This window comes from Dendrobates tinctorius, unplaced genomic scaffold (assembly GCF_039654945.1).
Source record: "Dendrobates tinctorius isolate UK_male_01 unplaced genomic scaffold, ASM3965494v1 ptg000215l, whole genome shotgun sequence".
Lineage (NCBI taxonomy): Eukaryota > Metazoa > Chordata > Amphibia > Anura > Dendrobatidae > Dendrobates > Dendrobates tinctorius.
The window spans coordinates 4015858-4087946 of record NW_027361882.1 but is presented as its reverse complement, the minus strand read 5'-3'; the positions used below and the strand labels follow the sequence as shown (position 1 = coordinate 4087946).

The following is a 72089-nucleotide window of genomic DNA, read 5'->3' as shown; positions in this document are numbered from 1 at the left end:
TCACAGGGGTGGTGTGGCTGAACATAGAAGTCTGTGGAAAAGATGTGGGGAGAAAAGGAGTAGTATTGGTAGATGGAGAAACCGCTCAGGATCATACTGTAACCCTGGGCATGAACGTGCTTAAAGACCTCGGAAGCCTACTGCTCAACGAGACCCCAGATCAATTCTTGCGACAGTGGAGTGACCAGACTCCACAGAAAGTCTTTCAATAACTGATTCGGGCAGCACGGGTCCGGGAAATATGCAGCAGCGGAAAAGAACTAGGCAAAGTCATCGTCCCTGCTCCCTTGAACCGAGTGTTACCCCCTAGACAGACCGTGCTTCCCCTGCCGCTGCGAGCAGGAGTCCCACCAGAAGGAGCAGAGGTACAGGTGGAGCCTAGCCCGGCTGATCAATTGCCGTCAAGGATACTAGTCACACGGACCCTGGCCACTGTGCGAAACGGCACCGTCCTCGTGCGCTGTGTGAATTTGGGAGAGACTGACGTGAAACTGGCTCCCAGAGCAGAATTGGCCCACATTCTAGGTGTACCGGACGAGCTGGTGCCCTCCGAAACAGTACAGCTGACTGCCAAAGCAGAAGACCCATGGTTGGTGACTGTAAAAGTGGAGGTTGCCCTGGATCCCAGGGTGTTACAAGAAAGCCGACGGATACTTGAGCACATGCGGGCAAGAACTCTTAGAAATTACCTCTCACCACGTTCCCCAGGTGAAGGTCTTGCTGGGGAAGTACCAGGAGGTGTTCGCAAAGGATGAAGTTGATTTTGGCCGCATGACGGCCATCACCCATGAGAGACCCACTGGGGACGCGGCACCGATATCGCCAGAAACCCCCACAAACGTAACAGGATGTTAAGGGGATGCTGTCACAGATGCTGAAGGGAGTGATCCATGAGAGCCAGAGTCCGTGGGCTGCCCCTATTGTCTTGGTGCGAAAAAAAGATGGAACTCTACGTTTCTGTGTGGACTACCGCCGGCTAAACGCTTGCACAGTGCGAGATTCGAGTCCCTGTCAGCACTGGGAAATGCCCGATATTAGAGTTGAGCGAAACGGGTCGAACAATTGCAAAAGTCGCCGACTTTTGGCAAAGTCGGGTTTCATGAAACGAAACCCGACCCTAGGATGAGGTTGGCCACGAGGTCGGCAACTTACGCGCCAAAGTCGCGTTTCAAAAGTTTGTTTAGCGCTCGTTTTCAGCCAATCAGGATCCACGGACACTGTGGGCAACGTGATGATATAGGCAGGGGTCGCCACCATCTTTCAGAAGGGCATGCAAGTGATTGGCTTGCTTTGGTGGGCGTCACAGGGGTTATAAAAGGGCGTGCACGCCGACCGCCATCTTACTTCTGCCGATCTTAGCATAGGGAGAGGTTGCTGATTCTGTAGGGAGAGCGTTAGGCAGGGAAGACAAAAAAACTGCTTCTGCTGCTAGCGATTTTGCCTATGCAACACACCAGTCACTGTGTGTGCAGTGCAAGGGGAGGCTATATTGTGGTGGATCAGCGGTGTTGGTTGTTAGGCTGCCTTCTAAGGCTTCCTGACAGCTGCATTGCTGTTTCCCCACTGCTCTGCAAACTGCTTTTTTAAAAGCAATCCCAATTTTTTTTTGTCCTGCTAAGGTACTGAGCGTGCATTTATTCACACCATACAGCGGTGTACGCTCCTCACACAGTACCGTGTAACGGCTGTTATCACAGCCACAGTGAAGCTATCTGTGTGTCACTGTGGAAGGATAAGTGGAGGACTTGTTCCGTTCTTACAGACCTACACTCTAGGGAGATTCCTATTCTGAGAACAGCAATAGAACAACAAGGTTTACCCGTACAGGCCTCCAAACAAATGCACTATCAGGGTGCAGTGGACCCATATAAAGATGGCAACACAGGTGCAAAAATACCAATCAAGCAACTGCTCCAGCCTACCAATACATGGAGGGGGCGATTGCCTGGTATGTTGATGCACAAAAACAACTTGTATGCGGCGCTATTCACACTAAGGCCATGCACAGCGTCCAGGCCAGCCTAGTACCAACACCCTTCTATTAGTTCAGGCGGGCTGCCCAGCGCTAACAAATGCATGCCGTGTGGAAAACAAACACCACAGTTTACAAGACCAAATGAGCCCAACTGCACCCTGAATAAAAAGTGCAAAAAACACATTTTAAAAAAATATATATAAATATATCTTTCATAAAAAATGTGGAGTATTGGTTAATATTTTGGCCAAAATACGTGAGCCCTTAACCTACGTCAAAGATCTCCACGCTTACGGGTACCTAACACTAAATAATAATTAATAAGATTCCTATTCTGCCCAATTCTACAATCACTTTTTTCACACCTGTGCCATCGAGCCTGTGACATAGCACTGTGATATTCAGTGGGCCTCACACAATCCAAGTGTCCAGTGTCCACAAGTGTCGGCAGAAATTCAAAATCTCCCTTATCCTGTAGTCACTTTTTTCACACCTGCTGCATCGAGCCTGTGACATAGCGCTCTGATATTCATTGGGCCTCACACAATCCAAGTGTCCAGTGTCCACAAGTGTCTGCAGAAATTCAAAATCTCCCTTATCCTGTAGTCACTTTTTTCACACCTGTGCCATCGAGCCTGTGACATAGCACTCTGATATTCAGTGGGCCTCACACAATCCAAGTGTCCAGTGTCCACAAGTGTCTGCAGAAATTCAAAATCTCCCTTATCCTGTAGTCACTTTTTTCACACCTGTGCCATCGAGCCTGTGACATAGCGCTGTGATATTCAGTGGGCCTCACACAATCCAAGTGTCCAGTGTCCACAAGTGTCTGCAGAAATTCAAAATCTCCCAGAAATTCAAAATCTCCCTTATCCTGTAGTCACTTTTTTCACACCTGTGCCATCGAGCCTGTGACATAGCGCTCTGATATTCAGTGGGCCTCACACAATCCAAGTGTCCAGTGTCCACAAGTGTCTGCAGAAATTCAAAAGCTCCCTTATCCTCTAGTCACTTTTTTCACACCTGTGCCATCGTGCCTGTGACATAGCGCTGTGATATTCAGTGGGCCTCACACAATCCAAGTGTCCAGTGTCCACAAGTGTCTGCAGAAATTCAAAATCTCCCTTATCCTGTAGTCACTTTTTTCACACCTGTGCCATCGAGCCTGTGACATAGCACTGTGATATTCAGTGGGCCTCAACCAATCCAAGTGTCCACTGTGATATTCAGTGGGCCTCACACAATCCAAGTGTAGAGTGTCCACAAGTGTCTGCAGAAATTCAAAATCTCCCTTATGCAGTAGTCACTTTTTCACACCTGTGCCATCGAGCCTGTGACATAGCGCTGTGATATTCAGTGGGCCTCACACAATCCAAGTGTCAGGCATCCACAAGTGTCTGCAGAAATTCAAAATCTCCCTTATCCTGTAGTCACTTTTTTCACACCTGTGCCATCGAGCCTGTGACATAGCGCTGTGATATTCAGTGGGCCTCACACAATCCAAGTGTCCAGTGTCCACAAGTGTCTGCAGAAATTCAAAATCTCCCTTATCCTGTAGTCACTTTTTTCACACCTATGCCATCGAGCCTGTGACATAGCACTGTGATATTCAGTGGGCCTCACACAATCCAAGTGTCCAGTGTCCACAAGTGTCTGCAGAAATTCAAAATCTCCCTTATCCTGTAGTCACTTTTTTCACACCTGTGCCATCGAGCCTGTGACATAGCGCTGTGATATTCAGTGGGCCTCACACAATCCAAGTGTCCAGTGTCCACAAGTGTCTGCAGAAATTCAAAATCTCCCTTATCCTGTAGTCACTTTTTTCACACCTGTGCTATCGAGCCTGTGACATAGCGCTGTGATATTCAGTGGGCCTCACACAATCCAAGTGTCCAGTGTCCACAAGTGTCTGCAGAAATTCAAAATCTCCCTTATCCTGTAGTCACTTTTTTCACACCTGTGCCATCGAGCCTGTGACATAGCGCTGTGATATTCTGTGGGCCTCACACAATCCAAGTGTCCAGTGTCCACAAGTGTCTGCAGAAATTCAAAATCTCCCAGAAATTCAAAATCTCCCTTATCCTGTAGTCACTTTTTTCACACCTGTGCCATCGAGCCTGTGACATAGCACTCTGATATTCAGTGGGCCTCACACAATCCAAGTGTCCAGTGTCCACAAGTGTCTGCAGAAATTCAAAAGCTCCCTTATCCTCTAGTCACTTTTTTCACACCTGTGCCATCGAGAAAGTGACATAGCGCTGTGATATTCAGTGGGCCTCACACAATCCAAGTGTCCAGTGTCCACAAGTGTCTGCAGAAATTCAAAATCTCCCTTATCCTGTAGTCACTTTTTTCACACCTGTGCCATCGAGCCTGTGACATAGCACTGTGATATTCAGTGGGCCTCACACAATCCAAGTGTCCAGTGTCCACTGTGATATTCAGTGGGCCTCACACAATCCAAGTGTAGAGTGTCCACAAGTGTCTGCAGAAATTCAAAATCTCCCTTATCCTGTAGTCACTTTTTTCACACCTGTGCCATCGAGCCTGTGACATAGCGCTGTGATATTCAGTGGGCCTCACACAATCCAAGTGTCCAGTGTCCACAAGTGTCTGCAGAAATTCAAAATCTCCCTTATCCTGTAGTCACTTTTTTCACACCTGCTGCATCGAGCCTGTGACATAGCGCTGTGATATTCAGTGGGCCTCACACAATCCAAGTGTCCAGTGTCCACAAGTGTCTGCAGAAAATCTAAATCTCCCTTATCCTGTAGTCACTTTTTTCACACCTGTGCCATCGAGCCTGTGACATAGCGCTGTGATATTCAGTGGGCCTCACACAATCCAAGTGTCCAGTGTCCACAAGTGTCTGCAGAAATTCAAAATCTCCCAGAAATTCAAAATCTCCCTTATGCAGTAGTCACTTTTTTCACACCTGTGCCATCGAGCCTGTGACATAGCACTGTGATATTCAGTGGGCCTCACACAATCCAAGTGTCCAGTGTCCACAAGTGTCTGCAGAAATTCAAAATCTCCCAGAAATTCAAAATCTCCCTTATCCTGTAGTCACTTTTTTCACACCTGTGCCATCGAGCCTGTGACATAGCGCTGTGATATTCAGTGGGCCTCACACAATCCAAGTGTCCAGTGTCCACAAGTGTCTGCAGAAATTCAAAATGTCCCAGAAATTCAAAATCTCCCTTATCCTGTAGTCACTTTTTTCACACCTGTGCCATCAAGCCTGTGACATAGCGCTGTGATATTCAGTGGGCCTCACACAATCCAAGTGTCCAGTGTCCACAAGTGTCTGCAGAAAATCTAAATCTCCCCTGTCCTATAGACACCTTGTACCTTGTTTTACATTACTATATAGTTTGTAGGATTTTGTCTACATTTCTACCAAAAACGAGGAAGGCTGGTGGAAGAGGCGGTGGAATTGGGCGGGGGTTGGCAGCTGCTAATGATGCTGGATCTGATGGTAGTGGCAAAAGCAAAATAGGACCGAATGCAGGTGTTGAGCCTGCGTCATTGTCTGGCTCCATAAGGCTTCGAAGGCTTAGTTTTCTAGGAGTTGGCAAACCGCTTTTAACGCCGGAGCATCAGGAAAAACTTTTGTCTTACATTGCTGACTCAGCCTCCAGCTCTATCGCCTCCTCTTCTGAAGTTGTAAAAAGTAAAAGCACTGAGTCGTCATTGGAGGCTCATGTTCATGAACCACACCTTTCCTTGTGTCCTTCACCACAACCAAGATTGAAGGATGACGCAGGCCATACTACTGATTACTCCATGGAGCTGTTTTCACATACCATGCCTGGATTAGCAAGTGAAATGGTGAATTACCCAGGCCAAGATGAATCTGACATGGAGTGCACTGATGCACAGCCGCTGATAGATGATTCTGCTGGTACATTCACTCAAAGCACTACATTGTCCTCGCAGTGTACAGAGCCAGATTCTGACCCTGATGAGACTCAGGTGCCCCTTCCCGCACACTATACCACCATGTGACACAGAGGAAGGTGCACATGACATTGAAGAGGAGGTGATGGATGACCCAGTTGTTGACCCAGATTGGCATCCATTGGGGGGAAGAGGGTGCTGCTTCCAATTGCTCAGATGAGGAGCATCCACAGCAGACATCAACATCGCAACAGCTGTTATCTGGCAAGCCCGGAGCACTCCAAAGACAGGTTCCAAAAATCAAAAGAGTTGCTGGACAGCTTGTCCAGAGGGTCAAAAGATCACAGCGTGCTAGGCCGCAAAATGTCTGCCAAAGTAGGAAGAGTGCAGTGTGGCACTTTTTTGAACAAAATCCTCATGATCAGGCCAAGGTTATCTGTAAGAAGTGCGCAAAGACCTTTAGCCGAGGGAAAAATCTGAAAAATTTGAATACCAGTTGCATGCTTAGACATTTAACCAGCATGCACTTGCAAGCGTGGACACAACACCAAACCTCAAGTGCCACATGTGCAACTGATCACAACGAAGGTAGTCAGCAACGCTACATTGTTTCCCCCACTGTAAGCCCACCGGTTAGCACAGCAGCAAATGTTGAGGTGTCGTTGCAAGGCCACAGCAGTCAGGGAATCCCACTGTTATATCAACGAAACACTGAATCTAGGCCATCAGAAAGAACACCAACTCCATCACCATCATCAACCCTCTCTCAGTCCGCCCTGTCCACCGCTACTTCCACCATATGCAACTCTCAAGTCCAGCTCACCCTCCCAGACACTATGAGTAGGTCAAGAAAGTACTCAGTCTCTCATCCGCGTACACTGGGTTTGAACGCCCACATTGCCAAACTAATCTCGTTTGAGATGATGCCCTATCGGTTGGTGGAAAGCGCAGCTTTCCGCAAACTCATGGCCTATGCAGTACCACGCTATGACCTACCCAGTCGCCACTTCTTCTCTCGCAAAGCCATCCCAGCCCTCCACCATCATGTGAAAGACCGCATTGTCCATGCACTCAAGCAGTCAGTGAGTGGAAAGGTGCACCTCACAACTGATGCATGGTCCAGTCGGCATGGCCAGGGCCGTTACGTGTCCATCACTGCTCACTGGGTTAATGTGGTGGATGCAGGGTCCAAAGGGGACAGCGGTGGTGGGACAGTGCTGCCTAGCCCACGGTATAGGAAACAGTTGGCTCGTCCACAGAGCGCAGTCGTACGAGCACTCCATCTGCAGCTGCCACTGTTGCACACGAGGTGTCCCCCTATCGAGCAGCTAGTGGAAAGCGTCAGCAGGCTGTGTTGCAGATGATGTGTTTGGGCGACAGACACACCGCCGAGGTGCTGGCCGAGTACTTGAAGCGAGAAACTGAGTCATGGCTGGGCAGTGTACATCTTGAGGCAGGCAAGGTAGTTAGTGATAACGGCCGTAATTTTGTGGCAGCCATAGCCCTTTCAAAACTCAGCCACATACCTTGCTTGGCTCACACCTTGAACCTGGTGGTGCAGTGCTTCCTCAAAAATTATCCGGAGTTAACAGCCCTGCTCCAGAAGGTGCGAAGACTGTGCGCGCACATCCGCCGGTTGCCTGTACACTCCGTTCATATGCAGAAGCTGCAGCGATTGCTCCACCTTCCCAACCACCGCCTCATTATCGACATTGCAACAAGGTGGAACTCCACCCTGCACATGGTGGAGCGGCTGTGCGAGCAGAGGCAGGCCATAATGCATTTGTGGGAGGATAAACGGCCAGGCACTTTGAGAGCAGACATGGTGTTGACAGGTGTGCAGTGGTCGAAGCTGAAAGACCTCTGTAAAGTCCTTCAGTGTTTTGAGGAATGCACACGGCTGGTAAGCGCAGACGACGCCATCCTAAGCATGAGCATCCCACTTATGCGTCTGCTCATGCAAACTTTGAAGCACCTTAAGGAGCAGGCGTCTGCAGCCAATGTTGACGAGGAGGAAGAGGTGGAGGGAATCCTTGATGACATTCAGCCATTGTCTGCTCAGGGACCTCTCCTGGACGAGTTGGAGGAAGAAGAGGAGGAGGATGATGATGGGGATGATTACTTAGGGGAGGAGGATGCATCTCGTGGGGCAAGTGAAAATGTTGGCGTGGCAAGGTCTGGTACAGGGTTTGTGCGTGACTGGAGGGATGTGGATTTGCTAGAAAGTGCTCCTCCAACCAGCACTCGCAGTGCATCATTGACACCGGGAACATTGGCCCACATGTCAGATTATGCCTTGCGGATCCTAAAAAGGGACCCCCGCATTGCCAAAATGATGAACGATGACGACTACTAGTTGGCCAGCATCCTGGATCTACGCTATAAAGGCAAATTACAAAACATCATGCCACAGGAGAACCTTGACCTAATATTGGCTAATAAACAAGCAACTCTGGTAAATCGGTTGCTTGAGGCATTCCCAGCACACAGCAGCGGTGATGGTTCTCACACGAGCCGTACGGGCCGGGGGCAGCTTGGCAGAGGTGTTCATGGTGCACACAGCAGAAGTGGCGTTGGAGGCAGGGGTTTCATGACAATGTTGTGGACTGATTTTTCAAGTACCGCTCACACAACTGGTAATACAGCATCGATGGAAAGTGACAGGAGACAGCAGTTGTCAACTATGGTTACAACTACTTTTCCTCCCATATCGATGTTCTCCCACACAGGTCATTCCCCTTTGACTATTGGGCTGCTAAACTGGACACCTGGCCTGAATTGGCACAATATGCCTTACAGGAGCTCGCTTGCCCAGCTGCAAGCGTGCTATCGGAATGAGTCTTCAGTGCAGCTGGATCAATCCTGACAGAAAAAGGACCCGTCTGTCAACCCAAAACTGTGCCAGTACCGCCGTACTATGAGGGGCCCAGTGCCAGTACCGCCGTACTATGAGGGGCCCAGTGCCAGTACCGCCGTACTATGAGGGGCCCAGTGCCAGTACCGCCGTACTATGAGGGGCCCAGTGCCAGTACCGCCGTACTATGAGGGGCCCAGTGCCAGTACCGCCGTACTATGAGGGGCCCAGTGCCAGTACCGCCGTACTATGAGGGGCCCAGTGCCAGTACCGCCGTACTATGAGGGGCCCAGTGCCAGTACCGCCGTACTATGAGGGGCCCAGTGCCAGTACCGCCGTACTATGAGGGGCCCAGTGCCAGTACCGCCGTACTATGAGGGGCCCAGTGCCAGTACCGCCGTACTATGAGGGGCCCAGTGCCAGTACCGCCGTACTATGAGGGGCCCAGTGCCAGTACCGCCGTACTATGAGGGGCCCAGTGCCAGTACCGCCGTACTATGAGGGGCCCAGTGCCAGTACCGCCGTACTATGAGGGGCCCAGTGCCAGTACCGCCGTACTATGAGGGGCCCAGTGCCAGTACCGCCGTACTATGAGGGGCCCAGTGCCAGTACCGCCGTACTATGAGGGGCCCAGTGCCAGTACCGCCGTACTATGAGGGGCCCAGTGCCAGTACCGCCGTACTATGAGGGGCCCAGTGCCAGTACCGCCGTACTATGAGGGGCCCAGTGCCAGTACCGCCGTACTATGAGGGGCCCAGTGCCAGTACCGCCGCCTACGAGTGGGCCCCCCTTGCTTGGGCAGGGCCCCAGCATTTGCAATCTTTACCTCTCCCTGCTCCTCCGCTGTGTAGTCTGGGCCATCAAATCCATACTGTGCCTGACACCGTCTGAGCCTGCCTCCTGATGTATAGACATATCTTTTGAATGTGTACGCTATCCATACATGTTATCCGGGGATACGGTACCCTTTCTCACCTTTGTGCAATCACTTGCAAGCCATACTGGGCCTAACACCGTCTGAGACTGCCTCCTGATGTATAGACATATCTTTTGAATGTGTACGCTATCCATACATGTTATTCGGGGATACGGTACCCTTTCTCACCTTTGTGCAATCACTTGCAAGCCATACTGGGTCTTACACCGTCTGAGCCTGCCTCCTGATGTATAGACATATCTTTTGAATGTGTACGCTATCCATACATGTTATCCGGGCATGTGCAATCACTTGCAAGCCATACTGGGCCTTACACCGTCTGAGCCTGCCTCCTGATGTATAGACATATCTTTTGAATGTGTACGCTATCCATACATGTTATCCGGGGATACGGTACCCTTTCTCACCTTTGTGCAATCACTTGTAAGCCATACTGGGCCTTACACCGTCTGAGCCTGCCTCCTGATGTACAGACATATCTTTTGAATGTGTACGCTATCCATACATGTTATCCGGGGATACGGTACCCTTTCTCACCTTTGTGCAATCACTTGCAAGCCATACTGGGCCTTACACCGTCTGAGCCTGCCTCCTGATGTATAGACATATCTTTTGAATGTGTACGCTATCCATACATGTTATCCGGGGATACGGTACCCTTTCTCACCTTTGTGCAATCACTTGCAAGCCATACTGGGCCTTACACCGTCTGAGCCTGCCTCCTGATGTATAGACATATCTTTTGAATGTGTACGCTATCCATACATGTTATCCGGGGATACGGTACCCTTTCTCACCTTTGTGCAATCACTTGCAAAAGCCATACTGGGCCTTACATTGCCTGAGCCTGCCTCCTGATGTATAGACATATCTTTTGAATGTGTACGCTATCCATACATGTTATCCGGGGATACGGTACCCTTTCTCACCTTTGTGCAATCACGTGCAAGCCATACTGGGCCTAACACCGTCTGAGCCTGCCTCCTGATGTATAGACATATCTTTTGAATGTGTACGCTATCCGTACATGTTATCCGGGGATACGGTACCCTTTCTCACCTTTGTGCAATGACGTGCAAGCCATACTGGGCCTAACACCGTCTGAGCCTGCCTCCTGATGTATAGACATATCTTTTGAATGTGTACGCTATCCATACATGTTATCCGGGGATACGGTACCCTTTCTCACCTTTGTGCAATCACGTGTAACCCATACTGGGCGTGAGAACGGCTGGCGAGCTGTTAAGCAAGCTACAGCACCTGTGGTTTGCACACGTAAGTTTTTCATTTTTTTCAGGAATGACTGTTAGGCCTAATTCCGGAACTGCGGTTGACCTGCACTTACTGGGAAATCATTGTTCGAGGGTAATAATTGTAATCACAGATCCCCATCACTAACGTTGTTCAGCGGGTTATCTGCACCTGTAAGCGACAAACGCTGGCCTTTTCAGTGTAGCGCACATGCAGCCACGGACATGTAAGGGCATGACACACCAGTTATTGGCCAATCTCATGTGCCAGAGCCTCACGTGTCCCTCTAGTAAGCCGGACTCGGACCGCGGGGCATGACGGAGTCTCGTTCGTTAACGGAATTAAGCTTGCAATGTGTGCATCTGTTCTGTAGCTGGCATGGTTGAGGTTGCCCGTGTTGAGTCAAATTACGCCGTAGGCTCCACTCCTGGTGGTGCCCTTCTGGACATTCCTTTAAGGTTCAGCTTTGCAACCATACTGCCCACGTAAAACAAACACTTTGCCTTCATGAACGCTGTTTGGAGGGTCATGACTCGTGGGAATAACGCCGCCCAATCAGTTAACCTGCTAGAGAGATCCTTCGTTGCTCCCAAGCATGACATCACACTCCCTAGGAGGAAGGTAATGCCACTGTGGCGACCGTAATCCTGGGGGCGACACAAGTGCACTGATGCCCAGCCACTGCTCGATGAATCTGCTGGTACATTGACCCAGACCACTACATTCCCCTCGCACGCTACCCGGCCTGAATACTCAGGTTACCCTTCCCATATACAGTTCCATCTTACACGGTGACAAAGAGGAAGCTGCAGATGAAAGTGCAGGTTCGGCCCACCCGCCATCAGACACACCACCGTACTATCAGGGGCCCTGTGCCAGGGCTGTCGCCAACGAGCCGGCCCCCCCTGCTTGCTCAGGATCACAGCACTTGCAAGGTTGAAATACTGTGCAGTGAGATGGAAGATGGGGACGACGAGGAGTCCAGACTAGTACAGGGATTCCCTAGCGAGGAGACTTATTTCATTGTTTTCAATGTTGAGACAGCAATTTTTGGGGAGCACTATACTCTGGAGAATGATAGATGGGGACCACCATACACTGGAACATTCCAAAGGTGGACATCAGACACTGGAGCAGCATTTACAGGGCCCATTATACACTAGAGCATTAGAAATGGGGCCCATTATGTTTGGAGCATTATTTGGGCCCATAAGACAGTGGAGCTTCATCCATGGGGACCAACATGTACTGTAGCATTATGTGGAGCTCATCATATACTGTTTCAAACATTATATGGGACCAATGATTCTGTATGGAGAAATAGATGGGCCTCGTCATGAGATGTAAAAAGTGAAGTATTTTTCATTGTACTATACCGCTATTTCTCTGCCGTATCGGAGCATGATGAGTTGTGGTATTATGTGTTAAAGGGGCGCTCTTTCGCCCAGGGCACATGAAAACCTGGAGCCAGCCCTACCCCCCCACAACTTTAGCCAAATAACCCCCATTTTTCAGTGCGTAACTTGTATTATGAAGTTAATTAAGGTTGACCAGCTTAAGTAAGAAGAATTGATGCTTTTGGCATTCAAATGAGCACTGTAGGTGTGTTTCCTGTCCTCCTCTCACTGCCGACTTTTATTCCCCATTGACTTACATTGGGTTTCGTGTTTCGACTTTTCCCTATAATCGGCCGATCTTGCTCGACCAAAAGTCGGGTTTCACGAAACGAAACTCGACCATAAAAAAACAAAAGTCGCTCAACTCTACCCGGTATTTCTCCACACTGGACCTGGCCAGCGGGTACTGGCAAGTAACCCATGTCTGAACAAGACCGAGGCAAGACAGCCTTCATTCTTCTGATGGGACTATTTGAGTTTGACCGCATGCCCTTCGGGCTAGCCAACGCCCCAGGAACATGAGTGACTCATGGAACGGTGTCTGGGAGACCTTAACTTCGGAAGCCACCCTGATTTACCTTGACGATATAATCATCTTTGCACCCACCGTTGAATAACATCTCCAGAGGCTTGAGCAAGTTCTGAATCGGCTACAAAAATATGGCTTGAAGGGTGCAGGAGAAGATCGCTGCGGTGCAGGAGAAGATCGCTGCGGTGCAGGAGAAGATCGCTGCGGTGCAGGAGAAGATCGCTGCGGTGCAGGAGAAGATCGCTGCGGTGCAGGAGTAGCCGACCCCAAAAACCGTGAAGGATGTACGAGCATTCATTCCTGGGACTCACGGGATACTTCTGGCGCTTTGTGAAGGATTTCACCTGCGAATTGCTGAAAGGAGTACCCTTATGTGCGAAAAACAGGAACGTACACTGGGGAGAGCAACAGGAGAAAGCATTCTAGGCCCTGAAGAAGGCCCTGACTGAGGCCAAGTGTTGGCCTACGTTGACTTCACGCAGCTGTTCATCTTCCACACTGACGGAAGTCTACAAAGACTCGGGGCAGTACACTCACAGATGCAGAATGGGAAGGAGCGTGTCATCGTATACGTCAGTCACTCCTTACATGACTTAGAAAAAAATCCGGAAAATTACAACTCATTCAAGCTGGAGTTGTTGGCGCTGGTGTGGGCAATGACTGAAAAGTTTGCAGAGTATTTGGCCGGCTCAGAAGTCCACGTGCGTACGGATAACAATCCGTTGGCTCACCTTGAAACAGCAAAGCTAGGGGCCTTAGAACGCTGGATAGCACGAATGGCAAAATTCCGGTACAGGATCTCCTACAGGAGAGGAGTGGAAAATACTCATGCGGATGCCCTTTCCCGAGTAGACTACCGCCTGCCATCGCCCAGTCGGGATGAAGAATTGGAGGTTATAGAGGTTCCAGAATTTGGAGGGACTGCCAGGAGACGGTGGCAGAGACGCGGGTAACAGTTCAAGAAGGTACACCCGAGAATTTGTTGGAACAACCCTGTGATGAGTGGGTCCGGTTACAGCAGGAAGATCAAGATAGCTCAGCTGAGGACGTGGCTCATAGCTGAGGAGGTGGCTCATAGCCGAACAGGTGCCCAGCCAGAGTGAGCGGGCAGCCATGCCCCCTGATATGTTGCAAGTGTTGCGCCAGTGGGAGCGGCTGCAGTTATCCCCTCGTCCCTGGTACAACAGGTGGCTAAGGAAGCACACGAGAAGGGAGCACACTTTGGGACGGAAAAAACATTGAGTGGCTGCAACGGTTGTTCTTCCATCCCCACATAAGGACCGTCGTGGAGAAAGTATGTCAGCAGTGCCATAATTGTGAACTAGTTAAGCCGCCGGAACAGCGAGCCCCTACAGAAACGGTCCTCTGCACCCATGGAGTTACTGGCCATAGACTACTTGACGATTGGCCCAGCACACCAGGGCTATGAACATTGCCTTGTGATGATCGACCACTATTCCAAATTTGCTGTGGTCACACCTACTCGGGACCAGACTGCCGAATCTGCGGCTTATGGCATCTGTAAACATTTCATTCAAGTGTACGGGTGTCCCAAGCGAATCCATTCGGATCAAGGAACCTGCTACCTGGGAAAGGTGATGGAGGAGTTGCATCAGCTGTACAAAATCGGTAAGTCTCGGACCACCCCTTACCATCCACAGGGGAACGGAGCTTATGAGATTCAACAGCACCCTGATCCAGATGCTGAGGACACTTGAAGTTCAGAAAGCTGGAATACCCCCTTGGGCTCCTGCGTAAACCCCCCCATACTAAAAGCGAGCTGGAATACCCCCTTGGGCTCCCGCGTAAACCCCCCTATACTACAGCTGGACTATATCAAGGACCTCATAGACAGAGGACATCAAGCACCGCTGGTACCTCGGTGCCAACGTGGGACAAGAGAGATCCCTCCAATCAAGATCCGAACTGGTAAGTTTGCCTCATAAGAGAATAACTTTTCTACGGTTTGAACCCCGTATATTTCTCCTGCTGTCGATATAACCCGATCACATTATCCCCTGTAAATAAACCTCCCCTTTTACTGTTGGTCTGCCTGTTCCATGGTGACATATATATCTCCAGGACACAACATAGGCAATATGAAAGTTGTCATTTTAAAAGGCAATTTTAAATCACAGACACATCGGAGTCTATACAAGGGATAATATCCCTGAGGAAGGAATCCGTGGATTCAGAAACGCGTTGGATGTTTTGAGCCTCTCTGTTCTCCATAGCCAGTCACGTGAGCAATCACATGACCGTGACATCACGCAAGGTCCTGTGTACCTTGTCGGCTACAGTCTGTGTGCGCCCTCACTGCCCACCAGCTAGGGCAGGCCCCTTGCAGACATGACGTCTGTTTCCGGCCAGGACAGCGTCCATTACCCAAAGCATCTATTACCCAAAGCATCTATTTTTCATTTGGTTAATCAGTGACTACATTCCTGGACTATACAAGGGACATCGCTACTTCCTCATAAGAATTTCTCCTCCACAAGACCTGTGCTGGTAAGCACTCCAGTGTTAAGCTGCTGATTTGTAATGCCATTCCTTACTATCTCATGGCAAGATTCTTCTATTCAACACAAGTGAATCCTCTATATGCTGCATGTGAATGCAAGTTTGAATTCACCCCTCTATATTATATTTCTCTGTGAAAGAGTCAAGGTCTTAATGTTCACCTGCCTTGCCCTGAACCTTTTATATCTTCTGAGTGTAATATAGTTTTTATACAGACTTAATTTTGAGTGCAAATATTTAGTCAAGGGGGCGGTTCTGGACTCTTGGTGTTCACCTGCCTTGCCTTGGACCTTTTACGTCTCCTCTGAGTGGAGTATAGTTTTTATACTGACCTAATTCTGAGTGCAAATATTTAACCAGGGGGTGGTTCCTGACTCAACGTTTATCTGTTTTGTTTTGAACTTTTAATATCTTCTCTGAGTGGCGTATAGCCTCTATACAGACACAACTCTGAGCGCAAATATTGAATTGTTTATACAGCTTTTCTATACAACACTGCATTCGTACCTAATATACAACAAGAAAAAGAAACTCCACAGACTTCGACTGAAAGCAGGATTACATTCCAGCACCAGTCAAGACCCTCCTAAACACTACAGCATGGGGCAAAACCACCACACAGGTACAGTCAGCTGTGTTATTAATCTGTCATCTTACAAACCCACTAATCTAGAACTCAATGTACTTTCCAGAGGTCAAACTTTGTAGTGACATGGAACAATACTTCAGGAGACTTAGACTGAAGGAGTTCTTCTCTGTCAAAGAGGACTTGGGGCTTTTGGGCAGCCAAACTCAAGTCAGACTAGAGAATAAGAAAAACTCTGACTGGACACCTCCCTCTGGCCGCAACACCATTTTGGACCAATATATTGACTCATTTAGACATTCGATGCAGTCCACGATACTGGATAAAAAAGCAAAGGAAACATCTAATATAAGTTTGCAGGAGAAAAAGGCGATTCACGGCCTTAAGAACAACAGGGAGATCACTATTAAGCCTGCGGATAAAGGTGGTGCCATAGTTCTCCTTAATACAACCGACTACATCAAAGAGGCTCACAGACAACTGATGGATATACCGACTACATCAAAGAGGCTCAAAGACAACTGATGGATATACAGTACTACACCAAACTGGATGATGACCCAACTCCAAAATATCCGAGGGAGTTGAAAAGAGTCAAAGGTCTATGTACAGACCCCATAAACCTTCTGAACTTAATACCCAAGAATCCAAGGATGGGAACTTTCTATATACTTCCCAAGATTCATAAGCCAGGCAACCCAGGGAGGCCAATCATCTCAGGGGTGGGAACACTAACTGAAAAATTCTCAGGGTGGATTGAAAACATCCTCAAGCCGCTGTAAGGAAGACAGCCAGCTATATACAGGACACTACAGATCTGCTTAATAAGCTATCCACGATAGGTCCCCTCCCCGACAGCACCATCTTAGCCACCATGGACGTCGAATCCTTATATTCCAACATCCCACACGAAGATGGACTAGCCGTCTGCCGAATGTTTCTTGAGGCCAATGGGATCCCCCCTCCAAGTCTGTAATAGCACTTACCAGATTCATCCTCACACACAACTTTTTCTCTTTCGGTGAGGAGCTATACCTACAACGCACCGGCACCGCTATGGGAAGCAAAATGGCACCCCAGTACGCTAACCTCTTCATGGCTAAACAGGAAAATGACTTTTTAACATCCTGCTCCATCAAACCCTTTGCCTATTTCCTTTACATTGATGACATATTAATAATCTGGACTGAGACTGAACAAGAACTTCTAAATTTCCATGACAAATTCAACAAATTTCATCCAACCATAAACTTGACATTAGACCATTCAAAAACAAAAATCAACTTCCTAGACACCACCATAAAAATCCAAAATGGTTCATTCCAAACATCAGTATATCGGAAACCAATTGACCATCCCACATACCTCAAATGGGACAGCTTCCATCCTAAACACATTTAGAAATCCATTGTCTACAGCCAGGCCCTCAGATATAACCGTATCTGTTCCAGTCCCAAGGACAGGGATGAACACCTAACCCAGCTTAAAATGTCATTTTTAAATAAAGGTATCGTTAGGGCCACAAGGATCCCTAGAAGTCAAGTACTTCAATACAGAAAAAAAGAGGAAAATCGTGTACCTCTGGTAGTGACCTACAACCCACAGCTTGAAATACTCAGAGAAAAATGGCTAAGAAACTTCACCATATCCTACACAAGGATGACCGGTTAAAATTACTATTCAAAGACCCCCCCCTTGCTATGTTACAGACAACCTCCCAATCTAAGAAACATCATTATCCGAAGTTCAATGCACTCTGTTTCACCAAGAGGAACATATCCTTGCAATGGGAGAAGATGCAAAATCTGCATTCATATAGAGACCAAAGACAAAATCCAAATTCCCAACACACAGCAGGACTATAAGATCCCAGGGACATTCACATGTTCCTCTTCCAATGTGGTGTATTTAATTCTATGCAATATGTGTGCTGTGGGTGGCCTCTATGTTGGAGAAACAGGACAGAGACTGAGAGCAAGGATGAGGTCTCATCGTCATACAATTACAGACAAAAAAAAACATTTACCATCGTACCTGTGGCTAAACATTTCTGTGGTCCAGGACACAACATAGGCAATATGAAAGTTGTCATTTTAAAAGGCAATTTTAAATCACAGACACATCAGAGAGTGTGGGAGCAAAAATTCATTACTATCTTTGATTCTATTCACACAGGACTCAATTTGTCAGAAGGTTTTATGAACCATTACCATCTGAGCTATCTGCTCCAAGTAGCCCTTTGATCTTCAGAACTTTTCATACTACCTATCTAATCTTACCTAATTAAGGATACTCTCTCCAAGCTCATTGTTTGTTTATTGAAATGTTGTGCTTTAAACTGTGTATAAGGTTTCTTCAAATATTTTGTCATATCAGCCTGATGAAGGGACGTAAGCAGTCCCGAAAGCTTGCTTTGTAACAACATTCACTATTATTTGTTAGCCATTAAAAGGTATCATACCCACAAGATTCCTATTTTGTTTCTCTCACTGAGAGCACTTTATATATATATATATATATATATATATATATATATATATATATCTCCTGCATGTTATTAGACTTACAACGCTCACTCAACATAGTCTCACTCACTCCACATAGTCTGATAATGCAGTCTACATTAGCACACGGCCATGCGATCCTTTTATAGATGCAGCCTTCCGGGATCTTCCTGAAGGCCCAATCCGAGCTGCAATAGGACCTGAGCATGTGACCTGATACCTCCAATGAGGTCGTCCCACGGGCATGCTCAGTAGGAGAAAAGCAGGACATAGTCCCAGGAGCGTCTGCTCACAGCAGACTAATGTTTGATGCTATAGCTGAGCCTGGAGCGGCAGTAGCAACCAGACGCATAGCATTAGCCTGGGCAAGATGCCAGGACCGACGTCTCTGCTAAGCAGGGATCCTCTGTGGCTGCAGAATGGGAGACCGCAGAAGACATGGCTTGAGATTCCCCCTGTGCAGTGGGAGAACCATACAAGCTGTTTAATTTTTGGCACTGGTATTGGTAGGATTCCAGTGAATAATTTTTAAGCAAAATAAATGTTACTCACGCAGGGTGAAATCTCATACAAATGAGATGTACGTATATTATTCCAATTTAGTGTTATATTTTCCATTTTTCCGATTGTTAATTGATTTAATTTTACATTATGTCTCCGCCACTAGATGACCACGGTTAATGTGTTCAGCGCTGCAATAGGCTGTCCAATATTTTGCAATGGTGTTTTTATGATGCTCGTGAATAATTTTAAATCCGAAATCGCCCGTGAATAATTTTAAATCAAAATAAATGTTACTCACCCAGGGGGAAAAGCTCAGACAAATAAGATGTACATATATTAATCCCATTTATCGTTCTATTTTCCATGTTTTCCATCGGTGGAACATCCTGTTGTGACCTGTGTATACCTCTACAATCTAAAAAAATTGAAATCCTATTATATATTTAAATTTAAATACCTGTCTCTGAGCTGTTGCTAGGGAAAAAAATATCTTGTTCAACACATTCTGGCTTGATTACTAAGAAATCCGTCTCTGCCACTAGGTGCCAGGGTTAACGTGTTCTGGGCTGATACAGGCAGTCCAATTTTTGCCAAAGGTGTGTAGGATGCTTGTATGGGCATTACTAGTCTAGGAGACCCTCTCCTTTGTAATGTGAAATTTTTTTGGATAGGAGGCCCTGCTCCACGTTTTTTCCAAGGGTGGATTGTGGTGCGTGAAATTTGGGTCAAGGCGGCACCTGGAATTCAATGCATAAGGAAACTGTATGCCAGGACCAGCAGAAGACTGTGAAGTGGGTTTTCATGTGGCCTTCCAGTATGTGGGTTCAAAAGCATATTGGGGTGCCAATGACTTGGTAGCAGGGCAGGCCTTGCTGTCAACGCATAAGGAAAGAGTACGGGAGTACAAAATGAATAATGTGAAGTGGATTTTCTTTGGCTCATCCAATACGTGGGTTTAAAGGCTTATTGGGGTGCATTTGACTTGGTAGCAGGGCAGGCCTTGCAGTCAATGCATAACAAAAGAATATGGGAATGCAAAACGAATAATATGAAGAGGATTTTCATGGGTCTATCCAGTATGTGGGTTCAAAGGCATATTGGGGTGCATATGACTTGGCAGCAGGGCAGGCCTTGCTGTTAATACATAAGAAAAGAGTATGGGAGTACAAAATGCACAATGTGAAGTGGATTTTCCTGGGCCCATACAGTACGCGGGTTCAAAGGCTTTTTGGGGGTGTATATGACTTGGAAGCAGGGCAGGCCTTGCAGTCAATGTATAACAAAAGAATATGGGAGTACAAAATGAATAATGTGAAGTGGATTTTCCTGGGCCCTTCCAGTATGTGGGTTCAAAGGCATATTGGACTGCGTATATGACTTGGCAGCAGAGCAGGCCTGTCAATGCATAAATAAATAGTACGGGAGGACAAAATGCATAATGTGCAGTGGATTTTCATGGACCCATCCAGTACCTGGGTTAAATGGCTTATTGTGGTGCAACAAATGTTGACAAATTGATTTACATGGAGATTTGCAGGCTTGGACTTCATGAAATTTGTGAGTTCGGAAAGCTCTGAAAGTTCTCGTTATCTGCAAGGCATAGGAGTAATTAATAGAATCTGAGCAGTTGGATATGATTTCCTATTCTGACTTGATATCTTAAATTATGCTGTCTAAGATATCTGTGGCACTAGGCATGTTTCCTTTCAAATAGGATTCGACTCTATTTTGGCTGTGGATAAAATCGGAGAATAAAGACGTATCGTAGCATAATAATCCCCTTGTTCTTATTTTTTTCTTTTTTTGAAGCTATTAGACAATTGAGAACGTTTACCGTTTTATATCTCATTGCTTAGTCAATATATGCTTCAACAGCTTCAGGCTTTAAGAGTTGTAGATTTGTTCTGCCTTTCAGTCATTTGGTGAACATTGGTCTCTTGAATTAGGACTTCATCCACAATGTACTCCTGTAAGATCTGGAAGTATGTACTATGAAATTCCAGATGATGATTGTATTCTTCAATCAACCTTCAGAACATCAGAATCTGCACTTCGAACTTGGTCAATGATTTGGCCAAAGAACACATCCTGGTTTCCAAAGACTTCAGAACTTTTGTGTACATTAAAGACCTCATTTGAAAAGCCCTTTTTTGAGTTGTCTGGTTGGTCACATTGGACACAATACACTTCTTATATCTTTGATAAAGCAATGCCTTTAATTTGGCTCAATCTATCTGTTGACACAATTTTTTTTCTCTTATCGAAAGCCATTTGGCAGCACCAAATGGTAATTGTTCAACAACAAAAAGTGACAGCTGACTGATTGTAGATGCAGAGGACTTAATGTAATTTATTTTGGCAGAGATAACTTATAGGAGGGAGACTGCATGTTACTTCTTTCCTGGATTCTAAACTGGAAGATTAACAAACGCTCTTATAAAGTACTATTTTGCAAGGCAGTCAGATCATCTATTGTGTCTCCAATATTAACTCCACAGCTGAAAATGAACAGTAAGGTACAATTGCGCATGGTCACAGTTTGGTATCAGAACAAATTCACATTCTTGCCGTTCTCTCTTGTATTTCAGGAATACATAGTAGCAGCTATTTGTTTCATAAATTGATTGTACATACTGGGAAAGTTGATTGGAATGATTCTCCAGAGGACTCAATGGGTTAACCTTCAGTTTTTCTTGAAAGGCTGAAAAAAGATATGATTGCTGCTTATAGGAACCGATCATACTATACGAAACTAAGAAATGTATGTAGGTCAGCATTCAATATACTGCTTCCTGCTCACAACATATCTTCGGGCTTCCATTACCATTTGCAATTCAAGAAAGGCTTCGACAGCTTGAGTTTTCAGGGTACACTTGAAAGACGTTATTTTTTTGGGGGGTTAACTAACAGTCTCCTGTCCACAATCACATCATTCATACTGCATTGTTGCTTTTTCTCAAAAGCTGTAATGAAACCAGCCATCATTTTCTGGCATATTAGTTTACAGTATTGCAAGGATTTTAAGGTATCACTTGGTTTTTTCAAAATTTTTAAGCTACTATTCTGAAGTGTTAGCCAGTTTTGTGGGAACAGATGCAGATTGTTTTCTTTTTCCTTTCAGGCAGTTCTCCTTAACTGTATGTGATTTTCTATGTGATTGTTATTTGAACACTGAGAAATGGATTCAGTTTTCTGACATGACAAAATAATCTTTTTGAAGGATGCCTTCTTTTATGTCCACCATCTTGCAATGTATGATATTTGCCTTCAGTTTCACAGTTCACTGAATGATTTTCTTTGGCATCAGAAGACAATTTCAGGGATGGAACAGTATTTTCTTTCTTTGATGCAATAACACTGAAAAAACTAGAATGATCTTCCGGGGAGAAAACGTAAAATTTGCATGGCGGTTTAAGCGATTTTTCTGTGGGGGAAATGCACTTTACTTTGATATGTTGGGAATCTTAAACTTAAGCCTCATTAATCATCACTTGGATAGATTCACTTAGACCTTTTCGGTCTATCGTTGGAGACTTCTGGATGTCAGCTGCTTTCATATTTGGAGAAGAATCTTTGGTCTGTAAGATCTGACAGCTTGTAGATCTGACAGCTTGTAGATCTGACAGCTTGTACTTTCAACCTGTTTTACATTTACTTCTGATTAACACAGTCAAATTTCACTACACTAAGATTTTTTTTCAAAATTTGGTCTATCACCAGCTTTGGTCACAAGCTGCAGTCACTTTGTAACTGTTTTATGTTCTTTTCTTAAGTGCAATATAGCTTGCTTGGTCTAATTGTTTGGATATGCGCTTGTTTTACATAGAGGGACTTCATCAGACAGCATACATAAAACTGCAATATTTTCTGCTGACTGAGAGAACTTGATAATCCTTGTGGTTTTGTTTAATAAGTACTGACAGTTTTCTCTTCTTCATATTCAGTCTTTTCTTCACTGTTGGGTGATTCAAATTGTGCAAGATTTGACCTGTATTTACATTCGTAAACAATTTTTCAGGAAAGGGCCTACTTGTGACAGCTTTCGCGCTCGATAGAACAATGTTAACTACTTTAGTCGAAAGTGGATCAATGTTGTATTTCCAGTAATAATTGATACCTTGTAAAAAAGGAAGATGCTGTTGGTAAATGAATGAGTTATCAAATACATTACTTGTTTATCCTATGGCATATTGTTAAAATCCCTACAAGGTTTAATCATCGGTTCATTGACTTACATTGATGGATGTATTTCTCAAAACAGGCTGTTGCTATAACCACCTGTAGATAAATAACTGTTTGATATATAAATTTCCATGTCAGGAAAAATTCTCAAGCCACTTGGCTCTTTCACTTGTGTTAATGAGCTGCCCTGTAATGCACTTTGTGTTGCATTAACTTTCTCAAGTTCCATTCCAAAAATAGAATTACAGTCTACACGGTTTTCAAAATCTGGTACAAAACATTAATCCCCACCGGACATATCTGCCCATTTAAGAAAGTCAGCTACAGATTCAGCCGCATTTGCAGAGCTTCTGCAGCATTTACATTTTACAGGTTACCAACTGGTGTGTTATGTCACCACGCGTTGGAACTCTACACTGCATATGTTGGAAAGGATTTGTGAGCACAAGAGGGCAGTTGTTGACTACCAGCATCAATGAGGCCATCGATATGCATTTCAGACTCCACACATAAGACCTCAGGAGTGGACATGGAGGTCAGAAATATGTACCATCCTCCAGAACTTTTTTGGACAGCACCAAGATGGTGAGCGGCGATACACCACATCATTTGTGTCAACATCCTGCTTTTCAGAATCCGGAAAACCTGTCTGCTCACTATTAACGATGATGCATCGCAGGTAGAGCACGAGGACATGGAGCAAGGAACCATACAGGGTGATTACACTTAGCCCAGCCTCATGTCGTTGCAAAGTGGATTAGTAGACAATGAAGAGGAGGAGGAGGAAGAACAGGAGACTACAAGCACAGCTGTCTTATCTTCTGTTCAGCGTGGATGGCCTGAGGACAGGGAGGAGGAGGACGAGACCAGTTAGTCATCCTGTTGGTGAGGACACAGAAGTATTGCACACATGGCTGACTTTCGGTTGCGCTGCATTTCCCGTGACACTCGCATTATAACAATTTTGTCGGACACTCTGGTGACACTTCTACACCCACGCTACAAGTAAAACGTTCATTCTCTTCTTCTAGAGACAGAGAGGTGTACAAAAATGATGATGTAACAGAGGGCCCTTGAAGCGGAATTACTGAAAAAATCCCATGTGATAATGCGGGCAGCAGACGTCAGTTTTTTGTACAGCCAAGGAGTCCAAGCGACAGAGGCAAAAGTACAATCCAGCTCAGGCAGATGAACAATGTCAAATTTCTAAGACAATTTTCTCACACCCTCACATAGTCCCGCCAGAGGCAAAGGGTGGTGTCACAAGAAGTGCATTATTTGGGAAGATGATGAGGGAGTACTTTGCAGAGCATACAAAAGTCCTCCGTGATTCCTGTGGTTTTTAACAATTGGTTATCCAAGCTGGACATGTGGCATGAACTGGCTCTCTACGCCTTCATGCTCCTGGCCTGCCCTGCTGCTATCGTTCTGACAGAGCGGATTTTTAGTGCCGCTGGTGGAATTATAACATATAGGCGCATCCGCCTGTCAACTGACGATGCTGACAGGCTGACTCTTATCAAAATGAACAAGGACTGGATTGGCCAAGACTTCAAAACCCCACCGAATGAAAACATCCAAACCTAACCTAAAATATTTTTTTTGGTTGGGGAGGTGTATTCTCACGCACGTCTTCACAATCACACATGGTTATCCGCTTCCTGATTGGGTCTGTTTGGTGTGATCCTCCTCCTTATTCTCATCATCCACAACCATTACATCACCAGGGTCAATGTATTCCATGATGCAAAAAGTCACAATATTATTCTTTATATCCCTGTCTCTGAGCTGTTGCTAGGGACAAACATATCTTGTTGAACACATTCTGGCTTCATATCTATGCACCTGTGTTCACCCCACCCTTTTTTGTTTTCATAGGTGATTTCACATTATTTTTTTGTCTGATTTCAGTATGATTTCTCATTTTGTCTCCTCATTATCCACCACTAGATCACCATGGAATACGTTCGTCTTTTGGCCTGCTACAGGCAGTTTAATTTTTGGAAAGGGCGTCTATGATGCCCATATTAGACGATAAAATAATGAGAAATTGTTTTCGGCCCATGCACTGCGTGTATGGTCAGGACAAGTCTAGGAGACCCGCTCCTTGGTAATGGGCCTTTATTATTTTGGAGGCCCTCATCCATGTTTCCTCAATGGAGGGATTGTGGTGCAGGGAATTTTGGGCCAAGGCGGCACTTGCATTCAAAGCAGAAAACTGCATGGCAGGACCAACTGAAGACTTAAGTGGGTTATCATGGGGCCTTCCACTATGTGTTGTGGTGTAGTGACCACTGTGCAGATAGGGGGCGCTGTGTTGATGTCCGAGGAGAGAGGATGAATGGCAGAGTCATGAATGACCATTATGTATCTCAAGGTGGGTGGCCTTGAGATGGAGACTGATGTGTGTGTTGATCAGCAGTGATACTGCTGACGTGCTGTGTCAATGTGTCAGGGAGAAGTCTCCAGGTAGCTGGGGAGACGGGCGGCCCAGTTACCTACAAACCCACCCAGGGGATGTGTTTAAGAACGCTTGTTGCAAAGTGTGTCTGAAGGGTTCAAGGACCTGTGATGAGGTCATAGCCATGTGACCCGGGGGCGTGGCTACGGACCATATAAGATGGCCAGGGTAGGTCACATGTGGTGAATGCAGGGACCTGGTTGGTCCGTTGTGAAAGGTCCCACTGGGAGATGTGTCTCCTGGCTAACAGCATGTGGAGTGGCTGTGTGTAATGGCTGCACATGCCTGGTGATTCCCAGGAGGGAATGGTTGTCTGCAGCATGGAGAAACAGCCATGAGGAAACCCGAACGTGGGTGAGATAACTATGAGGCTGAAGAGCCTGTGTATGCCAACCTGTGTGACCACAGGGAGGTCAAGGACGCTATGCTGATATGAACTTTATGTTGCTTGCTTTGGTTTATGCTGCATAAATAAACCGCATGGACTATAATGGTTTTATGGAAAACCTGTGCCGGATCATGTTTTGTGGCGGCTAAGCGAGTGATCCCCTATGTGAATGACAGCGTTACCTCACAATGTGTTCACAAGATTATTGGAGTGCATATGACTTGGCAGCAGGGCAGGCCTGTCAATGCATCAAGAAATTGTACAGGAGTACAAAATGCTTAATGTGAGGTGGATTTTCCTTTGCCCTTCCAGTATGTGGGTTCCAAAGCGTATTGGAGTACGTATTACTTTGCAGCATTACAGGCCTGTCAATGCCAAAAGAAAGAGTACGGGAGTACAAAATGCTTAATTTAAGGTGAATTTTCCTGGGCCCTTCCAATATGTGGGTTCAAAGTCGTATTGGAGTGCAGATTACTTGGTAGCAGGGCAGGCCTGTCAATGAATAAATAAAGAGTATGGGAGTACAAAATGCATAATTTGAGGTGGATTTTCCTGGGCCCATACAGTATGTGGGTTCAAAGGCGTATTGGAGTGCATATGACTTGGCAGCAGGGCAGTCCTTTCAATGCATAAAGAAAGAGTACGGGTGTACAAAATGCATAATGTGAGGTGGATTTTCCTGGGCCCTTCCACCAGTATGTGGGTTACAAGGCGTATAATAATAAATTTTATTTCTATAGCGCCGACATTCCGCAGCACTTTACATTTCAGAGGAGATTTGTAGACAATAGACATTACAGCATAACAATAATCACATAGATTATAACAGATACCAAGAGGAAAGAGGTAGACACGAAAGGTGGGTGGTAACAGTTGCCCTGATTGTATGGACCAGCCATAATGTTAAGTGTGTAACAGTACAGACACAGAGGGCTAATGGATGCATAAAGCATGTGGGAACATGATGCGGGGAACCTGGTTATGGTGAAACTTTTGGCTGTGCCACACAGGGATAGATTAATGTGTTGAGGCGATAGGCCAGTCTGAATAAATGCGTTTTCAGGGTACGCTTAAAATTGTGGGGATTGGGGACTAATCGTATTGACCTGGGAAGTGCATTCCAAAGAATTGGCGCAGCACGTGTAAAGTCTTGGAGACGGGAGTGGGAGGTTCTAATTATTGAGGATGCTAACCTCATGTCCTCAGCAGAACGGAGGGCGCGGGTAGGGTGGTATACTGAAACAAGGGAGGAGATGTAGGGTGGTGCTGAGCCATGGAGGGCTTTGTGGGTGAGGGTAATAAGTTTATACTGAATTCTGGAGTGGATGGGTAGCCAGTGTAATGACTGGCACAAGGTAGAGGCATCGGTGTAACGATTGGCGAGGAATATGATCCTGGCTGCAGCATTCAGGACAGATTGGATAGGGGAGACTTTGGTAAGAGGGAGACCGATTTAGAAGGGAGTTACAATAGTCAAGACGAGAATGAATAAGAGAAACAGTAAGAGTTTTTGCAGTCAAAAGTAATAAAAGGTCGAATTCTAGAAATGTTTTTGAGGTGCAGATGACAAAGAGCGAGCCAGTGATCGAATGTGGGGGGCAAAGGAAAGCTCGGAGTCAAGTATGACCCCAAGACAGCGGGCATGTTGCTGGGGAGTAATAGTGGAACCACACACAGAAATGGCAATGTCGGGTATAGGTACATTAGTAGCGGGAGGAAACACAAGGAGTTCAGTCTTTGACAGGTTCAGTTTTAGATATAGTGAGGATCTGATGTTAGACACAGCATTTAGACAATCGCCGGTGTTTTCTAGAAAGGCTGGCGTGATGTCAGGAGAAGAAGCGTATAATTGGGTGCATTCAGCATAGAGATGGCACTGGAAACCAAATCTACTGATTGTTTGCCCAATAGGGGCAGTGTACAAGGAGAAGAGGAGGGGGCTTAGGACTGATCCTTGAGGAAGCCCAAAAGGAAGGGGAAGGTGAGAGGAGGAACCGGCAAAAGATACAGTAAAGGAGCGGTCAGAGAGATAGGCGGAGAACCAGGAGAGAACGGTGTCCTTGAGGCCAATGGAACGGAGCATAGTGAGGAGGAGGAGCTGATGATCCACAGTGTCGAATGCTGCAGAGAGATCCAAGAGAATTAGCATGGAGTAATGACCATTTGATTTAGCTGTTAGTAGATCATTAGAGACTTTAGTGAGGGCAGTTTCAGTAGAGCGGAAACCGGATTGGAGAGGGTCGAGAAGAGAGTTATCAAAGATAGCGGATAAGACGGGAGTGGACCAGGCATTCCAGGAGTTTAGAGATGAAGGGAAGATTAGAGACAGGTCTAGTTAGCGGCACAGTTTTGGTCGAGGGATGATTTTTTAAGCAGTGGATGTATGACGGCATGCTTAAATGAGGGAAAGATAACAGAAGAGAGAGAGAGGTTAAATATTTTAGTTAGGTGAGGGGTGACAGCAGGGGAAAGGGACTAGAGATGTGACAGAAATGGGTCACTGGTGCAAGTGGTTGGGCGAGAAGATGCAAGGAGCCTGCTTACTTCTTCTGTGACTGGTTCAAAATCAGAGAGTGAGCTAGATGCAGTGGGGGAGGGAGAACAGTGCATGGTATGAGGTGATTGGGAGATAATTTCCTGTCGAATCTGGTCAATTTTTTCTTTGAAGTAATTGGCCAGATCGTCAGCTCGGAGCTCCGTGGTTGGGGCCTGTACTCTTGGGTTGAGTAGAGAATGAAAAGTGTCAAAGAGACGTTTAGGGTTATCGGACAGTGAGGTGATGAGGGTGTTGAAATAGGTTTGTTTGAGAGGTGAAGGGCAGTGTTGTATGTTCTAAGCATAAACTTATAATCGATGAAATCTTTGTGTAGATTGGATTTTCTCTACAGACGTTCGGCGTACCTGGAGCACCGCTGCAGGAAACGTGTTTGCAGGGTGTGCCAGGGTTGTCGCCGTCTGTGTTGTGGTGTTCTATTTATAGGGGTGCAAATTCATCCAGGGCACTTTGAAGTGTTTCATTGTAATGCTTCAATGCAGAATCAGGACATGAGAGGGAGGAGATAGGGGCCAATGATGACTGCAAGTTCTTCATAAGTTTCTGGGTGTTAATGGCCTGTATGTTTCTATAAGTATGGGCAGTGGGGGTGACCTGAGCAGCCTGGCAGTTCTTGATAGAGAATGAAAGAAGATTGTGGTCAGAGAGCGGGAGAGGGGAGTTTGAAAAATCATCCACTGCACAAAGCCGAGAAGACCAAGTCGAGGGAGTTTCCGTCTTCATGCGTTGGAGAATTAGTAAGCTGCGAAAGGCCAAACAAGGAGGTTAGAGATAAAAGGTGATGGGGGGAGGGGGAAAGAGCAATGGGGATGTTGAAATCTCCCATAATGAGGGTAGGGATGTCACAGGAGAGAAAATGTGGAAGCCAAGTGGCAAAATGATCCAGGAACTGATGGGAGGGGCCGGGAGGACGATACCCCACGCCACTCGCATGGAGAATGGGGTGTAGAGTCTGATGGCATGGACCTCAAAAGAAGGAAAGACAATTGAGGGTACTTGAGGGATAACCTGAAAGGTACATTTTGGTGATAGGAGCATACCAACGCCTCCACCTGCTCTATTGTCTGATCTTGGGGTATGAGAGAAGTGTAGTCCCCCGTATGAAAGAGCAGCAGCAGCGGTAGTGTCTGACTGCTGGATCCACGTTTCAGTAAGAGCCAGGAGGTTAAGAGAATTAGAAAGAAAAAAGTCATGAGTGAAGGAGTTTGTTACACTCTGAGCGAGAATTCCAAAGGGCACAATTAAGAGAGACAGATGGGCAGGCAGGCAATATTAATAAGATTAGAGGGGTTTCTGAGTGTAGCAGTTGGGTGGTTTGACTTTCTATAACATGGGGGACCAGGGTTGGGAGCAATGTTTCCTGCGACTAGGAGGATAGAGTGAGCAGATGGTTAAGTGATTTGTGAGAGCGTCTCTTATGTTGAATGGTGGGACTGACTGGATCTGTGCAATTTAACAATGTGAAAAGAGCGTGAGTGCTATACATATTGGAGTGCATATTATTTGGCAGCAGGGCAGGCCTGTCAATGCATAAAGAAAGAGTACGGGAGTACAAAATGAATGAGAAGTGGATTTTCCTGGGCCCCTCCAGTATGTGGGTTCAAAGGTTTATTGGGGTGCATATTACTTGGCAGCAGGGCAGGCCATGCACTCAATGCAACATTTTTTATGGAGGCCCTCCTGGACATCTCGTGAAAGGGGTTTTGGGTTGCGTCGTAATTCTTGGCAAACCATCCACTCACTGCATAGGCTACAACAGTTTAGGAGACCCACTGTTTAATAATGGCCCTTTGAGCAGATTAATGCTGCCTGATGTCCCTGTAAAAATAGGCTCTGTAAATTTAAGAGTCCCTCCTTCACAAATGAAACAAGATGTGTCTGCTTATGTGTCACTCACCACATGGCCAGCTAGGGTTGGTCAATGTTACAATGACATTTCCCAGTGAATGCATTTGTTTTGGTTGAAAGCAATGTTAAAGTTGAAAAACGCTTCAAAAACGCTGCATATGAACATAGCCCAAGTGGTGGAGGAACATTTTGGTCTGGGGTTAATTATTTTGCTTTACATGCAAGTCATTAAGGCTGGTTTCACATTTGCGCTTTTGTGCGCAGCGCATCGTGCGCACCCGTGCGCATGCGCACTGCGCACCTATGTTTAACATGACGTGCTCATGTTTTTGCGCACACTTGCGTTTTCGTGCGCATGCGTTTTTTTGTCTTTTGCGTCAGGTGCGCCAGACGCAACATGTTGGATTTTTTGGTGCGCCCTGTCTCGGCAAAAAAACGCATGCGCATGCTTGCGCACGGAATGCGCAAAAACAACAAATTGAAGTCTATGGTAACGCATGCGTGCGCATGGTCTTGCGCACGGTTGCGTTTTTTTACGCATGCGTTTTTGAGTGAAACAAGTCTAGAATGTTCTCTAGACAATGGAAAAAACGTCACACTTAAAAACGCATGCGCATAAAAAACGCCAACGCATGCAAAAAACGCATGTAAAACGCAAACAACGCTGCGTTTTTTTTCACATCAGCGTGCGCATGACGTTAAAAAAACGCACGTTTGTTTTGCGTTTTTCTTTGCGTTTTTTATGCTCCCGATGCGCTGCGCAAAAAAACGCTAATGTGAAACTAGCCTAACCTGGAAAGGATGTACCTTAACATATTTCCCTGCAAAATCCGTTTTGGTTTCGTTTTCTATGTTTTTTGGTTCACCGGTAAAAACAGCATGAAACTATGAAACAATTGGTTAAAGCTGTGAACTAGGAGTCAGGAATGCTTGCAGGGGCGATCCCCATGATGTCCCTGTGTCATTTCAGCAGAGAATCCATCATTTTCAGACGTGTTTAGAGCCTAAAAGGACCCCGGGGGGGGGGAATAGCGGTAAAAATGCTCAGGTCTCCCACAGACTTACATTGGGCTCGTTGTTATGTCCGAGTTACCCGAGTATTCCAATTTGCTTGACCCGAACAACGAGCACCTGAGCATTTTAGTGCTCGCCCATCACTAATAATTACTTTCTTGGGGAATTTTTACCATCAAACACGGGTAACTGCAATAGGACCGAAGGTCGCACCGAACTACACTAATTTATTCATGGTGGTTTTTCAGGAATTATTTATTTACAAAGATATGCATTATATATGTATTTTTTACAAAAGATGCATTAACTATCTATCATTTGAGACAACTCTAATATCAGTATAGAATCCACTATACAAGACACTAATTCCAATAATTGAGGCATTTCTTTTTCTAATATTACTCCCGAAACCTTCCTTTTTCTCAGTGTAACAATCTATTTTTTAGACAGCCACATTTGTAGTTAAACTTCTTATTTTAAAAGTAGATGCTAACAATTACATTCATTTTAGAAGTGGTCATTACTCCACATGGCTTGAAAACATCCCGCAAAATCAGTTTAGGAGTCCGAAAAAATTGTACTTGACTCAGATTTGGCAAATATCCTATACCTCCATTGGCAGTATCCCACCAGAAACCCACTTTTGTCGCCCAGTCTACAGCCACCAGCACCACCTTCTCCTATCACCCTCAGCCTGCACCCACCAGCACCACCTCCTTCTGTGGCCCCCAACCAAACACACATTGTCCTGCCCAACATTGTGGGCAAACAAAAACACCCTCCCATCAACTAGCCAGCCAATCTTTTATTTTCCAGGATGGAATGTGGGCCCAAACAAACAAGACAGATGTGCTTTTCCCAATTAGGCTTTTGGTTTGGAGATGTCTGCACAACCTCATTCACCAGAATCGCACCGTCAGGCTGAGATACATGTTCAACCAAAAATTCCAGATCATGGGATCTTCCCACCCTTTAGTCCCTTTCCGTCAGTTAACCCCTGTGCTCTCACCTTTTTCAACACCCAGTCCAGGCCCAATTCCCCCCACTTCATATTATAATTTTTTTTCCTTTTTTTGTTGCTAAAAATCATCATTAGGTTTTGGTGTATGAAAATAATGCCAATTTATGCCAAAAATATGATTTGTGTTTAAAAAATACCTTGTTTCATTTGGTTTATTTGTTCTAATCAGTAAATCACACACACAACACTAAAAAGCATCAGCGGGAAAGTGTACAACTGTGGGATGAAGATTTTATTTTCCAGGATGGAATTTAAGCCCAAACAAACAAGACAGATGTGCTTTTTCCAATTAGGATTTTGGTTTGAAGATGTCTGCACAACAATCTCATACCCCAGAATCGCACCATCAGGCTGGCTCCTCCTCTTATCTTCCCCTTACTGTTGGGGTTCCTCAAGGATCAGTTCTAGGCCCCCTCCTCTTCTCTTTGTATAATGCCCCTATTGGTCAAGCAATCAGTAGATTTGGGTTTCAGTACCATCTCTATGCTGATGACACACAATTATACACCTCTACTCCTGATATCACGCCAGCCTTTTTGGAAAACACCAGTGATTGTCTTACTGCTGTCTCTAACATCATGTCTTCCCTCTATCTGAAACTGAACCTGTCAAAAACTGAACTCGTGTTTCCTCCCTCTATTAACCTACCTATGCCCGACATTGCCATTTCCGTGTGTGGTTCCACCATTACTCCCCAGCAACATGCCCGCTGTCTTGGGGTCATACTTGACTCTGAGCTTTCATTCACCCCCCACATCCGGTCATTGGCTCGCTCTTGTTATCTGCACCTCAAAAACATTTCTAGAATTCGACCTGTTCTTACTTTCGACTCTGCAAAAATTCTTACTGTTTCTCTTATTCATTCTCGTCTCGACTATTGTAACACCCTTACCAAACCCTCCCCCCTCCAATCAGTCCTAAATGCTGCAGCCAGGATCATATTCCTCAACAATCGTTATACCGATGCCTCTACCTTGTGCCAGTCATTACACTGGCTACCCATCCACTCCAGAATCTAGTAAACTTATTACCCTCACCCACAAAGCACTCTATGACTTAGCAGCACCCTAAATCTCTTCCCTTGTCTCAGCCTACCACCCTACCCGCGCCCTCCGTTCTGCTAATGAGATGAGGTTAACATCCTCAATAATCAGAACCTTCCACTCCAGTCTCCAAGACTTTTCACGTGCTGAACCAATTCTTTGGATCCCCACAGTTTTAAGAGTACCCTAAAAACACATTTGTTCAGACTGGCCTACCGCCTCAACGCATTAACCTAAATATCCCTGTGTGGCTCATTTAAAATATTTTTCCATAACCAGGTTCCCCGCATCATGTTCTCACATGCTTTATGCATTTAATAGCCCTCTGTGTCTAAACTGTAACATATTTAGACTGTTAACTGGTTCATGCAGCAACAGTAACTACGGATTCTTACACTATGGCTGGTCCGAACAATAAAAGCAATTGTTACCATCCACCTTTCGTGTCTACCTTTTTCCTTATAGATTGTAAGCTTGCGAGCAGGGCCCTCATTCCTCTTGGTATCTGTTATGATCTATGTGATTATTGTTATGCTGTAATGTCTATTGTCTGTACAAGTCCCCTCTATAATGTAAAGTGCTGCAGAATATGTTGGCGCTATAGAAATAAAATTATTGTGATCAGGCAGGTGTTTAGGGTTCTGAAATACATTTTCAACCAGAGACTCCAGACCATGGGATTTTCCCACCATTTATTTAGTCCCTTTCAGTCAGTTACTCCTATGTGTCAACTAGAGTTTCTGCGCCCTCACCTTTTTCAACACCCAGTCCAGGCCCAGTTCCCCCACTTCACATTATAGTTTTTTTTTTTCCTTTTTTGTTGCTATAATTCATCAATACGTTTTGGTGTATGAAAATAAAATGCCTATTTTTTGTTCTTGGCATACAAATCTATAATATGATTTGTGTTTTAAAAAGGCCTCATCTCATTTGCTTTATTTGTTGTTCTAATCAGTAAATCACACACAACACTAAAAAGCATCAGCGAGAAAGTGCACAACTGTGGGCTGAAGATTAGAGTAATACACATGGAGATTCACGGACTATTAATGCCACAAAGTTGTATCTTTACACTTCACTAGTTATTAAAATGGGGGACCCAGGGAAAAAAAAATTCTGCATCATTTCTGTATTTTTTGGCTGGAAAGAGGCGTGATTTTGGTTCATTTATGCCTGATTTGAGTGAAGTCAATGGTGGAAACGTAGGGCAAAACCGCAGAGACATGCAGATTATTTTCTGCACTAAAACTGAAAAAAAACTCAAAATGTGCATGACACGTCAGGTTTCTCATTCACTTTGCTAGCATCTGGTTTTGACACATATGCGGGCAGAAAAAATGAGGCAAAAACGCACCAAATCTGCAACATGTGCACACAGCCCTATAGGTACGAGCGATATCCGCAAAAATATGGATACACTGGTATGAGAAAAACCATTGTGTGAACGTCTCGACCTAAGCAGTAAGTAGTAATGTCTAATAATAAACAGACTGGGTAAATATACACGTTTACACATGGACGGCTACTGAACTATTTGCTGCAGGTTTCTGGAGGATTTGCCTTGTGACATAAGTGCGCTTCATACTTATATTATTTATGTTTAATTTCTTCCCTTTTTATATTCTGTAATGTTTTTAGTTCTTAGCTTCTTGGAGAACGCAGAGAGGGCATCATAATAAGTTTAGTTTTCTTAATGTGTTTTAAAATGTGAATTTTTCCCTCCTCTTCCTGTCAGTGTTGCATTGTTTTTATTTCATGTTTTGAATTACGGCGCTATAAGATCATTTTTCTGACTCTTCTGTTTCCTAGTTCGATCTTATTTATGCTGAATGTGATTTTCAGAAACTTTATGGAGCTCTGCGTGGCGTTTTCTCTCGCTTCCTCGTTATTTTTGTCATTCATAAACTTATGATTGAGGTTTAAAATTTTTTGTGCTTTATTTCAGTATTTTGCTTTGATGAAATTTAAACATAATATGCTGATTTTTGCCTGTTTCCTATCATTTGCGCTCAGTTATTTTCTCTCATCGCCTCCTTTGCTCTTGGACTATCTGTGTTATATACTCATTATTTCAGTGCTGTCACTTTCATGCCGTCATATGATGTCAATATTGATCACTTTTTGTCATCTTTAGCATTTTCCCCCTCATCTCCGCTGTTTCCGGATTTATAACTGCACATTTATTGGTATTTCTTAGAGGAAATCTTTTAGAATTCAGATTCTGTGCTTTTCTGCTATTGTGGAGTCCTAAACTAACACGACAGACTGTTAAGGCTAGTGGAACGCACCATTATAAAGATGGTAATAAGGTGCGTTCGCAGCCAGGGGTCCACTGTGCAGAGATGTCAACTGCTGCTCAGTAATGGCGGACACTAAATGGCGGTATCGCACTGGGCACATGTGGGTTAAACGACACCCAGTTTGCAGTAGCGATGGACTCTTGTTGCTTCAGTCACGGTACCGCAGAACACAGATGCCGTACCCTGTTGACTGTCACAGGGCACAGCCGAGTCAGCGCTAGTGTACGGTCACAAGACTCTGCACCAAGAACACGGGGTAAGAGCCTCTCTAAACTCACTAGGTGCACGGCATCGCACCTGCAAACGCCACTAAAGCTATGCACCCATGTATGCAGAAAAAAAACACTCCTTCCCAGGAAAGACGCACTTTTTTTGTGCGATTTTTATGTTTTTTACAGGAACATCTTGCTGCTCATAGACTAGTTAGAAATGCAGATTTTTCCACGAAATTAATGAGCCTGCTGCGTTTTTTTACCGCAATTTTTTTTTGCGGAAAAAATGCATCAATGTGCACAAAAAGTGCAGAATTCATTAAAATTAATGGGATGCTTCTCGTAAGCGTTTTTGCTGGTAAAAAAAAAGCTTAAACACAAAAAACGCTTATGCGGGTACACAGCCTAATAGACGCCGGCTACTGTGGAGTGCAGGCCAAGTGCACAGTGGCGTACAGGCAAAGCCACTACTTGGCGCTGATGCTGGTCCCTGACTCTGCCTCCTACCTGCACAGCCTGGGCACTACCTGGCAAGGCTGCACAACACATGCGTACCAAGGGTAGGGGTTTCATAATGAGTCAGTCACCAGAGACATTCATACGTGCATACATCACTCTCTCCACATGGCCTATACTAGCGGCTGTGCGATCCTTTTGTAACCGCAGCTTTCCAGGATCTTCCTGATGGCAGCAACCAGACGCTGCTGACTGACTTTCTTCGCAGGAACCATCTTTTGTGAGGTAATTTCACCTCATGGCATCACTAAGACCCTAAACCATATTCCCACTAACGCCGTTCACAGCAAGGAGTTCTGCCTGCTGTCTCTCCAGGCTTTGCTGCGTAATGGCGTCACAGACAGGCTTCCCGCCCTAACACAGCTCAGCTGCCCTCCTCTCAGTCCTCCCTACCCCGCATGTGTGCTCAAAATGGCGCCGTCGCCTTCACATCGCTCCTTTTATACCAACAGTGGACAGAGCGTCGCATAGAGAGATATTCAGCGACACCTGGTGGTGGGAGGACGAATTGGAAGATATTACACAGGACCTTCCGTGACGTCATTGCCCATGTGACCCGGCTCTTAGGTGGCTGCTGCACCTGGTGCTATAGGACCATCCATGACGTCATGTCCATGTGAGTGTAGTACGCATGCGCTCCTTCTCCCTGGTGAAGTCTTGTGTGCAGAAACATTGTATAAATAAAGTTGTGTGAGCGCTGGAGCCGGACGTCACAGTGTGTGTGGACGCAGCAGAGCGGAGTTTGCTGTTTGGCACATCTACATGTGACTGAGTGGTTGTAGCAGAGCTGAGTTTGCCACGTAGAAGAGCTGAGTTTGCCACGCAGCAGAGCTTAGTTTGCCACGCAGCAGAGCTGAGTTTGCCACGCAGCAGAGCAGAGTTTGCCACGCAGCAGAGCAGAGTTTGCCACGCAGCAGAGCTGAGTTTGCCACGCAGCAGAGCAGAGTTTGCCACGCAGCAGAGCTGAGTTTGCCACGCAGCAGAGCAGAGTTTGCCACGCAGCAGAGCTGAGTTTGCCACGCAGCAGAGCTGAGTTTGCCACGCAGCAGGGCTGAGTTTGCCACGCAGCAGAGCTGAGTTTGCCACGCAGCAGGGCTGAGTTTGCCACGCAGCAGGGCTGAGTTTGCCACGCAGCAGGGCTGAGTTTGCCACGCAGCAGGGCTGAGTTTGCCACGCAGCAGGGCTGAGTTTGCCACGCAGCAGGGCTGAGTTTGCCACGCAGCAGGGCTGAGTTTGCCACGCAGCAAAGCTGAGTTTGCCACGTAGCAGAGCTGAGTTTGCCACGCAGCAGTGCTGAGTTTGCCACGCAGCAGTGCTGAGTTTGCCACGCAGCAGGGCTGAGTTTGCCACGCAGCAGAGCTGAGTTTGCCACGCAGCAGGGCTGAGTTTGCCACGCAGCAGAGCTGAGTTTGCCACGCAGCAGGGCTGAGTTTGCCACGCAGCAGTGCTGAGTTTGCCACGCAGCAGAGCTGAGTTTGCCACGCAGCAGAGCTGAGTTTGCCACGCAGCAGTGCTGAGTTTGCCACGCAGCAGAGCTGAGTTTGCCAAGCAGCAGGGCTGAGTTTGCCACGCAGCAGAGCTGAGTTTGCCACGCAGCAGGGCTGAGTTTGCCACGCAGCAGAGCTGAGTTTGCCACGCAGCAGTGCTGAGTTTGCCACGCAGCAGTGCTGAGTTTGCCACGCAGCAGAGCTGAGTTTGCCACGCAGCAGAGCTGAGTTTGCCACGCAGCAGTGCTGAGTTTGCCACGCAGCAGAGCTGAGTTTGCCAAGCAGCAGGGCTGAGTTTGCCACGCAGCAGAGCTGAGTTTGCCAAGCAGCAGGGCTGAGTTTGCCACGCAGCAGTGCTGAGTTTGCCACGCAGCAGTGCTGAGTTTGCCACGCAGCAGTGCTGAGTTTGCCACGCAGCAGTGCTGAGTTTGCCACGCAGCAGAGCTGATTTTGCCACGCAGCAGTGCTGAGTTTGCCACGCAGCAGTGCTGAGTTTGCCACGGAGCAGAGCTGAGTTTGCCACGGAGCAGAGCTGAGTTTGCCACGCAGCAGTGCTGAGTTTGCCACGCAGCAGAGCTGAGTTTGCCACGCAGCAGAGCTGAGTTTGCCACGCAGCAGGGCTGAGTTTGCCACGCAGCAGGGCTGAGTTTGCCACGCAGCAGGGCTGAGTTTGCCACGCAGCAGAGCTGAGTTTGCCACGCAGCAGTGCTGAGTTTGCCACGCAGCAGTGCTGAGTTTGCCACGCAGCAGAGCTGAGTTTGCCACGCAGCAGAGCTGAGTTTGCCACGCAGCAGAGCTGAGTTTGCCACGCAGCAGTGCTGAGTTTGCCACGCAGCAGTGCTGAGTTTGCCACGCAGCAGTGCTGAGTTTGCCACGCAGCAGTGCTGAGTTTGCCACGCAGCAGAGCTGAGTTTGCCACGCAGCAGTGCTGAGTTTGCCACGCAGCAGTGCTGAGTTTGCCACGGAGCAGAGCTGAGTTTGCCACGGAGCAGAGCTGAGTTTGCCACGCAGCAGTGCTGAGTTTGCCACGCAGCAGGGCTGAATTTGCCACGCAGCAGTGCTGAGTTTGCCACGCAGCGGGGCTGAGTTTGCCACGCAGCGGAGCCGAGTTTGCCACGTAACAGAGCTGAGTTTGCCACGTAGCAGAGATAAGTTTGTCATGTAGCTGAGCTGAGTTTGCCACGTAGCAGAGATAAGTTTGTCATGTAGCTGAGCTGAGTTTGCCACGTAGCAGAGATAAGTTTGTCATGCAGCAGAGCTGAGTTTGCTGTTTGGCACATGTGACAGTGATTGTAGCAGAGCGGAGTTTGCAATGCAGCAGAGCTGAGTTTGCCATGCAGCAGAGCTGAGTATGCCATGCAGCAGAGCTGAGTATGCCATGCAGCAGAGCAGAGTTTGCCATGCAGCAGAGCTGAGTGTGCCATGCAGCAGAGCTGAGTGTGCCATGCAGCAGAGCTGAGTGTGCCATGCAGCAGAGCTGAGTGTGCCATGCAGCAGAGCTGAGTGTGCCATGCAGCAGAGCTGAGTTTGCCATGTAGCAGAGCTTAGTTTGCCATGCAGCAGTGCTTAGTTTGCCATGTAGCAGAGCTTAGTTTGCCATGCAGCAGTGCTGAGTTTGCCATGTAGCAGAGCTTAGTTTGCCATGTAGCAGAGCTGAGTTTGCCATGTAGCAGAGCTGAGTTTGCCATGTAGCAGAGCTTAGTTTGCCATGTAGCGATCACATGGTCATTAGACTTATGAAGCTGCGGAGGATTATAAAGTAATGAAGTGTTTTACAATGGGGGAAAAGTGTTTTAATTTTTTTTATTCCTTTTTGTCATTTTTTTTAATGTTCATATTCTTTATTTCCATCCATGTGGCATTTTTTTATTTATTTTTTATTGCGTCAGTCTTCGGTTCACACAATCATTGATTGTATGTATTGTCTCTTCCGGGGGGGATTTATCGCGGTGGTCCGAGACTTCACTACATGTTTTTCTTACCATGAATACTTTTAACCCCTTCACGCCGCGGTTACTTTCTGTTTTTTTCCCGTTTTCGTCTTTTCCTCCCCTTCTTCCCAGGGCCATAACGTTTTACCTTTTCCGTCGCCGTACGAGGTCTTGCCTTTTCGGGACGAGTTGTACTTGTGAATGACAGCCTTCATTTTATCAGGTGATGGAAAAAAATTCCAATTGCTGCAAAATTGCAAAACATAGTTTTTTTTTTCTATTTTCCATGTTCAGTGTATGATAAAAGTGAGCTGATAGTGATCCCCCCCGGTCCGTCCGAGAGCGCAGACACCAAGCATGCCTACTGTTTATTTTAGTTAAGTAGGAAAATAAGATTTCAACAAAAACTTTCTACAGTTTCCGACACTATATCTTCAGTGGACGTCTGGAATGACGCGTCCCCCTGCCGGCGCAGTGTAGATGCAGCTGTCACAGATTAAGCATTTAACTGGTTAACAGGTGGAGCGGCACTTTACTTTTCTCTTTCATTTTTATTTTCGCATCTTTTTATTTCACGTTCCGCTTAAAAATTTTACATAATTCAAAAAAAAAAATTAATGCCGCCGTTCATAAAATCACTTCTGGGGGAAACTGGAAAACATTCGCTCAAAAATGTTGCAGCTTGTTAAAACAATAATCACAATTGAATCAAAAAAATATCTGAAAAAACCCCAAAACCCCGACCATAAAAGAAACAAAACAGGAGAGGACGTGAAAGAGACTGTAAAAAAGGCACAAATTAAAAGAATGAAGCAAAAAAAAAAAACCACCAAAAAGTAGACAAAGAAACATATCCATGCAATTGAGAACTTAACCCCTTCCTGTCAAGGCCAGTTTTAGGTTTTATGCCAATTTTTTTTTTTTTTACCGGTGCGTCTCAGTGTTAGGGCTAGCGGAACGCACCAAATAATAAGATAGTGATAAGGGGCGTTCGCAGCCCGGGGTCCACCGTGCAGAGATGTTATCTGCTGCCCGGTAATGGCGGACACCATATGGCGGTATAATAGAAGAACACACGCGGGTTAACGTCACCCGGTGTGTACAGAGGCGGACTCTGTTGCTTAACAGAACCGCACTACCACTGAATATAAATGCCGCGGCCTGTTAAAGCTCACAGAGCTCGGCAAAGTGAGCGCTAGTGTACAGTCACAGGACTCTGCCCCAAAGACACAGGGTTAGAGTCCCGCTAGACCCACTAAGTGCACGGCGTCGCAACTGCAAACACCACTAATAGACGCCGGCTACTGCGGAGTGCAGGCCAAGTGCACAGTGCCATACAGGCAAAGCCACTACTTGGCGCTGATGCTGGTCCCTGACTCTGCCTCCTACCTGCACTATCAGCCTAGGCACTACCTGGCAAGGCTGAACACCACATGCGTACCAAGGGTAGGGGTTTCATAATGAGTCAGTCACCAGAGACATTCATACGTGCATACAACACTCACTCCATATGGTCTATACTAGCGCACTGCCGTGCGGTCGTGCGAACCTTTTATAACTGCAGCCTTCTGGGACCATCCTCATGGCCCAATCCGAGCTGCTTGAGGACCTGAGCATGTGACCTCTAACCACCAATGATCGGTCGTCTCACGGGCATGCTCAGATGGAGAAAAGCAGGACTTCGTCCCAGGAGCGTCTGCTCGCCGAAGACTAATGCTGGATGCTATAGCTGAACCTGGGGCAGCAGCAGCAACAACCAAACGCATAGCATTAGCTTGCGCAACACACTGGGACCGACGTCTCCGCTGAGCAGGAACCTCTGCGGCTGCAGAAGAATGGGTGACCGCAGAGGACATGTCTTGAGATTCCCCCTGTGCAGTTGTGGGAACTTGACACCTAACATTATCCCCTCCCCTCCTTGGGCCTCGCTACGCTCAAAAGTTGCAGTGAGCTGAGGAGCATGAATGTGCTCCATAGGTTCCCAGGTCCTGTCCTTTGGGCTGTGACCCTTCCAATCCACCAAATAGTACGTTTTGCCACGTACCACCTTGCATCCCACAATAGCATTCACCTTATAATCGTCAGTGGACAAACCCGATGTCCTGGCAGAAGACTCAAAACCGGGACATGTGAACGGGTTTTAGGAGGGACACATGAAAGGTGTCGGTGCTACCTAGGCATGGGGGAAGGGCCAGACGATAAACCACAGGGTTTACCTGTTCCAGGACCTTGAAGGGACCTATGTAGCGAGGTGCAAATTTAGTGGACCCAATTCACAGCCTGATATTACGGGCGGAGAGCCACACTAAGACGACAGGAGCAAAGGTCAGAGCGGGGCGCCGGTGTGCATCAGCGGAGACCCTCATTCTCTCCTTGGAGGCCCGGATGGCATCCTGTTTTCGGTCCCAAATGTCACGTACCTCCACCGCCCAGTCTGACACCCTAGAGTCGGTGGACGACACGCGGATGCTGGCCATAGTTAAGGAGGAATGGGGTCTGTCCAGTAGAGTTGGCTACGGCGTTGTTCAGCGCAAATTCCGCCCATGGTAGCAAGGATGCCCAGTCATCCTGCCTGGCCAAAATAGAATGTCGCAGATATGTGACCAGGGTCTGGTTGGCCCTCTCTACCAACCCGTTCATCTTGGGATGATAAGCTGAAGAGAGATTCAGCTCAATGCTGAGTAGGCAACAAAGCTCTCTCCAGAACCGAGACAGGAACTGAGGACCCGGTCATTGACAATTTTGTCAGGCATACCATGTAGGTGAAAAACGTGCTTAATGAACAATGCCGCCAAGGCATCAGATGCACCATTTTAGAAAAATGGTCGGTGACTACCCAGATGACTGTGCACTGCAGCTACGGGACTTGGGTAAACCTACCACAAAGTCCATCCCAACCATTTCCCAGAGCCTGTTCGCCACTGGCAGGGGGTAAAGTAGCCCAGCAGGCCGTTGTCGAGAAGACCTATTCTTGGCGCAGGAGACACATGCCCGGATATAGTCTCCAACGTCACGGGCCATATGCGGCCACCAGTACTTCCTCGCCAGAAGCTCAGATGTCCTCTTGGACCCAAAATGTCCACCCACCCTGCACGAGTGAGCACAAGAGAGAACCTCCGGTGGCAAATTAGCTGGCACAAAAGTCTTGCCCGGGGGCACAGACTCAAGCGAAACTGGGGCCACGGTCATCAGGCTCTCAGAAGGGGCAATTAACCGAGGCTCCTCCTCCTCTGCTGACACTACGGAGCGGGAGAGAGCGTCGGCATGAATGTTCTCACCGGAGAGAAAATGAAGGGTCAAATGGAACCGGGAGAAGAATAGGGGCCATCTAGCCTGGCGAGAATTTAGCTGATGGGTGGTTTGTAGGTACACCAAATTCTTGTGGTCGGTGTAAACTTGGAAGGGAAAACAAGCCCCCTCCAGAAGGTGTCTCCACTCCGAGAAGGCCAACTTCATAGCTGAAGGTCTTGGAAAAAAAGAAGCAAGGATGTTTCCGACCTTGAACTTTCTTTTGGAAGTGGACTGCTCCAGCACTGACGGATGAGGCATCCACTTCCATTATAAATGGTTTATCTACATCGGGGGCGACGTAAAACGGGAGCGCTAGCGAAGTGGGACTGAATAGAGAGGAAGGCCTTGGAGACCTCCTCCGACCACAATTTGGGATTTGCTCCCTTCTTGGTGAGAGCTACCAAGGGAGCTACCAAAGTTGAGAAGTGGTGAATGAACTGGCGATAATAGTTAATGAACCCCATAAAGCGCTGCACCGCTTTGAGAGAATGGGGTTCCTGCCAGTCCATCACAGCCTGCAGCTTGGCAGGATCCATAGCCAATCCCTGGGCGGAGATGATATAGCCCAGGAAAGGCAAGGACTCCTTCTCTAACACACACTTCTCCAACTTGGCATTGAGGGAGTTTGCCCGTAGGAGGTCGAAGACTTTGCAAACATCTCTCCGGTGGGAGTCTATATCTGGAGAATAGATAAGAATATCATCCAGATAGACTACGACAGAGGTGGTGAGCATATCCCGGAAGATATTGTTTACAAAGTCCTTGAAAATGGCAGGAACATTACAGAGCCCGAAGGGCATCACCAGATACTTGTAGTGGCCGTCCCCGGTGTTAGGCTACTTTCACACTTGCGTTTATTTGCGCTGCGCTGCATGCACAGTGCAAACACGCATTAAAAATGCACCATGCGTTTTCTTACGCATGGTTTTTTTGCGCTGACGTGCGCATGACCATGCGCACGTCAGCGCTCCCATAGACTTTAATGTGTTTTTGGGTGAATTTTGTGCGCATTGCGTGCGCATGCATTTTTTTGAGACAGGTCGGACGCACAAAAAATACAACAGGATGCATTTTGTGCGCCCCGGCGCACACTACAAAAAAACGCATGCGCGTACAAACGCATGCCAATACGCAACCACGTTAAGTATATGAAAAGAAAACGCATGCGCAAAAAAACGCAAGTTTGAAACCAGCCTTAAATGCCGTCTTCCATTTGTCTCCCTCACGGATGCGAATCAGGTTGTAAGCACCCCACAGATCAAGTTTAGCAAAAACCCTCGCTCCCCGCAACCTATGAAATAGCTCAGATATCAGGGGCAGAGGGTACTTGCTCTTAACGGTGATGGCGTTAAGACCCCTGTAATCTATGCATGGATGTAGTTCTCCGTTCTTCTGCAGGAAGAAGAACCCCGCCCCTGCAGGTGACACTGACTTCCTAATGAATCCTCTTGCCAGATTCTCCTGGATGTACTGAGTCATTGCCTCCGTCTCCAGGAGAAACAGTGGATAGACTCAACCTCGGGGAGGCTCAACACCAGGCAAGAGGTCAATAGGGCAGTCATAGGGGCGGTGAGGTGGAAGGGTCTCCGCAGCCTTCTTGGAGAACACGTCCGCATAGGGCCAATAGTGTTTGGGGAGAGAGGAAAGATCTGCGGGTACCTCTGTAGCAGCAACCTTAACGTATTCCCTCTGACATCTACCCTCACAGGATTTACACCATCCCAGAATTCTCCCTGAGGACCACTCTATAGAAGGGGAGTGGTAGCGTAGCCATGGTATCCCTAAGAGGACCTCATAAATTACATCGGGAATGACTAGCAGGGAGATGATCTCCTGATGGGATGGAGACATGGAGAGAGTAAATGGGATGGTCTGATGAGTTATCTGTGAGGGCAATGTCGACCCATTTACCACTCCGTACGGTCACTGGTTTGGCAAGCATCACCAGAGTGCCATTGCTTGCCATTGGGCGAAGGCAGAAAACAAAGTTGCCCTCCGCCCCGGAATACACGCAAAGCTCTACCGTATGAGTGGATGGGCCAATGGTAATTGTCCCCTTGAAGGACAGTTTGGAGGAAAACGCCGCTGTGTCTAGTGAACCACCTCCTACGGTCTCTAAACGGGACGTTCTGCCAATTGCCGGGGACATCTGGAGGCAAGATGTCTTGACTGTTGGCAGACATGACAGACCTTGAGTGCATGAGTGTTTCGGGACTTAGATCCTGCTCGTGACACCTCCATGGCCTCATGTGGCTCGGACGCCTGGACTGGAGATTCCAGAGGTTTGGCGAAGGTGAGAGCCAGCCGAAACCTCTGCCTACACTGGGCTCGCTCCAACCTTCGCTCACTAAAGCAAAGGTCGATGCGAGTTGACACTGCTATTAGCTCCTCCAGTGTGGCAGGAATCTCCCTAGTGGCCAAAGCGTCCTTCACATGGTCAGCCAGTCCCCTCCAAAATACAGGGATAAGGACTTTGTCCGGCCACTCCAGCTCAGATGCTAAAGTTCGGAAGTGGATGGCAAAACGGCTGACCATGGACGACCCCTGTGTCAGTGCCAGCAGTTGGAACGCTGTATCATGGGTGACTCGAGGCCCCATAAAGACCTGTTTCAGAGTGCTCAGGAATCACGGAGCACTCTGCACCACATGATCGTCGCGCTCCCACAGCGGCGTGGCCCACTCCAACGCCCTGTCCGACAGGAGGGATATTATGAATCCCACATTGGCCCGCTCTGAGGGGAAACGTGCAGCCAGGAGCTCAAGATGTATAGCACACTGGCTCACAAATCCCCTACATGACTTGCTATCACCAGAAAACTTATCTGACACCTGCAGGCGGGATAAGGTCAGAACAGGGGTGGCAGTGGACAGACTGGCTGGAACAACGCCAGCAGGCTGAGCACCTACTGCGGTAACATCCACGGCTGAGGCTGTACGCTCGAGAGCTGACAACCTGCCCTCCAGCTGCTGGATGTACCGTTTCAGTCGCTGCTCGTCCGCCATTACTAGCCAGATCCTGGCACTAGTATAATGTTAGGGCTGGCGGAATGCACCAGATAATATAAAGATGGTAATAAGGTTCATTCGCAACCCGGGGTCCACCGTGCAGAGATGTTACCTGCTACCCAGTAATGGCGGACACCATATGGCGGCATAATAGATGTACCCTCGTGGTTTAACGTCACCCGGTGTGTACAGAGGCGGACTCTGTTGCTTCACAGAACCGCACTACCACTGAATATAAATGCTGCAGCCTGTTAAAGCTCACAGAGCTCGGCAAAGTGAGCCCTAGTGTACAGTCACAGGACTCTGCCCCAAAGACACAGGGTTAGAGTCCCGCTAGACCCACTAAGTGCACGGCGTCGCAACTGCAAACACCACTAATAGACGCCGGCTACTGTGGACTGCAGACCAAGTGCACAGTGCCATACAGGCAAAGCCACTACTTGGCGCTGATGCTGGTCCCTGACTCTGCCTCCTACCTGCACTATCAGCCTAGGCACTACCTGGCAAGGCTGAACACCACATGCGTACCAAGAGTAGGGGTTTCATAATGAGTCATTCACCAGAGACATTCATACGTGCATACAACACTCACTCCTCATGGACTATAATAGCGCACGACCGTGCGGCCATGCAATCCTTTTATAACCGCAGCCTTCCATGACCTGGCTGATGGCCCAATCCGAGCTGCTTCAGGACCTGAGCATGTGACCTCCGACCACCAATGAGCAGTTGTCTCACGGGCATGCTCAGATGGAGAAAAGCAGGACTTAGTCCCAGGAGCGTCTGCTTGCCGCTGACTAATGTGGAAGCTATAGCAGAACCTGTGGCAGCAGCCAGACGCATAGCATTAGCCTGAGCAAGACGCTGGACCGACATCTCTGCTGAGCAGGAGTCTCTGCAGCTGAAGAATAATGGGAGACCGCAGAGGATGTGGCTTGAGATTCCCCCTGTACAGTGGTGGGAGCTTGATGCCTGAAGCCAAATATTTGTGTTATTATTCCTATATGAGGTCCTGTTGTGTTTATTTATTTTTTGGTTGGGGAGGACTGTGATGGGGGTGATGATTTGTGTTTGTCAGCTACATCATTTTTGGGAACCAAAAAACCTATTAACAAACTGTTATTAACTCTTTGTAGGCAGGAATGTCAGTATTGGGTAATTGGGTATTTTTCTCCATGTTAAAATGTGTTTGTTTTTGTGTCTCCATTTTCTGAAAGACACAAATTTCACATTTTCCTTAAAGACTTTGACTTTCGTTTTACTATTTTTGGATACATATGACTTTTGATCACTTTTTATTTTAGCTTCTCCCGCAGGACCTGGAGAAACCCTCTCACCTCCCACACCTGTGACTGGTCACATGACCACAACATCATCGCTGCTCCTTTAGCTTCCTGCAGCGGAGGGAGCAGCATGGCCGGTCTGGAGCTGCTGTCGGATCAAGGCTACCGTGTGGACGGAGGAAGGCCGGGGAGCTGCAACAAGGTCCAGGCCCGTATGGGGGTGTTCACGCAAGCTGACGGCTCTGTGTACCTGGAGCAGGGGAACACCATGGCGCTGGCGGTGGTCTTCGGACCCCACGAGGTGACGGTTACTGCACCAGATGATACACTTTGGACTGATTCATTTTTGCATTTGTACCTTTGTTCTTTGTTTTCTTTTAGGTGGTTTTTTTTTTACCTGTTTTTGATTTGCGCCTTTTCATGTTGATTTTTAGGCTGTGTGCCCACGTTGCGTTTTTTATGCGTTTCCGCGCTTAAAAAATTATTAAAAACGCATCCCCATGCAATCCTATGGGATTCCGCAGTTGCTGTGTCAATGCTGCGGATTTTACCGCTGCGGAATCGCATAGGGGTAAAATCCGCAGCATGTCCATTATTTCTGTGGAATCGCGGCGATTCCGCCGCCATAGGATTGCATTGAAACGCTCACTTCACGCATGTGGCTATGCCCACCATGCGTAAAGTGGGCGCTTCATGTGTGGATGGCACCCAGGGCCTGGAGGAGAGGAGACTGTCCTCCATGCCCTGGGTACCATATCCTTGTAAAAAATAGAATTAAAATAAAAAATAGGGATATACTCACCTTATGTCGGCCCCGGAGCCCTCCCGGTCGTCATTGTCGCTGCCGGCATCTTCCGTTCCCAGGGATGCTTTGTGCGAATGGCCTCTGATGACGTAGTGGTCTCGTGAGACCACTACGTCATCAGAGGTCATTGTCGCAAGGCATTCCTGGCAACGGAAGATGCCGGCAGCGTGGCTGAGAGGCGGGACAACTCTGGGGGCCGCCAGAAGGTGAGTATATCCCAGTTTTTAATTTTTTTTAACATTATATTGATGCTGCATAGGCCTCATCAGTAGTAAAAAGTTGGTCACACTTGTCAAGCACTATGCTTGTGTGTGACCAACCTGTCAATCACTTTTCCAAGCGATGCTTCAAGCGCTTGTGTTTTGCGGGAAAATGCATGCTAATTCCACATGCGTTTTACCCGTGGCAGAGTTGCGGAAATGCTGCGGACATTTCCGCAGCATTTCTGCAACGTGGGCACATAGCCTTACTTTTACAGGTTTCTGCATGTGATAAATCAGGGGTACTCAAACTTTTTAAACAGGGGGCCAGATTACGGTCCCTCGGACCGTTGGAGGGCCGGAATATAGTTTAAAAAAAATTATGAATAAATTCCTGTGCAAACAATAGGCAGCACAGGTCCCCATTAGGCAGCACAGGTCCCCATTAGGCAGCACAGGTCCCCATTAGGCAGCACAGGTCCCCATTAGGCAGCACAAGTCCCCAATTGGCAGGTAGATGTCCCCATTAGGCAGGTAAATGTCCCCAATAGGCAGCACAGGTCATCATTAGGCAGCACAGGTCCCCATTAGGCAGCATACGTCTCCAATAGGCAGCACAGGTCCCCAATAGACAGGTAAATGTCCCCAATAGGCAGCATAGGTCCCCACTAGGCAGGTAAATGTCCCCAATAGGCAGCACAGGTCCCCAATAGGCAGCACAGGTCCCCATTAGGCAGCACAAGTCCCCAATTGGCAGGTAGATGTCCCCATTAGGCAGCACAGATCCCCATTAGGCAGGTAAATGTCCCCATTAGGCAGGTAAATGTCCCCAATAGGCAGCACAGGTCATCATTAGGCAGCACAGGTCCCCATTAGGCAGCATACGTCTCCAATAGGCAAGTAAATGTGCCCAATAGGCAGCACAAGTCCCCAATAGACAGGTAAATGTCCCCAATAGGCAGCATAGGTCCCCAATAGGCAGGTAAATGTTCCCAATAGGCAGGTAAATGTCCCCATTAGGCAGCACAGGTCCCCATTAGGCAGCACAGGTCCCCAATAGGCAGGTAAATGTCCCCATTAGGCAGCACAGGTCCCCATTAGGCAGCACAGGTCCCCATTAGGCAGGTAACTGTCCCCATTAGGCAGGTAACTGTCCCCATTAGGCAGGTAACTGTCCCCATTAGGCGGCACAGGTCCCCATTAGGCAGGTAAATGTCCCCATTAGGCAGGTAACTGTCCCCATTAGGCGGCACAGGTCCCAATAGACAGGTAAATGTCCCCAATAGGCAGCATAGGTCCCCATTAGGCAGGTAAATGTCCCCAATAGGCAGGTAAATGTCCCCATTAGGCAGCACAGGTCCCCAATAGGCAGGTAAATGTCCCCATTAGGCAGCACAGGTCCCCATTAGGCAGCACAGGTCCCCATTAGGCAGTTAAATGTCCCCATTAGGCAGGTAACTGTCCCCATTAGGCGGCACAGGTCCCCAATAGGCAGGTAAATGTCCCCATTAGGCAGGTAAATGTCCCCATTAGGCAGGTAACTGTCCCCATTAGGCAGGTAACTGTCCCCATTAGGCGGCACAGGTCCCCATTAGGCAGCACAGGTCCCCAATAAGCAGGTAAATGTCCCCATTAGGCAGCACAGGTCCCCATTAGGCAGGTAAATGTCCCCATTAGGTCCCCATTAGGCAGGTAACTGTCCCCATTAGGCGGCACAGGTCCCCAATAGGCAGGTAAATGTTCCCATTAGGCAGCACAGGTCCCCATTAGGCAGCACAGGTCCCCAATTGGCAGGTAAATGTCCCCATTAGGCAGGTAAATGTCCCCATTAGGCAGAACAGGTCCCCAATAGGCAGGTAAATGTCCCCATTAGGCAGCACAGGTCCCCAATTGGCAGGTAAATGTCCCCAATACGCAGCATAGGTCCCCAATAGGCAGGTAAATGTCCCCAATATGCAGCACAGGTCCCCAAAAGGCAGGTAAATGTCCCCAATAGGCAGCAAAGGTCCCCAATAGGCAGCACAGGTCTCCATTAGGCAGGTAAATGTCCCCATTAGGCAGCACAGGTCCCCATTAGGCAGGTAAATGTCTCCATTATGCAGCACAGGTCCCCATTAGGCAGCACAGGTCCCCATTAAGCAGGTAACTGTCCCCATTAGGCGGCACAGGTCCCCAATAGGCAGCACAGGTCCCCAATAGGCAGGTAAATGTCCCCATTAGGCAGCACAGGTCCCCATTAGGCAGGTAAATGTCCCTAATAGGTCCCCATTAGGCAGGTAACTGTCCCCATTAGGCGGCACAGGTTCCCATTAGGCAGCACAGGTCCCCAATAGGCAGGTAAATGTCCCCATTAGGCAGCACAGGTCCCCATTAGGCAGGTAAATGTCCCCATTAGGTCCCCATTAGGCAGGAAAATGTCCCCATTAGGCAGGAAAATGTCCCCATTAGGCAGGAAAATGTCCCCATTAGGCAGGAAAATGTCCCCATTAGGCAGGTAAATGTCCCCATTAGGTCCCCATTAGGCAGGTAACTGTCCCCATTAGGCAGCACAGGTCCCCAATAGGCAGGTAAATGTCCCCATTAGGCAGGTAAATGTCCCCATTAGGCAGGTAAATGTCCCCATTAGGCAGGTAAATGGCCCCATTAGGTCCCCATTAGGCAGAACAGGTCCCCAATAGGCAGGTAAATGTCCCGATTAGGCAGCATAGGTCCCCAATTGGCAGGTAAATGTCCCCAATAGACAGGTAAATGTCCCCAATAGGCAGCATAGGTCCCCAATAGGCAGGTAAATGTCCCCAATACTCAGCACAGGTCCCCAAAAGGCAGTTAAATGTCCCCAATAGGCAGCACAGGTCTCCATTAGGCAGGTAAATGTCCCCATTGGGCAGGTAAATGTCCCCATTGGGCAGCACAGGTCCCCAATAGGCAGGTAAATGTCCCCATTAGGCAGCACAGGTCCCCATTAGGCAGCACAGGTCCCCAATAGGCAGGTAAATGTCCCCTTTAGGCAGCACAGGTCCCCAATTGGCAGGTAAATGTCCCCATTAGGCAGGTAAATGACCCCATTAGGCAGGTAAATGTCCAGATTAGGCAGCACAGGTCCCTATTAGGCAGCACAGGTCCCCAATAGGCAGGTAAATGTCCCCATTAGGCAGCACAGGTCCCCAATAGGCAGGTAAATGTCCCCATTAGGCAGGTAAATGTCCCCATTAGGCAGGTAAATGACCCCATTAGGTCCCCATTAGGCAGGTAAATGTCCCCATTAGGCAGCACAGGTCCCCAATAGGCAGCACAGGTCCCCAATTGGCAGGTAAATGTCCCCAATAGACAGGTAAATGTCCCCAATAGGCAGCATAGGTGCCCAATAGGCAGGTAAATGTCCCCAATACTCAGCACAGGTCCCCAAAAGGCAGGTAAATGTCCCCAATAGGCAGCACAGGTCTCCATTAGGCAGGTAAAAGCCCCCATTAGGCAGGTAAATGTCCCCATTAGGCAGCACAGGTCCACAATAGGCAGGTAAATGTCCCCATTAGGCAGCACAGGTCCCCAATTGGCAGGTAATTGTCCCCATTAGGCAGGTAAATGACCCCATTAGGTCCCCATTATGCAGGTAAATGTCCCCATTAGGCGGCACAGGTCCCTATTAGTCAGCACAGGTCCCCAATAGGCAGGTAAATGTCCCCATTAGGCAGCACAGGTCCCCAATAGGCAGGTAAATGTCCCCATTAGGCAGCATAGGTCCCCAATTGGCAGGTAAATGTCCCCATTAGGCAGGTAAATGACCCCATTAAACAGGTAAATGTCCCCATTATGCAGCACAGGTCCCCATTAGGCACCACAGGTCCCCATTAGGCAGGTAAATGTCCCCATTAGGTCCCCATTAGGCAGGTAAATGTCCCCATTAGGCAGCACAGGTCCCCAATTGGCAGGTAAATGTCCCCATTAGGCAGGTAAATGACCCCAATAGGGGTTAAAAAAAAAAAAAAAAAAAAAGTACTCACCTATGTCCCCCGCTGCTCTGAAGAGGCGCCCGCTCATCTCAGTCTTCTTCCTGCACAGGCACACAGGCGGCGTGACGTCATCAGGCCGCGCAGGCGGCGTGATGACAATCACGCCGTCTGTGTGCACTGTGCTCTGCTGCATACAGAGGGCTGCGTAACGCCTTTCCTCGGCGCCTCGTCCCGCCCGCGATTACAGGGCCCGCCGGCATTGAACTGCAGTGCAGTTCATGAGTTCATTGTCGGCCTGGCGGGGGGCCGGATAAAAGTCCTTGGCGGGCCGCATGTGGCCCTCGGGCCATAGTTTGAGGACCCATGTGATAAATCAATTGCAACTTTTTATAACGTTCCATAATTTCCGTGCAGATTTACTCCGATCCCCCGTCGCCCCTCACCTCCCTTACGATTGTAGTCATTTTATATACGCCTGACATTATTTTACTCAAATTTTGCAACCATAAAAAAGGGTAAAACCAAAAAGCGCATTGTTTTAATTCACATATTGGTGTGCGTCATTAATACCAAAGGAAGATAAATGATGAATCTCCCCAAGTTGTGTTGAAAGTTTACTTCACTTTTTACTTTACCACAATGAAGCTTTATTGACATCGTGCGGCGCTGACATTGGCTCTGTCCTTTAGGTTTCTTCTCTTAGATCCGCGGCTCTTGGGCTAAAACCCTCCATGACCGCGCGGTAGTGAATTGTCAGTGTCGGGGTCGTAAACGACAATGAATCCTCATTCACCAGTCATTCCAAATCATTGTGCGAGCGCAAAACATCTGGTACCGATTAAGAATGACTCAGACACGTAGCTGATTCAATCTTAGCTAATGTCCTGCATCCACACCTGTCAGGAGCAGTACAACAACTGGCTTTATTTAAAAATACACAATACTATATTGAGTGTTAGGGGAAGGCGTGCATTAGGCGGGGTTTATGCAGTATACATCTAGTGTCCAGTGTCTCTCTGATTCGTCAAACGTCTCCCGATGGTTACTCCTTCTTCACATTCCTGAGTTATCTTTTTTGAGGAGAAATGAAACTTAGGAGAAATGAAACTTAACTTAACTCTTTAGACACTGAATTTAAGTGAAAGTGAACACTGGCAGCCATCTTTAATACAGTTACATTTGCATTAGCAAGCAATTAGGAAAAACTTATTGTTTCACAGTATAAAAATATAAAAGTTATATAAGAAAATATATTTTCACCTTGACAATCCCCCCTAAACACTAAGTTTTTCCCTTAATGAAAGATCCTTCGAGACTGTCCATGTGATGGGAAAAGGGGAGGTGGATTTCTTCATCCAGACACCTCAGAAGCTCTCCCCTAGCGAGAGGCCTCCAGGCAGCTGAACCCTTCACTAACCTCACATGGAGTTCTCCCGCTGTCCCTAAACTAAGTCTCTTAACATCATCTGAGAATGGGGGGTTTTGTCTACTCTCTTGAGGGGAATATACTTAGGGATCTTCCCTAGATCAGTACCATCGTACTCTGGTGGGTCTACTTCTTGATTGAGGAAGGTGCCAGTCGGAGTTGCTTTGGCAATAACCTTTTTATACAAGGGAATAACACAACAAAGAGTTATCGATCCAATTACAAGGAGGGCAATCAGTACTATACAAGCTTGTTGAAGGAATCCCTTGAGTCCACCCAACCAGCCGGAAAAGAAAGATGTGTCTACTCCAGCATTAGTTTTCAATTCTGCTGCTAACCCAGTTATCTTTTTAAGGGCTATCATGGTTTTTCCATTCACTCCAGAGTTCTGAGGGATATAGGTACAACACTCCTCTCCCACCATCCCACAAACTCCTCCTTTCTCAGCTAATATCATATCAAGGGCTAGTCGATTTTGGAGTGTCATTCTAGTGTTAGGGCCCAATTCTTCAACTATACCTTGGAAGGCATCTTGGCTGAAATTGACAAACCTTTGTTCACTGTAATATATGTAATTGATCCATTCAACATTTTTATTAATCTGCACCTGTGGGATTATAGAAGCAAAGCCAGCATAGATCTGGTTCTGGGCTTTAAATTGGTCAGGCACCCCCCTTGGCACTCCAATAGCATCAATATATACTAGTGGATCTTCTTCATAACTCATATGGAGCTGATCGAGGCTTCTCCTTTTCCTGGTAGGTTCATCAGGTATCTTTGGATCCCAGGGTAGAATCTTGAACTGCATAGCTAGTTTAACAAGGGTGCATTGGCCTGTCCAGGCATTTGGCAACCTAGGACGGAGCTTACCATCTCCACATAACCAATAAATGTCATACATATATTGTGTATGTTTGATTAACAAGTCAGTATCCAGAGAACTATTCTCTTTGCAGAAACCTGTCTCGAAGATCCCTACTGGTGTACCTGTGGTGTCGTGGGAATTATAGCAGGTGTAATTGTCAACTAATACAGTTACTTCTCCTGGGACCTTTAGTTTGGGTTCCTTATGAATTAGTGGGACGTAATCTGGGCAATCAGTGGGCTTCAAACCTTTCAACAAATTCATGACACAGGCAGTGGTGTTTAGGTATGCTCTGAGTATTCAACTGGTCATTCGGAATAACAAAGGTAGCTGGAGTCAAACGACCCAGAGTACAAGCACCTTTTACCCCTACTGGCAACCATTTATATGCATTGTCTCCACATACCCAGAACATGTCACTAGGTAGGTCCCATAGGACTGAATGTTGTAATACCAGTCTATGAACTAAATCTATGAACGCAGATACATTCTGAAGCATACACCAATTTGGAAGTTGTCCTAAAGGGCTACAATACCCTACATCGGGATTTCCACAGGTGGGAATTCCTTTCTCATATCCAGATGACTCGTTGCAAGGTATATTACCTGAAATATTAAAACAAGTTTCATTATTGCCCTGGGGAAATAAATTGGAATACTCCCAGGACGTATTATGCAACCTTCTTTCTAGCAGTATTGGTTTGAAGGCATCAGTAGAGTGGGAAGTTACATTAAAACTAACTTGTAGGCCATACATTGGAATTTGCCCCAGGTAGGTTAATCGAGTTCTATTCCTGGGTACCCAAGCCCCCCCTTTATATGCCAGATATTGAAGGTATGTGTTACTTCCTGAAAGATTACCCTGCCACCAAGGGTATCCTACCCATCCCACAATAGGTATTCCAACAGTTGTGTTCCATAACTTCACATTATTTGTGGCATTATTAGCGAGTGTATCAGAACAACTGGTCCAGGCAAATAATTCCTTGGGTGGCACAGGAATAACAAGGAACGGAATACTAGTGGCCGATATTGGTGAATGTGTGCAGATCCAGCAATCTGCTGGAGACTGAGTGTCTTTTTGACCTATCATTCAGTATTTTTTTCATGATGTTGTAGAAACTTATTATTCAAGGACATTGGAGAATTTAGATTGTCCCACGCAGCTACCATTATTACAGAAAATGCAACAAAACCAAACCAAAACATTATGCACTCTTATGCTTTGTTAATTCCTGTGGCTAGTTTGCAATGCGATGCGTGGATCCAGGTTGGTCGTCCTTCCAACTTAACAGAAGTAGGCGTTGTCAGGAGTACTTGGTAAGGTCCTTGATATCGGGGTTCAAGGGTCTTTCTGGAGTGTTTCTTGACATATACGTAATCACCAGGTTGTAGACAGTGAGTTCCTTCCACACTATCTGGATCTGGAATGGAAGAGAAAACTAGAGAATGCATTTGAGTTAAATGCTTTTGCAACTGGATTACATAACTTGTCAAATTATCCACATTGAGTGTTAAGACCTGTGGGTAGTACAACCCTGTGTTCGGTGATCTTCCAAACAGTATCTCGAAGGGTGACAGTTTAGTTTTCCCCGTGGGTGTGTACCTTACTGAGAATAATGTTAATGGGAGACACTCTGGCCATGGTCTATGGGTCTGCTCCATGGTTTTCTGTATTTTCAATTTTAGTGTCCCGTTCATTCTCTCTACCTTCCCTGAACTCTGTGGGTGGTAGGGTGTATGAAATGCTTGTTCTACACCTATCATTTGCATTACATTTTGCATTACCTCAGCAGTAAAGTGTGTACCTCTGTCTGATTCAATTGTTTCAGGGACACCGAATCGTGGTACTAGTTCCATCACCAGTTTCTTTGCAGTAGCTCGAGCTGTAGCCGTTTTCACCAGGTAGGCCTCTGGCCATCCAGAGAAGAGATCTACACATACTAGGATATTTGCATACACTCCTACCTTGGTAGCTGTATGTCGTCAATCTGCCGTCTCTGAAACGGGTAGAGAGGCCTAGGTGTCGCTTTCTTAGGGACTTTTACTGTTTTACCTGGGTTGTGCTGTGCACAGATGAGGCATGATTGTACAAGTTTCGCGGCTGCGTAACTGAAACCAGGAGCGATCCAGAAGGCATCTACCATGGCACACATGTGACTTTTTGAGGTGTGATTGGGGCCATGTGCTGCTTGCGCCATGATTGGGAACAGGGACTTTGGTGGGCACATTTTATCCTTATTCTCCCATACTCCATTTGAGTTCAGCTCAGCTCCCAGTCTCCCTCGGTGTACCTTCTCTGTTTGGGCAGCCTTTTGCTGGAGGGATTTCAGGACATCTAGACCCAATGTGGCTGGAATACGCTGACTCCCCGCCACCGTCCACTGCTCTCTCTAGGCCGCCTTGTGCTATTTTAGCAGCCTCGTTCGCCCTTCTATTGCCCTCTACCTCCACGGAGTCACCTTTGTGTGTGCTTTTACCTTGACAATGCCAACCTGGACTGGTAACATCAATGCCTCCATCAATTGTTTCACCAGCTCTGCATTTTTAATGGGCTTCGAATCTGTGAAAATATTAGCGACTTTACCTGCAGCGGCTCTACACGCCTCAGTGAGTGCCTTCAACTCTGCCTCCTGCACCGACATGTGAGGAGAGAGTGGTTCCGCTCGGATTACCTCATGTGAGGATACTACTGCATATCCAGTGTAGAATCGTCCATCCTGGTGGTATCTGGGGCCATCTACAAAAAAGAAACTCAAAGTCTGCATTAGGAACAGGTTTTTCATGAATGTGTGCAAACCCAACTGTCTCCTGACTCATCAGTTCTATGCAGACATGTTCATGCGTCATGTCAAAGTATCCTTCCTCACTCGCTAATACGGTCACCAATTCCCCCTTTTCTGAATCCACAGGCAGGAGGGTGGCTGGATTCAGAACGTTACATCTTTTGAGGAGTGACATACTCAGGAATTAGTAGAGCACACTCAAGTCGGAGCTGTCTGGCCATAGACAGATGTTTTGGTTGAACTTGTACGAGTATGGCATGGATGTCATGTGGGGAATAGATTGTCAAAAGAAACGTCAGTGTCATCTCACATGCCTTTCCTATTACGTCTCCACTTTTTTCCTTGTGCTCCAGCATACATGACAGGTCGTTTTATTGTCCTTGTTTGCTCAATTTCTTTAGCTACCTTAAGGAGGTCTTTCGGATCTACATGTCTCCATTCAGGTCTGGCTGTCTGTACTGCGTCTCGTAAGTCTTTGTTCATACCGTCAATGAATGCATCCACCAGTATTCTAACATCAAGTGGATTTATGCAAATGTACCCCATGTCTGCCCATTTCAGCTGTAACCGTCCAAGGTATATCTCTACTCTCTCTCCTCTTTGCTGTGTCACATTAGTCAGGAGTACAGACTGCTCTGATTGTTCCACTGCAGCCCATTGTCTTAGTGACTCACAGTACGTCTCCCCAGATCGTGCAGATTTATCATCCATGCCCCAAGCCTGATTCTTTGTCACATCTGTGTGTCTTAATTATATGATCTAGTGCGTCACCTGCCTTTAAACTCACCAACCTCTCTAAGTCTGCCCAGGTACACTTATATGTCTGCTGTACTTCCTTTATGTGTCTGTAAAACGGGAATGGTTGGTCTTCAAGGGCAGGCAGCTGCTTCAGCAAAGCTAGCTGATCAGAGGGGCTCCAGGGATAATACACCTGTATCTTTCTTATTCTAGTCACACTTCTAGGTCCTGATGGGGTTGGCCGTCTGATGTCTACTGTCAGCTTACTCCTCAAGGGCCAATGTCCCACTACCCACTATCCACACTATTATGTCAGCTTCTTATGATCTTGTCTGGATAAGATTTAGTGCAATTCTCTTAGGTCAGTAGCACAGGTCACACTAGTAGCTATTCAGTCTGGGTTTGTCTGAGTCTGACCACAGTGTTTACAAGTCCATCTGTTTTGTCTGGGTCTCTGGTTACACTTTGTCAATCAAACATTCATAATACACCTTCCACACTGCTGCACATTCTCAAGCATCATTTATTCACTTGCTATTTTCTTCCCTTGTCTGTGCCTTTTTGTACATCCAAACATTCACACTCTGGTATTTTTGCCTTTTTCAATATTTGTCCCACTTGTTTTACTGCTTCCTTCCTTCTCTGTCTCTTGTAATTTGACACAATTTGCTATACAAATCAATCACACAACTAGAAGCAGGTTCAAACACATTAATGACCAAGCAATCACTTACAATTCCCTTCTAAATTAGGCACCATATCTTACTTTTAACTTCCAATCTTCAATTAAGTACTGTTGCTTTAAAATGCACAAATCTTTCAGCTTGTACCTTACGGATAGAATTACAGAGAATTTTGAGCACAGCTCACACTCAGCAGAGATAAGAGCGAAGGGAGAAGAAACTGCGCAGCTCCATCCTTCCCCCCTCCCGTCAGAATGCAGCGTCGTCCTTCACAGAATTCTGTAGTTCTTTAGACTTATCAAAATCAATTTCTACAAAGAAACTCAAAATCACGGGATTTCACCGTAAGGGCAGATAACTGTATAATGAGATTAACCATGCCTTGCCCTTTTTCTGGCCAAATGCATTCAGGAAACTTTACAATGCAATGCCACATATAACACGAACTATATCATTACTCAATTCATTCAGTCTCAGATGTAGATTTGAAATATCTATAACGCATCTGTCCGGGATTCCACCACAACTAGAAAGGTCACAAATCTCTTGACACAAAAATGATGTGTGATGATTCATTCATACGTGCTCATTCACTGATTTTTTTTTTTTTTTTTTTTTTTTTTTTTACTCAATTACTCATCTCTCATCTTATTCAGAGGTTCTCATAGACATATATACAAGGATTCACACAGCCTGCCTATCTTGCACTTTGGATTTGATTAATACTTTTTCCAGGTTCTTTGCTGCACTACTTCCATATCTATCCTCAATTATATCACATAACCGATTTCCTTCTTCAGGTATCTTTCCCTGACTGTTCCCCATCAATCTCTTTCCATCCTTCATTCTTCAAGCCTCGCGCAACTCGCAGATGAGCTTGTGCTTGTTCTAACAATCCTTTATCTTTCAACATGCCTCGTTTGTTCTCTATGAGATTATGCCACATAGCCGGCTGTAATCTCCCTGACGAGGGCAATCCTACATGCTTATACAATCTCTCAACATTCTTGACTGCCTTCTTGCCTTCCCGTGACGCTACTATTGCCTTGACCTCCACAGCATCCTCATCTAACTTGTGGGGCACAGACTTCTTCTGCTTTAAGATACGCAGCATGACTCTTACAGAATACTATGGTTCTCTGCAGAAAAACCACTGGTAGCGATATCAACACTGATGTTCCACAGTACGGAGCCTCACGTTCGACGTACTAGGAAAAGAGCCTCGCGCTCAATATTTCCTTTCCCTAACCTTGAACAGCAGTGATTAACAGACTATCCTGCCACGATATTCCAACAGTCGGGAGGCGGTCTCCTAGTGAGAGCCCTCCACAGAAATACAGGTGGTCCCTTCTCGGGACGTCTTAATTACCTAGCTGGTACAATATCACAGAGGCTGCGTCTCCTATCCCTTCCTCTAGGTTGCCCCACAATCTGCAACTAGCTCAATTTATCACTCCACTTCACTACTAGACAATAGTCACGGGTAGGGTGGTTGAATGGAGTACAATGACCGGTGGAGGAGGTGTGGTGTACACGAGGACGCGCAGAATGCAACGTCTCTCAGTTGCTGGTTCAGAGCGTGGCACAGGATCGCACTCGGTCTCACCACTCGACCGGTCACCCCTCAGACCCAAGGAGACCACAGACAAACCAATAACGGCTGAGACACTAGCAAGTGTGACACATACAGTGTATATGATCTCACTTACCGTGTTTTGGAGGGTGATCAGTCCTCGAGGTCAGCCACTACAGGTATCATCCACAGACATCCAAGCATGGGTCCAGAGGAGCCTCGGATCACTGTCCACGCCCCACGTTGGGCGCCAAATTGTCGGGGTCGTAAACGACAATGAATCCTCATTCACCAGTCATTCCAAATCATTGTGCGAGCGCAAAACATCTGGTACCGATTAAGAATGACTCAGACACGTAGCTGATTCAATCTTAGCTAATGTCCTGCATCCACACCTGTCAGGAGCAGTACAACAACTGGCTTTATTTAAAAATACACAATACTATATTGAGTGTTAGGGGAAGGCGTGCATTAGGCGGGGTTTATGCAGTATACATCTAGTGTCCAGTGTCTCTCTGATTCGTCAAACGTCTCCCGATGGTTACTCCTTCTTCACATTCCTGAGTTATCTTTTTTGAGGAGAAATGAAACTTAGGAGAAATGAAACTTAACTTAACTCTTTAGACACTGAATTTAAGTGAAAGTGAACACTGGCAGCCATCTTTAATACAGTTACATTTGCATTAGCAAGCAATTAGGAAAAACTTATTGTTTCACAGTATAAAAATATAAAAGTTATATAAGAAAATATATTTTCACCTTGACATCAGCACAGCAAGGCCACCTTCAGCACCGGGGAAAGGAAGCGCCGGCCTCACTGAGAACGTACGTCCACCAAGATGACCCTACACCTGAAGCAGACGTTTGAGGCCGCCATCCTCACCCAGCTGTACCCGCGCTCTTAGATTGATATATACGTACAGGTGAGGAGGGAAGGGGCGACGCACGCTGTATCGGGGCAGCATGTCCTCCTGTATTGTGCCGCCAGGTGTGTATAGTGCCAGCAATCAGAGCGCTGCAGGATCAAGGCGCTTAAAGGGAACCTGTCAGTAGTTTTGGCCCATAAGAGATACGGCCATCACCTTTCAGGGCTGATACACAGCATTCTATAATGTTGTACGTATATCTGCCCCCAACCTGACCTGGAAGAACTGAAAAATAACTTTTATCATACTCACCTGCGGGGCAGTCCGGTCCGATCGGTGTCACTGGTCTTAGTCCGGCTCCGCCCTCCTGCTTGCTTCTTGTGGATGACGTGTCCCTGCATAATCCACACAGGCTACTCGGCTTCGAGCTCCTGCACAGGCATACGTCTTTGTCCTGGTGAGGGTCAGAGCACAGTACTGCAGTGCGCAGGCACCGGACCTCTCTGACCTTTTCTGGCACCTGCGCACTGCAGTACTTTGCTGTGCCCTCACCAGGACAGAGAAGTACGCCTGCACAGAAGCACGATGCCGAGGAACCTGTGTGGATGATGCAAGGTCGCGTCATCCACAAGAAGCAAGCAGGAGGGCAGCAAGAAGATGAGAGACCAGCAACACCCTTTGGACCGGAGCGCCCCACAGGCGAGTATAATAAAACTTATTTCTCAGTTCTTGCAGGTCGGGTTGGGGGTAGATATACAGCATTATAGAATTCTGTGTATCAGCCCTGAAAGCAGATGACCGTATCTTATATCGGCCAAAACTGCTGACAGGTTCACGTTAAAAGCAATAAAAAAAGTAATTTGAAAATTAGAAAGGTTTTTTTTTATTCCCCACTACAGAAATAAAGATTACAACAAAATAAACCTGTTCGTTATCGACATCCAAAAAAGTTCAGTTTACCAAAATATGAAGTTATTTACTCGTATAGGAAACACAGTGGAAGTAAGAAAATAAAGTCGAAATGCTCCAATCTCCAGTAAAAAAAAAAGAATAGAATAAGAAGTGATCGAAACGTCTTGTGTCGGCCAACCTGACAGTGATAAAAGCTGATTTCAGGAAAATCTATATATATATGAGGCATCATGATTACTCGCTAATCTCGCCCCCTGCACAGGAGCTCCGCCCCCACCACATCACCACACGCAATCCCGCCCCCCCACCACATCACCACACGCAATCCCGCTCCCCCACCACATCACCACACGCAATCCCGCTCCCCCACCACATCATCACACGCGATCCGGCCCCCACATCACATCACCACACGCAATCCCGCTCCCCCACCACATCACCACACGCAATCCCGCCCCCCACCACATCACCACACGCGATCCGGCCCCCACATCACATCACCACACGCGATCCGGCCCCCACATCACATCACCACACGCAATCCCGCCCCCCCACCACATCACCACACGCGATCCGGCCCCCACATCACATCACCACACGCAATCCCGCCCCCCCATCACATCACCACACGCAATCCGGCCTCCACATCACATCACCACACGCAATCCGGCCTCCACATCACATCACCACACGCAATCCAGCCCCCACATCACCACACACAATCCCGCCACCACACCACATCACCACACGCAATCCGGCCCCCACATCACCACACGCAATCCGGCCCCCACATCACCACACGCAATACGGCCCCCCCACCACATCACCACACGCAATCCGGCCCCCCCATCACATCACCACACGCAATCCGGCCCCCACACCACATCACCACACGCAATCCGGCCCCCACACCACATCACCACACGCAATCCGGCCTCCACATCACATCACCACACGCAATCCGGCCCCCACATCACATCACCACACGCAATCCGGCCCCCACATCACATCACCACACGCAATCCGGCCCCCACATCACATCACCACACGCAATCCGGCCCCCACATCACATCACCACACGCAATCTGGCCTCCACATCACATCACCACACGCAATCCGGCCCCCCCATCACATCACCACACGCAATCCGGCCCCCACACCACATCACCACACGCAATCCGGCCCCCACACCACATCACCACATGCAATCCGGCCCCCACATCACATCACCACACGCAATCCGGCCCCCACATCACATCACCACACGCAATCCGGCCCCCACATCACATCACCACACGCAATCCGGCCCCCACATCACATCACCACACGCAATCTGGCCTCCACATCACATCACCACACGCAATCCGGCCCCCACATCACATCACCACACGCAATCCGGCCCCCCCATCACATCACCACACGCAATCCGGCCCCCACATCACATCACCACACGCAATCCCGCCCCCCCACCACATCACCACACGCAATCCAGCCCCCACATCACCACACGCAATCCGGCCTCCACGCCACATCACCACACGCAATCCGGCCTCCACGCCACATCACCACACGCAATCCGGCCCCCACATCACATCACCACACGCAATCCCGCCCCCCCACATCACATCACCACATGCGATCCGGCCCCCACATCACATCACCACACGCGATCCGGCCCCCACATCACATCACCACACGCAATCCCGCCCCCCCACCACATCACCACACGCGATCCGGCCCCCCCATCACATCACCACACGCAATCCAGCCCCCACATCACCACACGCAATCCCGCCACCACACCACATCACCACACGCAATCCGGCCCCCACATCACCACACGCAATACGGCCCCCCCACCACATCACCACACGCAATCCGGCCCCCCCATCACATCACCACACGCAATCCGGCCCCCACATCACATCACCACACGCAATCCGGCCTCCACATCACATCACCACACGCAATCCCGCCCCCCCACCACATCACCACACGCAATCCAGCCCCCACATCACCACACGCAATCCGGCCTCCACGCCACATCACCACACGCAATCCGGCCTCCACGCCACATCACCACACGCAATCCGGCCCCCACATCACATCACCACACGCAATCCCGCCCCCCCATCACATCACCACACGCAATCCTTTCTATGAAAAGAGGAGATTGGGGACAGTGATGAGGGTAGGGAGTCTGAAAGTGTCTGAAGGTTAATGGCTTGTAGATTTCTGAAAGTGTGGTAGGTAGGAGTGATCTGGGGTGGGAGAGGATTTGTGAGCGTGAAGGAGAGAATGTTGAGGGGAAGCGGTGAGTTATCTAGGTAGCAGATTGAACAGAGCCGGACAAAGATCAGGTCAAGGGTGTTACCGTCTTTGTGTGTCTCAGAGGTTGAGAGCTGTGAGAGGCCTAGAGAAGTGGTTAGTGATAGAAGCTGGGATGCAGCTGTGGAAGTGGGGTTGTTAATGGGGATGTAGAAGTCTCCCAGGATAAGGGTTGGTAGTCCTGAGAACATGAAGTCAGACAGAGAAATGGTCAATGAATTGGGTGGGTGAGCCCGGGGGCCAGTATATGACCGCTACTCTGAGGGAGAGAGGAGGGACGAGACCGATGGTGTAGACCTCAAAAGAAGGGAATGAGAGTGATGGGACTGGGGGGGATGACCTGGAAAGTGCATTGTGGGGACAGGCGTATGCCGACTCCACCACCAGGTCTGTTTGTGGGCCTTGGAGAATGGGAAAATTGTATGCCACCATGGGAAATGACAGCAGGGGAGACAGTGTCAGTATCCAGGTTTCAGTGAGGGCCAACATATTAAGAGAATTGGTCATAAAGTAGTTGTGCAGGAAAGGAAGTTTGTTACATACAGACTGTGGATTCCAGAGCGGCACAATTAAAAGAAGGAGATGAGGGAATGCAACTTATATTAATAAGGTTAGTAGGGTTTCTGTGTGAGGTAGGGTAGGGGTTGAGGTTGGGGGATGGTGGACCGGGGTTGGGGGAGATGTCCCCTGAGATCAGTAGGTGTGGGGAGGAGGACCCCCACATAGTGATTGGGCCGGAACCAAGGGGACCGCCATCAGAATTATTGAAGGAATCACATCAGGAGGATTATAAAGGGAGACATGCGACTGAAGTTGTCAGGGCGACAGGGGGCGGGGCTATGGTAAAAGGAGCAGGGGACGCGCTGAAGTGGCAGTTGGGGAAGAGAGGGAGTGAAGGCAGGACGCAGGGTGACTTGCAGGGGCACCGAGAGGCGGCAGCGTTTTCTTCAGGGCCTGTTGCGCTCCAGCGGCAGCGCTTTCTTCAGGGCCTGTTGCGCCCCAACGGCATCGCTTTCTTCAGGGCCTGTTGCGCCCCAACGGCAGCGTTTTCTTCAGGGCCTGTTGCGCCCCAGCGACAGCGCTTTCTTCAGGGCCTGTTGCGCCCCAACGGCCTCGCTTTCTTCAGGGCTTGTTGCGCCCCAACGGCCTCGCTTTCTTCAGGGCTTGTTGCGCCCCAACGGCCTCGCTTTCTTCAGGGCTTGTTGCGCCCCAACGGCCTCGCTTTCTTCAGGGCTTGTTGCGCCCCAACGGCCTCGCTTTCTTCAGGGCTTGTTGCGCCCCAACGGCATCGCTTTCTTCAGGGCCTGTTGCCCCCCACTGTCATCACTTTCTTCAGGACCTGTTGAGCCCCATTCCTTCCCGGGGAAGCGAGACTTCAGGACAGCCGCCTCAGCGACCTCAACGCGGCCACGCTACCGAAACCAGCAGTCCCTGGAAGGCTAAGTGGCATTATATGTGGTTAAGATTATTGAGTCCCTGCGTGGACTGTTTGTGGTGTTCTTAATATTTGTTTTGTTCAGCCAACCCCAGCGGCTAAAGTTATATAAAAGTAATTTCGTAAACCACCATTCGTCTAGTGTCTCGTCACTGCATCCTGCGAACCTGCTCAACCCTACATAGGAGTAGGAAGAAAAATAGCAAGTAGCTATTGGAATTGTCAGAAGTTTTTTTTCTGCGATGTGTTTGAGCAAGATGGGCTGAGGTTTTTCAGGAAGGTGAGAAGTGCATGGGAGCTGTACATGGGAGAGGGAAGTACAAAAGGGGCTGATGTGTATGAGTTGTGATGGAGGGGGATGGGGCAGTGAATGTTGATGGCAAGGGAGCACAGGAGGATAGAAATGAAGCACATGGGAAAAAAAAGGAGAGCAAAGTGTAGGTTACCTGTCTTCTGCCCTGACTAACTGCCAGGGATTAACTGCTTTTTCTAGATGCTTTGCTGAGGGGATGCGTGCGCCCCACACTGCGTGCACCCCTTAGAATGCCTCTAAATTTATAGGCCACACTACCGGGTCAGCAGAGAGGGATTGTGGGAGCTGGTTTGGGATAAATTAGCAGCAGCTTCTCTACACATCCTCGTGTGGAAAGATGATCAAAGACTCAGTCCTGGCTCCATCTCCATGCTATAGCACCTTTCCCAAGATGATATCTACAGTGACTCCCCAACCATGGACATACAGCAGTGAGTACAATGGAACAGATGAATTATGGCAAACATTCAGTAAGCACAGTTCATTAAAATATATTGCAGGTGACATGCAGCAGATGAGACAGCAGGCAGAGATGTGGAGTTGTACCATTAAAATATAATGCAGGTGACCTGAACAATATAAAAACAAAATGTGAACATCAATGGTGGGACTTTTATATTTTTATTTACCCCATTTGGATTCTTTTCCCCTTTATCAGTATGTTAAGAAGTATAATGATGACATTCAAAAGTACAACTTGCCCTAAAAAAACACATTTTGTTACGGTGATGTGGATGGAAAAATGAGATAGTTGTGGCTATTGGAAGAAGGGGAGGAAAAAAACAAAGCACAAAAATAAAAATTGGCCAGAAAGGGTTAAATGTGATGCAGAAAGTGCCAAATGCTGTCCCTTTCTACCCCATCGTGGGGGAACCCTAGACCAATGGGTTGTATAGGGGGGGGCTACTGATCTTTGTGGATCTGATTATAATGGAAACTATACGCATTAGATGACTGTTTGCCGAAACCATGCTCCGGCGCCCACTCTGTCTACAGCCGCCTCTCCCATGCAGTAGAGCGCTCACTTGGCCAAAGGCCGCCTCTCCCAGGCAGGGGAGCGCTTCCTCTGCCGACGGCCGCCTCTCCCAGGCAGGGGAGCGCTTCCTCTGCCGACGGCCGCCTCTCCCAGGCAGGGGAGCGCTTCCTCTGCCGACGGCCGCCTCTCCCAGGCAGGGGAGCGCTTCCTCTGCCGACGGCCGCCTCTCCCAGGCAGGGGAGCGCTTCCTCTGCCGACGGCCGCCTCTCCCAGGCAGGGGAGCGCTTCCTCTGCCGACGGCCGCCTCTCCCAGGCAGGGGAGCGCTTCCTCTGCCGACGGCCGCCTCTCCCAGGCAGGGGAGCGCTTCCTCTGCCGACGGCCGCCTCTCCCAGGCAGGGGAGCGCTTCCTCTGCCGACGGCCGCCTCTCCCAGGCAGGGGAGCGCTTCCTCTGCCGACGGCCGCCTCTCCCAGGCAGGGGAGCGCTTCCTCTGCCGACGGCCGCCTCTCCCAGGCAGGGGAGCGCTTCCTCTGCCGACGGCCGCCTCTCCCAGGCAGGGGAGCGCTTCCTCTGCCGACGGCCGCCTCTCCCAGGCAGGGGAGCGCTTCCTCTGCCGACGGCCGCCTCTCCCAGGCAGGGGAGCGCTTCCTCTGCCGACGGCCGCCTCTCCCAGGCAGGGGAGCGCTTCCTCTGCCGACGGCCGCCTCTCCCAGGCAGGGGAGCGCTTCCTCTGCCGACGGCCGCCTCTCCCAGGCAGGGGAGCGCTTCCTCTGCCGACGGCCGCCTCTCCCAGGCAGGGGAGCGCTTCCTCTGCCGACGGCCGCCTCTCCCAGGCAGGGGAGCGATCCTCTGCCGACGGCCGCCTCTCCCAGGCAGGGGAGCGCTTCCTCTGCCGACGGCCGCCTCTCCCAGGCAGGGGAGCGCTTCCTCTGCCGACGGCCGCCTCTCCCAGGCAGGGGAGCGCTTCCTCTGCCGACGGCCGCCTCTCCCAGGCAGGGGAGCGCTTCCTCTGCCGACGGCCGCCTCTCCCAGGCAGGGGAGCGCTTCCTCTGCCGACGGCCGCCTCTCCCAGGCAGGGGAGCGCTTCCTCTGCCGACGGCCGCCTCTCCCAGGCAGGGGAGCGCTTCCTCTGCCGACGGCCGCCTCTCCCAGGCAGGGGAGCGCTTCCTCTGCCGACGGCCGCCTCTCCCAGGCAGGGGAGCGCTTCCTCTGCCGACGGCCGCCTCTCCCAGGCAGGGGAGCGCTTCCTCTGCCGACGGCCGCCTCTCCCAGGCAGGGGAGCGCTTCCTCTGCCGACGGCCGCCTCTCCCAGGCAGGGGAGCGCTTCCTCTGCCGACGGCCGCCTCTCCCAGGCAGGGGAGCGCTTCCTCTGCCGACGGCCGCCTCTCCCAGGCAGGGGAGCGCTTCCTCTGCCGACGGCCGCCTCTCCCAGGCAGGGGAGCGCTTCCTCTGCCGACGGCCGCCTCTCCCAGGCAGGGGAGCGCTTCCTCTGCCGACGGCCGCCTCTCCCAGGCAGGGGAGCGCTTCCTCTGCCGACGGCCGCCTCTCCCAGGCAGGGGAGCGATCCTCTGCCGACGGCCGCCTCTCCCAGGCAGGGGAGCGCTTCCTCTGCCGACGGCCGCCTCTCCCAGGCAGGGGAGCGCTTCCTCTGCCGACGGCCGCCTCTCCCAGGCAGGGGAGCGCTTCCTCTGCCGACGGCCGCCTCTCCCAGGCAGGGGAGCGCTTCCTCTGCCGACGGCCGCCTCTCCCAGGCAGGGGAGCGCTTCCTCTGCCGACGGCCGCCTCTCCCAGGCAGGGGAGCGCTTCCTCTGCCGACGGCCGCCTCTCCCAGGCAGGGGAGCGCTTCCTCTGCCGACGGCCGCCTCTCCCAGGCAGGGGAGCGCTTCCTCTGCCGACGGCCGCCTCTCCCAGGCAGGGGAGCGCTTCCTCTGCCGACGGCCGCCTCTCCCAGGCAGGGGAGCGCTTCCTCTGCCGACGGCCGCCTCTCCCAGGCAGGGGAGCGATTCCTCTGCCGACGGCCGCCTCTCCCAGGCAGGGGAGCGATTCCTCTGCCGACGGCCGCCTCTCCCAGGCAGGGGAGCGATTCCTCTGCCGACGGCCGCCTCTCTCAGGCAGGGGAGCGATTCCTCTGCCGACGGCCGCCTCTCCCAGGCAGGGGAGCGCTTCCTCTGCCGACGGCCGCCTCTCCCAGGCAGGGGAGTTCCCTCCTGTATTCTCTGTGAGAAAGGCACTGACTTATCTCATGGAGAGAAATATGGTCAGCAGTCAGAAATCCGACATGTCCACTTGACATCTCTCCTGCCATCAGTCGGATGGCGCCCCACACAAATTAGATCACTGGCCAAAAATGTTGATCTCACCTGGACATCAATCTAATGTGTACAGAGCCTTATCTGTGTGGCGTCCAAAGCCTGGAGTCTTCTCCTACCTCTGTTTGCTGTACTACTATTGTGCTCTATTATCAGCCAAACAGAATGAATCTCCTCTTGTATCAGGCCAGGAGTGCCGGGCTGTCATCTGTTGCTCTCTGTTGTCAGTCGTCTGTGACTGGGGACGGGCCATGTAGCAGAATTTTAGGTTATAATATAATTATTTGATATTTTCTCACTTTTAGATCCTGCAGGCTGATGGAGGCAATTACTGCACATGTGTGAATGCAGCCACCCTGGCGGTGATCGACGCCGGCATCCCCATGTGGGACTACGTTTGCACCAGCTCAGCCGGCTTTGTCGAGGACATGCTGCTGGCGGATCGCAGCTACGTAGAGGAGTCGGCGGGGCACCCCACTTGTCTTTAGCACTGTTACCCAAGTCTGAGCATATCGCGCTGCTGGAGATAAACTCGCGGCTACACGAGGATCACCTGGAGTGAGTGATGGATGCGGCCAGCAAGGCATGTAAGGACGTGTACGCGGTGCTGGAGCAGGTGGTGCGCGACCACTTACAGGAGGTGTTGGCGCTGGTCGGAGATCGGGGGGCAGCGTAGATGAGACTCTGGATCTGTATGTGGAGAGAGGAGCCATAAAGGCCGGATCTCCGCACAGAAGCGCGGACTGAGGGGAAGGAGCCGAGGACACCAGGGACAGATTCTTCTATGTTTTGGTTTAATAAATATGAAAAGTTTTTGTTTTTTTACATTATTGCTCAAGTTTTTTGTTGAAGAAAAATTTTTGTTAAAATGGAATTTTTGGTTAATAATGAAAGTTATTTTTTCTGCAGTATTTTTTTTTTTTCTGCTTGCTGTCAGTGAATGGAAATGATCTGATTTACATTCAATGGCTGTGAAGCTATCCTGGTCTTCTCCTGCCCATAGAGCTGAGGGTTAGTGACAGTGTGTCAGTCCGTGATGTACCTGAGTTCACCAGCATTTCTTCTTCTTTTCTGGCCTCCAGACTACACGGATTCCTGTAAGAAACGCTGATGTGTAAGAGGAAAGGTGAACGGGAATATTATTATTATTAATATTTATTTCTAAAGCTCCATTGATTCCATGGTGCTGTACATGAGCAGGGGTTACATACAAATTACAGATATCACTTACAGTAAACAAACTAACAATGACAGACTGATATAGAGGGGAGAGTACCCTGCCCTTTCGGGCTTAAGGGGGTTTTACACTAAGCGATATCGCTAGCAATATCGCTAAAACGTCACTGGTTTTGTGACGTTATAGCGATATTGCTAGCGATATCGCTATGTGTGATACTTACCAGCGACCGGCTCCCCCGCTGTCCATCGCTGATCGCGCGAGAATGTCCGGCTCCATTTCTCGTCGTCTGCTTCCTGCTGAGACTTCCTGCTGTGACGTCCAGCGACGCGTGGACGCCGGCGGGAGGACGCAGGATCGCTGTGTGTGAATGGTAAGTATCGTGCACTGCGTCGCTGCTGCATCGCTGTGAGATCTTTCTGTATGAAAGCTCACTAGCGATCATTTAGCGATGCACCAGCGATCCTGACCGGGTCGGATCGCTGGTTGGATCGCTGGTGCATCGCTAAATGTAAAAGGGCCTTTACATTCTACAGCATGGTGGGGAAGGAGACAGTAGGTTGGGGGGTTGCAGCAGCTCAAGTGATGGTGAGGCGGTAGCTCCAGTAGTGGTGAGGCAGCGGGGATCACTGCAGGCTTTCCTGAAGAGGTGGGTTTTCAGGTTCCGTCTGAAGGATCCGAATGTGGTTGATAGCAGGACGTGTTGGGACAAAGAATTCCAGAGGATGGGGGCTATTCGGGAGAAGTCTTGGAGGCGGTTGGGTGAAGAGCGAATAAGTGTGGAGGAGAGAAGGAGGTCTTGGGAGGACCGGAGATTACGTGAGGGAAGGTATCGGGAGATTAGTTCAGAGATATATGGAGGAGACAGGTTATAGATGGCCTTGTAGGTCAGAATTAGTAATTTGAATTGGATACGCTGAGGGAATGGGAGCCAGTGAAGAGATTTGCAGAGGGGAGAAGCGGAGGAGTAGCGAGGAGAGAGATGAATTAGTCGGACAGCAGAGTTAAGGATGGACTGGAGAGGTGCGAGGGTGTTAGCAGGGAGACCACGAAAAGGATGTTGCAGTAGTCGAGACGCGAGATGATGAGGGCATGCACAAGCATTTTAGTAGAGTGAGGGTTGAGGAAGGGACGGATTCTGGAAATATTTTTGAGCTGGAGGCGGCAGGAGGTGGAGAGAGCTTGGATGTGCGGTTTGAAGGACAGTGCAGAGTCAAGGGTTACTCCGAGGCAGCGGACCTCCAGTACGGGGG

At 48.3% G+C, this 72089-nt stretch overlaps 2 long non-coding RNA genes and 1 pseudogene across 2 annotated transcripts; all 3 read left to right on the top strand.

Annotated features, from left to right (window-relative positions):
• Positions 1–15129: 15129 nt before the first annotated feature.
• On the top strand, positions 15130–18416 carry LOC141058840 (uncharacterized). Its single transcript, XR_012222331.1, has 2 exons — positions 15130–15351; positions 15844–18416. It is a non-coding gene; the product is annotated as an uncharacterized lncRNA (long non-coding RNA).
• Positions 18417–36560: 18144 nt separating this feature from the next.
• LOC141058839 (exosome complex component RRP41-like) lies at positions 36561–70484 on the top strand (annotated as a pseudogene).
• LOC141058841 (uncharacterized) lies at positions 47819–52995 on the top strand. The gene is made up of 2 exons (XR_012222332.1): positions 47819–48937; positions 48978–52995. It is a non-coding gene; the product is annotated as an uncharacterized lncRNA (long non-coding RNA).
• Positions 70485–72089: the final 1605 nt, after the last annotated feature.